The 72,089-nt window shown below is 37.5% G+C and overlaps 3 protein-coding genes, 2 long non-coding RNA genes and 1 other non-coding gene across 6 annotated transcripts; 1 reads left to right on the top strand and 5 right to left on the bottom strand.

Moving 5' to 3' along the window:
• The first annotated feature begins 19,731 nt into the window (after positions 1–19,731).
• LOC135150411 (uncharacterized) lies at positions 19,732–22,431 on the top strand. The gene has a single exon (XM_064086699.1). The coding sequence runs from the start codon at positions 19,732–19,734 to the stop codon at positions 22,429–22,431; it is 2,700 nt and encodes an 899-aa protein (XP_063942769.1).
• A 9,493-nt stretch (positions 22,432–31,924) lies between these two features.
• Positions 31,925–35,279, bottom strand: LOC108204170 (uncharacterized). The gene is made up of 2 exons (XM_017373486.2): positions 32,779–35,279; positions 31,925–32,675 (listed from the first exon to the last, which is right to left on the bottom strand). The coding sequence occupies exons 1-2, from the start codon at positions 35,277–35,279 to the stop codon at positions 31,925–31,927; spliced, it is 3,252 nt and encodes a 1,083-aa protein (XP_017228975.2).
• Positions 35,280–37,924: 2,645 nt separating this feature from the next.
• Positions 37,925–38,486, bottom strand: LOC135150232 (uncharacterized). Its single transcript, XR_010288514.1, has 3 exons — positions 38,464–38,486; positions 38,108–38,352; positions 37,925–38,006 (listed from the first exon to the last, which is right to left on the bottom strand). It is a non-coding gene; the product is annotated as an uncharacterized LOC135150232 (long non-coding RNA).
• A 44-nt stretch (positions 38,487–38,530) lies between these two features.
• LOC135150121 (uncharacterized) lies at positions 38,531–39,464 on the bottom strand. The gene is made up of 3 exons (XR_010288429.1): positions 38,995–39,464; positions 38,785–38,874; positions 38,531–38,686 (listed from the first exon to the last, which is right to left on the bottom strand). It is a non-coding gene; the product is annotated as an uncharacterized LOC135150121 (long non-coding RNA).
• Positions 39,465–44,216: 4,752 nt separating this feature from the next.
• Positions 44,217–44,323, bottom strand: LOC135150947 (small nucleolar RNA R71). The gene has a single exon (XR_010289407.1). It is a non-coding gene; the product is annotated as a small nucleolar RNA R71 (small nucleolar RNA).
• A 9,237-nt stretch (positions 44,324–53,560) lies between these two features.
• LOC135150412 (uncharacterized) lies at positions 53,561–58,693 on the bottom strand. The gene is made up of 2 exons (XM_064086700.1): positions 58,464–58,693; positions 53,561–55,244 (listed from the first exon to the last, which is right to left on the bottom strand). The coding sequence occupies exons 1-2, from the start codon at positions 58,691–58,693 to the stop codon at positions 53,561–53,563; spliced, it is 1,914 nt and encodes a 637-aa protein (XP_063942770.1).
• Between the last annotated feature and the right edge of the window lie 13,396 nt (positions 58,694–72,089).

Genomic DNA, 72,089 nt, shown 5'->3' on the forward strand with positions numbered 1-72,089 from the left:
CACGCTGTAAGCCTGCTGATAGCTTGTAAATATCCCTGTAAGCTTGCTGACAGCTATAATCATGCTAACATCCTGAAATACTGTTAGTCCGCATAAACAACCTTTGATAGCATGCTTACACATATCAGTTTCATGTTATTAGCTTGCTGTTAGTGTCATCATCAAAACCTTGAGAGTATCAATCTCCCCCTTTTTGATGATTACACTATATTAGGAAAAGTAATAAACTCCCCCTAAATATAGCAATCTAATATCACTAAACTTTAACAATTATCACAGAGAATATAATCTAACAAATATCTAATTCACAAATATGCATGCAATATTAACTAACACAGAAACAATTAATCAAAGCAAATTGCATAGATACTTAACCAGGATAAACCACCTGGTATCCAACAAAATTATCCAAACACAAACCAAGTTAACTCAGGATAAACCACCTGAGACCAGCAACCTGAGACCAGCAAATTCAAATCCAAACTTAGTCTGAGCAAATTAAACTTAGGGCCAATGTACTTAAGCAGATAACACAGACTTAAGTAAAAGTATTATTAATTTCCTAATTTCCTCCCCCTTAATCATTAAAAAGGTGAGAAAATCAAGTTCCAGGCTTGTCCTGTGCATCCTTCTCCAGTCCAAACTTCTTCGCAAGCTCTGCCGCAATCACATTCCGATCGAGCTAGCATTTCTTCCCCTGCAGCAGCATACTTTGAGTCTGTTCCAGCAGCATCCTTCAAAGCATCCATAGCTGTTCTTGGCCGTGGGCTATCAGTAGCATCATCCTCTGAAGTAAATGTGAACTTCACATCTGAAGAAGCACCAGACCCATACATCCGCTTGCAGAGTTCATAAGCAAAGCTTCCAGAACTGCATTTCTCTGAAGCAGTTGAAGTTCGAGCCCCAAACATCATGTCTTTCCAAAAACCAACCTGAGAAACCAACTCAGCCATCTGCTCAGATAGCTGCTTCTGCCCATCCATCACATCCTTGTGATTTGCTCGAAGTTCATCCATATAAGCATGAATCTCTTGTGCAGAGATTCCCAAGTCAACAACGTTCACAGATTCCTCACCAACAAAGGACACCCCAAACCACTCAAAAACTCTTGTCAACAAAAACCCATATGGCAGTCCACCAGATGACTTACCCTCAACTGACTCCAGCATATTCTTTAAAATCAATTCAGCCAAATCAAATTTTCTACCAGCCATTATCATTGAAACAACAACAATATCTTGTGAAGACAAGTTAGACCGAGTCCCAAGTCTCGGACTGACATTCTCAATAGATAGTTTAAAAAGTGCTTGAGCAAGTGGAAGTAGTTGTGTAGTGGAAGGAAACATAGTATCAGAAACATTCTCAGACCCAGTGATCAATTTCAACTGGTCGTTGTGAGAAAAACCCTCGACATCCTTAGGACCTCTCTTAGTATGGATAGACACAGTAGATGGTGGTATTTTCAAGATCGCACCCAAAAACATAGACGATAAACAAATCTTAACATCCGAAACAAAAGAAACAAACTGATCCGACCCAACCAGTTGAAGGTTTGCATAAAACTCACGCACTAAATCAGGATAGCAAGTTTTAGGCAAATCAACTAAGAAAGATTGAAACCCTAGATCCTCAAACAACTTGACAATACCACAGGTAAAGAGAGTTTTGCCGGAAATAGGCTTACCCAAGATGACTTTCCGACCAGCGAGTCCACGAACAGCAAGAACTTCCGATTTGACCTTCTTCTGACCCGATTCAACCCCAGTATCACCACGATTGACACCAGACAACTCATCACCGCTATCCACCGTGACCAACTCATCATCATCCTCATCAATTAGCTTTCTCTTTTGGGAAATCGAAGAGGGCTGTGGGGTGTGGCCTTTGAGATTAGCTCTTGTCTTCTTCCTCATTGCAACACGGAGTCCGATCGAGGCTATGGTGAGTACGAAGAGTTTTCGGAGAAGTAGGTGAGATAAAACCCTAGAGTCTCGAGATGGAGTATATATGTAGCCGAAGAGTCGTGGTGATAGGACTTGTTTTAAAATCCTTTTAATAATTATCAGGGGAGTAGTTCTAGGAATAAAATTAAACGAACTCAAATTTCTAACAAAATTCATGTTTATCGACTAGATACCGAATAACTCAAAATTTGTTAACAGCACTTATCACTTATCACATATATATATCGCTAGAAACCGAAATTTGAATTTTAAACTTATCATCAATTACACTGATAATCACATAATCACGTATCAAAAATTCAACACATAAATTCATCAGTCTAAACACATAACGGTAATATCATTTATGTACACATATATCAAGTAAACACTTAAACTGACCGGCATGCAAAATAAACAAAAATTATGTAAAATGCTAGGAGTAAGCTGATAGTACCCGGACCATGCTTAAGAGCCTGCTGACTGCACATCACACATACCTAATTCCCTTCTCAGCACGACATATCGTTCTTCAGGTAAAGGTTTTGTGAAGATGTCAGCTAGCTGATCTGCTGTAGCCACAAATATTAATTTGACAGCACCCTTTGCAACATTGTCTCTCAGAAAATGATGTCGAACATCAATGTGCTTTGTCCTTGAATGATTGACTGGATTTTCTGAAATGTTGATTGTACTTGTGTTGTCACAGAAGATAGGAGTTTGCTTGCATTTGATTCCAAAGTCCTTCAATTGTTGTCTCATCCATAGCATTTGAGAGCAACAGCTACCAGCTGCCAAATACTCCCCTTCAGCCGTAGATAGAGCAACTGAAGTTTGCTTCTTGCTTAACCAAGAAACTAAGCTTTGACCCAAAAATGCACAAACACCACTTGTACTTTTTCTATCAGTTTGACTACCTGCATAATCTGCATCACTATACCCAACAAGATCAAAAGCATTTGTGATAGGATAGAATAAGCCCAAAGTAATGGTTCCACTTAAATATTTAAATATTCTTTTAACAGCTTGTAAGTGAGAATCCTTTGGTTTTGCTTGAAATCTAGCACAAACACAAACACTATACATAATATCAGGTCTAGAGGCTGTAAGATAAAGTAAACTACCAATCATACCTCTATACATTCGAATATCAACATCTTTACCATTTTCATCTGATGTCAGCTTGCTGACAACGCTCATCGGTGTTGATTTCGCCTTGATATTCTCATATCCAAATCTTTTGAGTAGATTCTTGATATACTTGGATTGATGCACATAAATTCCTTCTGGAGTTTGCTTAATTTGGAGCCCCAAGAAATAATTGAGCTCTCCCATCATGCTCATGTCAAACTCACTATGCATGCACTTTGAAAACCACTTACACAAGGAATCATTAGTAGATCCAAATATAATATCATCCATATATATTTGAACAACTAATATATCTTGACCTTTAATAATGGTAAACAAAGTAGGATCAATTTTACCTCTAATGAAACCATTTTTGATCAAAAATTCACTTAACCTTTCATACCATGATCGAGGTGCTTGCCTTAATCCATATAGTGCCTTCTTGAGCTTGTAGACACGGTTGGGATATTTTTCATCCTCGAATCCTGGTGGTTGCTTGACATAGACTTCTTCCTTGAGATATCCATTTAAGAATGCACTTTTGACATCCATTTGATGTAGCTTGAACTTCTTGTAGCATGCAAATGATAACAGCATCCTAATAGATTCCAATCTTGCAACCGGAGCATATGTTTGATCAAAATCAATCCCTTCTTGCTGATTGTATCCTTGTGCAACAAGTCTAGCTTTATTCCGAGTGATAGTACCAAATTCATCAACTTTATTCTTGAATACCCATTTGGTTCCAACAATTGAAGCATCCTCTGGTGGATCTACAAGTTCCCAAACATCACATCTTTCAAATTGGTTGAGTTCTTCTTGCATTGCCATGATCCAATTTTCATCTTGTAAAGCTTCTTGAACATTCTTTGGTTCCTCTTGAGCTATGAAGGCAGCATAAGCACAAATGTTGGCTTGAGCTTTCCTTGTCTTGATTCCAGCTGATTTATCTCCAATGATCAACTGAGGAGGATGATTCTTCACTGTTCTAGTTGATTTTGGTAGATTATGTTGAGCTATGACCTCTTCATTCCTTGTAGTCTGCCTAGGAGGAGTCTGATCAACCACATTTTGGCTTGCTGATGAAGTTTGACCTCTGGATTCATCCAATGTGAGCTTAGACATCTTATCCAAAGTTTCTTCAAGAGATGGAGTGGTTTCAGTAGCTTTATTGCCTTCTGAAGTTGTGGCAGTTGACTTGTCAGCTTGCTGATTTCCAGTTTCCTTCACTGTCAGCTTGCTGCTAGTACCTGTACCTGCACATTCTTCCTCATCCCTTGCAAGATCATCAGTAGACTCTTGAAATGAAACATCAATAGACTCTTCAACAGTATGTTTAGCAAGATTATAAACTCTATAAGCACGACTTGTTAAAGAATATCCCAAAAATATAGCTTCATAAGATTTAGAGTCGAATTTACCATCCCTATCAATGGTTTTAAGTACGAAGCACTTAGATCCAAAAACTTTGAAGTAGCTGATGTTAGGCTTCTTTTTCCTTAGCAATTCATAAGGAGTTTTGTTGAGAATTGGCCTGATAAGCACTCTGTTAAGAACATAGCATGCTGTGTTGACAGCTTCTGCCCAAAAACTTCTTGGCAGCTTGCTCTCCTGCAGCAATGTCCTAGCTGTTTCTTGTAAGGACCTGTTCTTACGCTCCACAACTCCATTTTGCTGAGGTGTACGAGGTGCTGAGAACTCATGTGAAATTCCTTTTTCTTCACAATAAGTAATGAAGTCCTTTTGGAATTCCCCACCATGATCACTTCGAATGCCTACAAGTCTTGTATCTAGCTTGTTCTCAAGCAACTTGATTAGTTTCTCAAATTCACTAAAAGCACAATCTTTAGTACGCAAGAATAATACCCAAGTGAATCTAGAATAATCATCAACAATAACAAAGGCATATTGTTTACCTCCAATACTCTTATAAGCTTCGGGACCAAAAAGATCCAAATGAAGAAGCTCTAAAGGTTTAGAAGTAGATACCATTTTCTTTGCCTTATGTGGAGTCCTTGTTTGCTTTCCCAATTGACAAGCAGAACATGTCTCTATCTTGACATACTTAAGCTTTGGTAGTCCTCGAACAAGCTTCTTTGTTGACAGCTTGCTGAGATGATCCATATGAGCATGTCCAAGCCTTCTATGCCAAATTTCTGGATGATTATCCACAGCTGCTAAACAAACACCTGCCTCCTGTTCTTCAAAGTTCAAAACATATATATTTCCTTCTCGTTTTGCAACTAGAGGAGTTTTGTTAGCACCAACAAGTATAGTACATTCATCCTTACCAAAGTTAACAATATGACCATCATCAAATAACTGACTTATACTAAGCAAGTTATAAGTAAGACCTTTAACATATTGTACCTTGTTGATAGAAATGATACTATTACCTATAGTTCCTTTGCCAAGAATAGGAAGAGTTTTGCTATCACCAATTGTGACACGTCCACCCTTCTTCATCTTCAAGCTTAGAAACTGAGATTTGTCTCCACTCATGTGCCTAGTGCATCCACTATCCAATATCCATTGATTTGGCTTTACCTTAGACACGAGACAAACCTACAAAACAAACACAAACAACTCAACGTTTTGGTACCCAAATTTTGTTGGGTCCAGCAGTGTTAGTTGATAAAACATATAGAACATTTAGATCAGATTTCTTGATCCACATTTGGACCACTTTAGAACTCTTCTTCCATGTTCTGCTGGTCTTATCAGCATACTGTCTCGGAGCTGTCTTCTGTCTGTTTCTGTTGTCAGCATACTGCCTGTGAGCTGACTTCCTTTTCCAGCTTGCTGATTGAGTATTCTTCATTGGACAATTATTAGCAAGATGACCCTTCTTTCCACACTTGTGACAAGTCACCCAAGGCATGACATAATTGTATGGAATGCCATTTTTCCCTTCATATTTCATTGAAGAAGTGGATGTAGAAGCTGCACCAATGCCTCCTTTATCATGAGAACCTTTAGCTTGTTTCATCATAGATTTGAGACTTTCTTCTCCTTGAACAAACTTTCCCATGGCTTTCTGAAGATCTTTGACTTCTTGCTCCAATGATTTGATCTTTTCAGCTTGAATAGAGATTTCGGCTAAGCTTTGAGCTTTGCTTAACTCGAATGCCTCCAAGCTAGCATCCTTAGTTTTAAGATCTGCTCTCAGCGAGCTGAGTTCCTTCATGAGTGTATCATTCCTTCTTTGGATTTGCATATTGTTCCCTTCAAGTTGTGAGATTTGTTCCTTGAGAGTAGCAATGATTCCACTGCTTGCCTTGGCACTCTTTTCATTCAAGAAATCACCTATGACTTTCTTCAAATGAACATTTTCTTTCTCGAGCTCATAGTTCTCATTCTTTAGATCAATGAGTTCCATAATTGATAGACAACTCTTATCCTGCATGGTTAGTTCACAAGATGTTGTATCAATAGAATGTAATTCAGAATTAATAGAATGTACCTCACTATTAGTCTCTGAATCTGAATCAGTTGTCTCTATTGAACCATCGAGACCAACAAGAGCCAAGTTAACCATCTCATCACTTGAAACATCAGAAGCTGATTCATCTTCATCATCACTCCATGTGAGAAGTGCCTTTGATTTCTTTTTGTTCTTGTAATCAGCTTGCTGTTTAGGCGGCTTAGACTTGTTTTTCAGCTTGTAGCAATCCCTTTTGAAATGTCCTTTCTTGCCACATTCGAAGCATGCATCATCTTTTGGATCTTTCTTTGCACCAAAAGCTTTGCCCTTTTCTCTTTTCATCTTATTCTTCTTTTCGATCATTCTCTTGATTTTTCTGGACATAAGAGCTAGATCCTCATCTGATTCTGTTTCCTCATCTGATTCCAGCTTGCTGACAGAGGAGTGCAGTGCAAGATTCTTCATTTTCTCTGTTGGCAGCTTGCTGCTTTCTGAGCTGTTAGCTTCAATCTTAGCTTCAAATTGTTCCAACTCAGCAAATATAGCCAGGTGATCCATAGTATCAATGTTGAGAGCTGATTCTAATGCAGTGACCTTGGCACCATATTCGAACGGAACTGCATTTAGAATATTCATGTTGATTTCCGATTGAGGAATCTTTTTGCCAAGTCTTTCAAGGCTGTTAAGAGTGACTTGGAATCTAGCTTGGCTTTCACGAATGGATTCTCCCTTCTTGATAGCGAAGCTTCCAAATTCTTTCATAAGCTTTCCGAGCTTGACTTTCTTTAATGCCTTTGAGCCTTCGTGATATGTCTCCAATGCATCCCAAATTTCTTTTGCAGATTTGAGAGAAGAGACCTTGTCATATTCAGCTTGATTCAGCCCATTGATTAATGTACTCCTTGCTTTTCCATTGGCAGCAACCTTTGATAGCTCGTCCGCTGTGAGAACATCAACGTCCTTGACTTTGCCATCGCTATCACGATATTCATAAGGACCTCTTTGCACAACTCTTTGCATTAGGGGATCTCTGGATAGATGAGCCTCCATTTGGCCTTTCCACCAATTGTAGTTGTCAGAACCCGTGAGGAGAGGAGCTCTAAAATCGGACTTTCCCTGAAAGTTATCAGCCATATCGATCGATACTATTCCTGTTACAGAAGTATTAGTACAAACCTCGCTCTGATACCAATTGAAATTAGACACCTAGAGGGGGGGTGAATAGGTGTTATGGCTAATATACCCGATTTTTATAAGTTACCGAATAATTAATCTGTCAATGACAGCCTGCTGTTAATTTTCAGAGTAAACTGTTAGCCTGCTAATAAGATAAATGCAATGCAGATAATGTAAAGCAGTATGCTAGCAACACCAAGAATTTTAGCCAGGTTCGACCCCTAACCCTAATGGTCTACGTCCTGGTCCCCTACCAACTGGTAAGAGATTATATTATTAATCAATAATATCAACGATTACAAGATTCAATAATATAACTCCCTTTCTCCCTTGTTCCTGTTATCAGCCTGCTAAAACCCCTGAACCACGAACCAAAAGCTCTCCAAGACCTATACTTCCCAAGTATACTCTTCTAGCTAACTAGTTCCCTTGTTCCCTTGTTTCACAAGCTCGATACACAGCAACAAAACATTACACCTTGAACAATACAATGAATAAGTGTAATACAACCGAAACTATGAACTCTCAATATAGATATATATGCAAATATAAGTACTAGAGCTCAACAAAAGATTTAGCAATGTAAAGAGTTGTATTTCAGAAAGCTTGGTGTGTTCTCCTTGTTCTCTACCGAAAATGAAAGCACACACAAATTTATATACATCATACCAACGGTCATTATCCAACAAATTTCCCAACGATCTTGGTAACAACCTCACGTTTAAATTTGAATTGAATGATGAACGTTTGGATGATATATGTTTACTGAGTAAAAGATAAAATACGTTTGAAATCATCTCAGTAAGACATTTAAACTAAAACCCGTTTGAAACAAAATAGGAGTTTGTTAAAGATAAGATCGATTTGAAATAAATTCTCCTATTTGTTAGGAAAACGTTTTTGAATGAAACTCTTTATAAAACTGAGCTCTAATATTTATATCAGATATATATAAATATTAGAATCCTTACAAAGTCGTTTCCTATTAACTCTCCTTGAAACTAGACTTTGATCTTTATCCGATTGTTTCTCTGTTCACGCTGTAAGCCTGCTGATAGCTTGTAAATATCCCTGTAAGCTTGCTGACAGCTATAATCATGCTAACATCCTGAAATACTGTTAGTCCGCATAAACAACCTTTGATAGCATGCTTACACATATCAGTTTCATGTTATTAGCTTGCTGTTAGTGTCATCATCAAAACCTTGAGAGTATCACAATGGAGTTGAAAAAGCAAATATATATAGGGCACTTACCTTTTGACGGATAACTGGAGACGGCTCAAGGATTTCCATCCAAAGATATATGTTATATTCATTTTTTTGGCGCTTAACATATCCTAATTTGAAAATTTCCGCGTAAAGTCATACTTTGGACAACCAATAGACATTCCGTCTAAAGTTAGGAGCAAACACAGTTTCTATAACATCGTCAAAAGCTCCAGAAGCTTAAAAATTTAAAATATTGAATGTCATCAAGTACTTTTGACGGCATGTTGACTTTGAGTTAAATTTAAAAGGGTCCATTGTTCTCACGAATTTCGCATTGGCGTCAAAAGCTCCCTTACAGATATTGATACACTCACCAACCAAAAGAACATATGTAATGCATCTGTTACTTGTTTATAACTTACGTAAAATATATTTCACTTCACAAAATTTATTCACTCCAAGATTTAATATTGAATCTTGAGACATGATCAAGAAATGATCTTCTTCAAAAAATTCTTTAATGCAGCTTTATTTTTCTGTGATGAAAAATACACTAGTAGTTTATTCTACATCATTTTAGGGACTTCACTGTATAGTATATTTTGCACTTAAACTAAACACAAATAATTGATCTTAAGGAGTCAAAGTGACAAATGAATTATTATCATGTTATATATTACTTGCCCAAAAAATCATATATCGAGTGTTATTATAGTAACAAAAATTTGTCATAATATTATACATTATCTTTGTTACAAGGGTTTTTCCAATATAGCAATAAACATTTGATAAAATCGTTATGTATATTCTTCAGAGATATACCACAAAATAATTATAGGGTAATAATTTTGAAATAAGGTAGTAATTTGTCCTGCATAAAAGAAAATCTTAATTTAAAGTTGATATGCTTTCCTTTTGACAATTACAAATAACTAGCACAAGCTTTATATACCAATTGTATCCTAAATTTTAAAATCAGATTACAAACTAGTTTAACTATGTATCATAACATAATTTATCAATAAATTTCTCAAGATAAGAATTTGCACAATATAAATATTTGATCTTTGGATTATTATCCATGGACCATATTTTACTTGGATAGTTTAATTTTGGTCAGAGAAACAATATATATCTAATGAAGTATTTATATTATTTTGTGCTAGGTGGGCTTTTAGTTAACTATTTTGTCTCCATGAAGTATAGTAGGCCCATTAGGGTGCTAATAATAATCAATACATATATTAAGAAAGAAAACCCTAATTAGTGTCTCGCGGCCACAATCTTTCAACTATATAAAAAAATCGCAAGCTTCTTCCTCTTCATTTGGCTGCTCATTTGGCTGCTCTCCTGCTATACATTGACAGGTATTGATCATCTAATAATAGTATACCATTCAATTTATATATTTGATAATTTTGTGTGAGGTTCATGTTTTCTTAATTTCATAATGAGACCCTGTGAGCATAGGAGACCTAACATATGGTTCAATTTATATCATCTTGAATACTCTATTAAATTAATTTACTCATCTATGTGAATTTAATGTGTTTTAGATCTGATTAATAATAGTATTGTAAATGAATTTAGAACGAAATTATATCTTAGCTTAATCTACCAATATCTACATTTAAATATTATGTAGTGCCTCTTTAGTAGATATTACCTCATTGGAAAATATGCATTTTTTTTCTCCCATCATCTAATTGGTCTCTTTTTTTATCAAATAAATAGATATTAACAATAATTTAAAAGCTTACAACTATGATTTACTTGTCTTATTTCCACTCCAACCATCTTATATATTGTTTGGTTAGACGATGGAATGAGTTCAAAATTAGGAATGAAATTGTTTGGTATGAGGCTATAATTAACTCTATATTAAATCCACCTTTATGTATTATGTGTTTAGTATTATTTAGGTATTATGTGTTCACTAGGCTCTTAATGAAGTTATGAAAAAAAATTATATTCTTATCAATATTCATTTTAGGCTAATATTTATTTCCCTTGTAAACATGTGATTTGACAAGCACTAAGGAAAACTTTTGTATTCAAAAAAGTAATAGTAAAATTTTCTTTTTAACATACCTATATACAAGGGTGTCCTTTAAATATCATTTACACTATTTTAATTTTATATAATTACCCAAATTATATCATAGTATACATTACACAATGTTTTTTTAATCTTTTTCAAGTGCTATAAAATTTGCACCTCTATCTCTTCTACATTCTTCAGCCAATCTTCTCTATTATTGAAATTTTCTAAAGGAGTGTAGTGATAATCCTTTTTGAATATTTGGTTGTACCTTTTTTTCGACCAAAACCTAATTATGCTAATATTTTCATCTAATTATTGCTACCAAAAATATGATAGTTTTTTTTAAAGAAAATTCAAAACCATGATCATTAATTATGAAATTTTCACTCGATTTCATGGTATTTTATTGCATAGGATTTGAACTCAACTTTGGGGTTCTATTATTATAATAGTATTGCACACAAGTGTCTAAGTATCATATTACTTATATATTTCTTAGAGCATTTTATCATTCAGTGATAATACACAAGTATGTCTTTCTCCTTGTCAAAGGCTTAATGTGCTTGACACCATCATCATGTGATATGTTATACCGACAACATGAAGGAGTCATAAATTCATTTATTGTTATTAACCGAATATTTTTTAATCAATACCAAATATATCTTTATAGTACTAATGCTTTCTTATACTCGTGTATATGCTCAACATTTCCGCGAGACCATCTCTATTATCGTAAAATACAAAATAAATGATAAACAAAACTATATGTCAAATTATGAATTGAACTTAATTGAAAAGATTAAGAGTTGATTTTAGGCTAAAAGGTCATGTGTCTTACTAATTTGATGTACTAGTTATCTTTTCAATCTAAAATTGCTACATATATATTTAAAATCTCAAAAAAAATAGTCGGGTAAGGTCTGAACCAAGATTAATATATTCGCTCAAGCAGAATTAAAGTTACTTTTGTAGGAGTTGAGTTGATGCATTTTGTTGATATAAAATATGTTGGTAGTAGACTTTTATTTTTAACATCTTAGATTTGGAAAAAGTGTGTATGTGAGCACTCTTTGGTTATGATGTCAAAATTTTGTTCGGTCTTATTTCTTGTATTCTTGCAATTTATTTATTTCTTATAATTTCATATTTTAGTATATAACACAAATTGATTAGGCAGATAGGCACACATGATCCATTGTAGAAGCATGAATTTTCAGGATATGACCTTCTTCTAAAACAACTCTCTTCTATAATCTAATATCATAAAAAATTATGAACATACTCATAGATTCTTACTTCAACAAATTACGAGCTATGCTTTGAGCCGAAGCGCAAGTCCAACAATTTATCTAAATGAGCTTCTAAGCTCAGGTAGAGGGAATGTGACATAAAATGCTGCTCCAACAGTATTACAGGGATTCTCTAAATCCCAAAGACATCCTCAATATCACTAGTTAGGTCATATTATTTTGCCGAATCCCTAAGACATACTCAATATCACTAGTTAGGTCATATCATATTTTTTGTTAACTAGTAATCATTCCCTATTTCATTTTTTGGAAAAAAATTCAATTTTACCCCGTCCATGTCGGAGACAGCGGGGCAGCGTTACACAATTGGTGCAGAGAGCCTCTAGAATAAGGAGGCCGCCATCAACCATTGACCCCACTATTTTGTAGATCTTAGGTCATTTATCCCCACTATATATTACCCCTTTCATATTTGAAATACATAATTATGATAAGAATCATGATGAATATAGGGACAACTCTTTACTGGTTTAAATATATTATTATAATAAAATGAGGAATATATATAAAAATCGTTGTTGGAAGTCGACATACAAATTAGTAATGCTAAATCACTAAGATATTTATTTCATAATATATATAAAATAAAATGCTTTAGAACACTTTTAAACTTACTCTAAATAATATTTACATCCTCATCTCATTTTTATCATACTTTAGAAAGTTTGGAACTTGATGCCCATATACTAACCCAAAAAAACAACGTTCACCTTTGAATATATTTTCAGTCATGACTACAACTTGTTCTTGTTAAAATAAAAATAACATTTCTCTTTCTTTTCAGCAATCAACGTTTTTTCTAAGTCATAAAGAACAATCTTTCAAGTTTAAATTGCAATAACACCTCTATTAATTAATTGACAAATATTTAAAATGATTCCTTCCTAAAACAGAAGTTTCTCTTCTCTTCTTATTCTAAATTTATCGTCATTTTAACATTATGTTCACACTTGTTTGATCAACAAAAATATGTTGGTTATCATAATATATGGTGTTAAACTCTAACTAGCTTCTTTTCACATGTGTGAAGTTATTAATTATATTCAATCCACTATCTAGGTGTTGGTGTGAGCATAGAAGATATATATGATTCCCAATAACTACATATGGTGGATGCAAAATGAGTATAGTGAAGAGACCATTTGATATTTAATGCATGAACTAAATATGATGGATGTAAGTGTACAGTTGATTTTTATATGGAAATTACTAGGTACCCAAAAATTGTTTCCAAATACTTTGCCCAAATGCTAGTTGGCTGTGTTTGATTAGTTCCACTTACCTTAAAAATAATGGACCCCTATATGCACATGAACCACCTAATTAAAATCAGTTCCATGTCATTTAATAAAATAATAGGGGACAAGATTTGAGATATATAATATTATTGTTTTTATATTATAAAGATTACTGTTTTTGATAAGTTTTGTAATATAACAAATTGAAATTGATATTTTTTAAGAAATAGTTGGGACGAGTACTATTTGTTTACCCGGTAACTCTTAGACATATGCGTGATGTGCAGGGTTGTGTGACATGGAGAAGAATAACTCCGAAAATACTGTTTCCAGACGTAGAGAGGTGCCCAGAAAGATCAACTCCATCTTCATCGATTTTAGCAGTTACCAAATGAAGCAAGTTGGTGGACACAGTCATAATAATCTACCAAGCAGGTGACCAATTAAACTTAAGCACTTTGCGTCTTCTTTCAAACTTCAGTGCAATGTGCATCAGTAGTGACTTGGCACAAGCTCAGCTTGGTTCATGATCTTTTAATTAAGTTAATGTAGCAATTAGAATGCACATATATGACTAGAAAAAATTGAAAACAAAACATGTGTGCAGGAATGACTCCGGGCAATTCGCAAAATCTGGAGAGGACGGTGCTGGTATAAAGGCAAATGAAAATTCTGTGGAGCATAGTTTTGGTAAAAAGGCAAAAGGAAGAGATGATCTGGCTGGTTTTAGTTTGAGGTGAACTTTCTATTACCTATAGGTCATATTACTAATATTGTGTTTCATTAGGAACAATGAAACAGAATGTAATCAAATGATTAAAAATAAATGAAAATAATAGATGAAGAAGGGAATTTGAAAAATATTTAGAGAGTGCAAAATTGATATAGTGAGATTTGAGAAAAAAAATCAGTATAGGAGGAAATTGAGCATAAATTGTTACAGTGTCTTCTTTAAGTATATGGTTTAAGAAATAAAATGGAGGGCTATTCAATAAATTGATAAACTTACTTTAACATAGTTCAAATTTAATTGTATTTATTTCAAATTCATTCACCTCAACCAAACACAACATAAGATCTCAAATAAGCTCAAATGAGGGAAACAATAACGATATATTATTATGCAGATGTTCGGTTACGCAGTTATATCTTTTAAATAGTGTCAAAAGTTTTAGTTTGAGAGGAACTTTCTATTGTTTGCACATCATCTTATTCATATTCTGCTTGTTGTATTAAGAGCTCGAATTTGCACAAACTGATGGATATATGGAAATTATTGCTGTATTTAATTGGGGTATATGAATTTGAAAGGATTCGAATGAAATTCAAACTATATGTAATGGACAATTATTTATATATTGCATTTCCTTCCTCCAATCTTGACATCCGATACTAGAGATCACACCTTCTCAATTTATGAAGGAATGCTTCATTATCTGCTAAACACTTTTTTTTTCAAATCTTAGGATATCAGTTTTGTACTCACTCAATTTTTTCAAAACTTCCCTATTAACTCTATTATTTGCATTTACATTTAAGCATTTCATTCCTTTCTCCCATATTAAGATATATTATACAAATGTCTCGTTCCGTATCTGTGGTACTCTACCAAAATTAATATAAGATGTGATTTTCAAAAAATTGGTGTCAGATGGCTATACACTGGCTATGTCGTGGCCATATTACACATTTATCAAAACAAACATTTTTTTAGGGTGATCTGAAAACTCAGAGAAATTTGAACGAACTGAGTGTTAAAGTTATTTGTCATGAAATTGTACCAATGACTTGAATATTTTCTCTTCTTCATTGGCAAATGTTCTAGTCTATCTTGCCTTCTATAGCTAGCCATAAACTTGATCATATATATACATTGGATAGAGTCCCTATTTAATTAAATTGGCTGATGTTAAACCACCACCAGTACTTTATTTAACATTCTCAAGTGACGCAGAGAATATGTTGCTGAGAAGACTCGAAAGAAATATGAAAAACGCGGTGAGGTCGACCTGCATATTTTTTGTTTACTTTACTATTTATTTTATTTCTTATAGAAAGCTGATAATATTTTTCTTTGTTATAGAAAAATGTTAAAGAGGATCGTGCAATTGATACAAAAAAGGCAGTTTACTCCGAAACCCGCGAGGATCACAAAAAGAAGGTAACAAATGGCCCTTTTATATTTCTCGACAAATATTATAAATATTTTTGTTTTCCAGATTTAGCATTTTTATATTTCATGACCAATTACTTTTTTCAACAAATTACATGTAGGCAAAGAAAAATGGTCAAAATCCTGAAGAAGGTGTTAATGAGGTTCAGGAGATTGAGGATGAGAAGATATCATACCTTCATCTTGAAGCTGGTGGTGCTAACTCGATTGTTGGAAGAAGTGGCATAACAAGGAAGTCAAAGAAAAAATTGACAAAAAATGACAATGCAACATCTGTAGAATTGCAAAAAGTGAGCGAAAAGTTAGCTGCAGCAATGGAGGAGAAGATGCAGAAGAAATTGAGGAAGATTTTTGAAAAACTTGGTGAATTGAATCCAGGTCTAAACATTAATATAGAAGAATTGTTTGCTGAAAGTTCTGCTAATGCAACTGAAGATCGAGATTCGGAGGATGGAGAAGAAGTGAATGGAGATGAAGGCGATGCAGATGGATAAGATGCTGCATTGACATAAGTCAGATGTTGAATTTACATTTGTTTAAATTCTCTCGCGAATTTGGTCTAGCTTATGTATGAGACTAAATTCTCTCGTGAATTTGTTTTATTTTGTCTTAAACTTACTTTATGAACGGTTTGTCTGATGATGTTGTGACAACCTGAGTGCTGATTTTGAATTGGTATTATGGTTATGAATTATATTGATGCTTGGATTTGTGTCATAAAAACATGCCTCGATAGTCTATTTTTAGCAATATCCTTTTGTTTTTTTTAAAAAATTTGTTGCAATTGTGTTCCAATTTGTTGACATTTAGTATTACAACAGCTAAACAATTCATTGCAATTGGACTGATTAAAGTTGCCTTAAGGTGGTTAGTTAGCCAACAAAAACTACTACTGCAATGATTTACCTGTGTTGCTGTAAAAATTATTTTGTTGCGACACAGGCTTTATTGTAATAATTGTATGTTGTTGCATTACATTGCACAGATTGTTGCTATAAGGCCTCTATTGCATCACGGACGGATGCAACGCCAAAAATTTGCATATTTGTTGCAATACAATGTACTGCCACATACATAACCCATAAGACAATATATTTTTGTTGTTGCTATATGCATTCTATGGTGTAGTGGTCCTTCCATTACAATTAAATTCATGTGTAGTTCCCGACACTAACTTTAGCTTCACATATTATTTATATATGTAGAAATAAAACATAGATTTGTAAGATGCTTTATTGTATAATTAAGTCAAGTATATGACAATTTTGTAATTTGTTTATTTCTACTAATATTTTACATTGTAATTAGGAGTTGCTGATGACGGATCAAACCATGGAAGATAACACATTGGAGGTTTTCATAAGGGCTCTTTCCTCGAGTAAACTAGGTGAAGTCATCAAAGGTAGTTGATAGTTGATACTATCATGTAGATTTTTTGCCAGCTCTCACATTTCTTTGTAGCCATTTATCTTTTTTGCCAGCTCACATTTCTTTGTAGCCATTTCTCCTCTTTGTTTGAGCCATTCTTGAATATGTAATTTCAGAAGAAAACAATGGGTTGACTGATATCCCGGCTGATGATTCCACTGGCAAGAAAGGTTTGGTTGTACAAAAACGACAGATTCATCGACGAAAAGTGCAAATGTATGAACTTGATCAGATAACAAAGCCTATTGGGGAAACTAATGTGTAGCAGGTCTTGTGGCCCGAGACTTACTACTAGTAGCATCTTCAGGACATCATCCGTCATCACAGGGTCCACTCATAAAGGAGGATATACTGTGTCAAGATCAAGATCCATCAAATGATATGCCAACTCTTCGACGCACCACCACATTTCAGGTTGTCAATGTGGTTGAGAACTTGCACGTTGAAGAAGAATATTGCAATAATATACGCGTCAGGAGGAGGCAGAGGCAGACTTAAGAAAGTGGTAAACACTTTTACACATATAAGCCTATATAATTGAATTGATCACTTGTTATATACTAAACAATAATCTCTTCCTTCAATTAAAATAAACAGAAAATGCTATAATTTCTTTATACATACCTAGTATTAATGTGTTCAATACTAGAATTCGACCATGCATTAATCATATTCCATGGAAAACAAACATGAGTTGAAAAATTGCACAAAAGTTCACTTTATCATTTCTTGCAAAGCGTGAACATATCTTTGAGGTGCAACTGGTTTTCATCTTTCCATGTGCATATTTAGTTGGTGCAGGTTAATTCTCATCATATTTGGGGAAGTCAATGTGAAATATTGCATAAAACATGCACATCAACCTTTTAATCTGTACATTATCACGGTATAAATATACTATGTCTGTCTTGAGAAGTATCCTCCAATTATTTGTTAGAAGTGGTGCTAATGTATAGAATTGTGTTCTTGTGTATAGGTTTGGATCAGTCAGGGAGTTGTGGGAACATAAGTCATGACCAGGTTTCTAGAAACTTGTGATAAAGATGTGGCAATGTTGTTCTATAAGACTATATACATTACTAATGTCGTGGATTGTCTTGTTTGGTGTTAAAACTGAGAATATATGTCTTTGCATGTTGGAAGACGGTGATTTTTTTTTTGAAATTTGAGCAATTACAGTCAAAAAATTCAAAATTTTATACAAGCATGAGAATATTCATGAACCAATATCTATACCCCTGTTGTGGTTAGTTTGTTTATTAGATTTTATAATTTAGTTATTATTATTCATACAATATAAAATAATATTATTATTTAAAGGTGTTTAATATACAATTTTTAAAACATATTACTATTTATAAGTTATTTATTATTTCAGATTTTCATATTACAAAAAATTATAAATCATAATGATATAATATACATGTAGGGGATGGTTGAACGAGCAACCAAATTGAGATTGATTAAAAAACAAACATGCGGTCTAGATTGCATGTGCACAGACTAAGCAAAGGCTAATGCAGAGCATCTGTATCACCCCACACCCCACGTCTTTCACGTCAAAACCACTGGCCATCAACTGTGTGCACATTTTTACATAAAGAATTTCTATTTTAGAATAATTTTTTCATTTTTTTCTGATAACATATAATGTTGTGTGCAAATCACAAAAAATAGTAATATTCAATCCCAAAATCCTATATAAAACATAAGAATTAAAAATAACATTACAGTCTAGTTCAGGTTTTTTTTTCAAAATAATTCATGTGTTATAATTTTCTTCTATATTATGTATTTTATATTTAAGTTTTGTACCTTTCTTTTGTAATTTTCTATTGTGTGCTGTATATTATGTTATATTTTTTTTCTCTTTATTCTAGTTTTTTAATATTTTTTTCATTTTTAATATGTTTTGTAGTTAATTTTTATTTTATAATTTTTTATATTATATGAATTTTACATTCGATATATTATGTACTCATTAACGTAAAAATTATAATAATTTATATTATTTTCTTAAAGAACTAAAATTTATACAAAAATTATTATATGAAAGAAAAGTATTAATTGTCAACACTGTGTTTTGTATAAGAAATAGTTAATAGAATATTAGAAAAATAATGTTTTGTATTTTCTGTTAGGTCCGTGAGTCAGCAGACATGACGTGATAAGAAGCAGCTGACAACAAGTGGACGTGACGAGAGCAAGGCGACATGTGGGAAGCGTGATGACTAGCACGTGACAAGGAAGAATGGAAAGAGTCAAGGGACGTTGAGAGAGAATCGGGAGGATTTAACAAAATCAGTTATCTAGGATAAGCATGAAGAGAGTGGGCAACGGGCATGGATCAGAAAATTCAAATTGTACTAAATTGTAGTATAAATAGAGGTTAAGAGAAGAGTTGAGGACTCACTCATACACTTGTACTCAAACACAAATTCTACATACTGAAGCATTCTTTCGGCTAGGAACATCCCACCCGCGGTTTTTACCTCTTAAGGGGTTTTCCGCGTAACCAACTCTTTTGTCTTTTATTTGTTTTTTACTTTCATATTTCGATTAAGACTCTTTGGCAATTAACCTAAAAAAGCACGTAAAAACAATTGGCGCCGTCTGTGGGAAATTTGCCAAGGTTTCAACGTGAGTTTACATGACGACGGGGGATCAACGTCAGACCGCCTCAACTGGTCACGACAATGCAACGATACAACAGATGGCTGAGACTATGCAAAAAATGCAAGAAGACATGGATGCCTTGAGGGCTGAAAAGGAAACATGGAGGACAGAAAGAGAGACGATGCAATCGCAAATACAGGCTTTGCACCAAGAAGTCACTACGGAGAGATCCAAGGCTAGACAAACTGAAAAGGGTACATTGGCAAGTGTGGCAAGATGCCTAAACATGGATGATGCGGATGAGGAAGAATATGACGAAGAGATAGAGGTGGAGAACCCTAATCCAGAAAATCCAAAAAACAACGAGGAGCCTGTGGATGAGAACGATGCAGGAGGACACATAAAGGACACAGGGCACAAACAGAACAAGAAGAAGAAAAAGACTCACAAGCCTTCCAAATCACGCAACAACGCGACTGAGACAATGCGAAAGGAACTACTTGACTTGAAGGAGATGGTACAACACATACCAGGAGTGCCCAAACCCCTAGAGAAAGCCATACCACTGAGCTATGCCGACTCAACCTTTCGCGACAACATCGCCTTGGTTGAAACTCCTAAGCGTTTCGCAGTACCCGCTATGAAAGCCTACGACGGCACGACCGATCCACAAGAACATGTGGCGCAATACAAACAAAGAATGTTCACGGTGCCAATCACAAGAGAACTAAGGGAGCCATGCATGTGTAAAGGCTTTGGTTCGACACTCACAGGTCCAGCACTACAATGGTACGTAGGTCTACCCAACGGAAGTATCGAGACATTTGCTGACTTGGTCGACGCCTTCAATCTGCAATTTGCTAGCAGCCGGGTATTTGAGAAAACCACGAGTGACTTGTATAAAATTGTTCAAGGATTCAGAGAGCCACTAAGGGATTACTTGACAAGATTCAACCGTGAAAAGGTCACCATCACCAATTATGACATCCCGACAGCAATCGAGGCTTTCAGAAGAGGCTTAGAGAAGGATTCACCTTTGTACGACGAGCTCACCAAATACCCATGTAAGACACTGGATGACGTCCAAGCTAAAGCAATGGCACAAGTCCGATTGGAAGAAGACAAGAGAGAAAGGGACGACAAGTACTATCGACCCAATAGAAAGATCTTGACAACAAGGACCTGGGACTACAGGCCCTACACCCGGGATTCAAGAGACGTGAGAGAAGATACACGTATCAACTCCACACAGGAGTATGCTGACTGGCGAAAGGATCCAAACTTACCCCCAACTTATGACAGTTACGGTTTCACAATCACGCCCTCAGCAATGATGAGAGAATTTACACGGATGGGAGACATAGTGAAGTGGCCGGTGAAGAGCAACAAGCCAAAGGCAAACCCCGAATCTAAGCTATGGTGTGACTTCCATGGTGACTACGGACACAAGGCCTCTGACTGTGTGGCGTTGAGAAAGGAGATCCAATACCTTGTCAAGAAGGGACACCTGACAGAGTTCATGACAAATAAGGGACACCTGACGGAGTTCATGCCAAATAAGAAGGCGACACATGACAAGACATCACCAAAGCTGCCACCACCACCCCCCTACCAGAAAGTCATCAACTTCATAGCAGGAGGCTCGGAGGTATGTGGAGCGACTTACTCACAAGCCAAGCGAATATCCCGACGAACTGAGAAACAAGTCGCAACAAGAAGTGAACGAGCTGACGACACGGACCCATTCGCCTTCGACGGGAGAGATCGGGAACACATAAATGAGCCACAGCAAGACGCCCTGGTAATATCGCTTCCTGTGGGGAATTGCCTCATTAAGAGAATCATGGTAGACAATGGCAGTGCAGCAAACATCATGACGAAACACACACTACAGGAGATGGGGCTTGCCGAAAGTGACATGATTAAGAAGTCGACCATCTTGGTAGGGTTTAGTGGTGAGACGAAGAAAACAGTAGGAGAAATCACGTCACCGACCTATGCTCAGGGAGTGAACATCCTGACCAAGTTTCTTATCATAGAATGCGACTCTACGTATAACATCATAATGGGGCGCCCCTGGATCCATGACTTACAAGCTGTGCCATCAACATTCCACCAAGTGTTAAAGTTTCCTACACCATGGGGAGTGCAACAAATCCGAGGGGACCAGGCAACGGCAAGGGAGTGTTACAAAACTTGCATGAAACCTACTGTCCAACATGAGGCGCAAACCACTCCTCCGCCAGTCATGACGGGACCAGAGAAGTTAACTGAAGTCAGCCTCGATACAGGGGACAAGAAAGTTCTGATCGGAGACGACCTGTCCCCCACCATAGAAAGTCACCTAGTTGATTTCTTGACAACAAGACTGGATGCATTTGCTTGGGAACATGAGGACATCACGGGTATTAGCGCAGATGTAATTATACACAAACTAAACGTCGATCCTGACCACAAGCCAGTCCAACAGAGAAGGAGAAAATTTGCAGCTGAAAGAAACAAAATCATTAACGACGAAGTATCACGACTGCTAAAAACAGGGATGATAAGGGAGGTCGACTACCCAGAATGGCTCGCCAATGTCGTAATAGTTCAAAAGAAGAATGGCAAGTGGAGAGTCTGCGTAGATTATACCGACTTGAACAAGGCATGCCCTAAGGATCCTGAAAGGCATATGTTCAGCCTATTTGTATTTAAAGAGGTACAACTCAACTCAGATAAGAAAGCTCAGTAAATAGCAAGTCATCGGAATCCGTACGAAGAACGTCAAATTATTTATGGGAATTATATGTCAGATAAATTCCAGGATGCTGCTGCACACCACTGAAAGAAGTTCATTAATATGTTCAAGCCTCAGTGCACAAATAATCTTTTGTGGCACGTCCAGGAGTTCAGAAGATATAAAGTTTCTATACTTTATTTCATCAGAAGATTCCATTTAATGAAGAAGTACGTACAAGACAAAGACTCGACGAACTATCCAAATTCTTATTGTTTATATGACGAAGAATATTTGATTTAACTAGATACAGATGAACCAGACAGTACATCTGTGTATCAGTTATTCAAATTAAATATTTGAAGTCAAGCAGAAGTGGTAGTTCGTTCGTTCGACAAATAGAGAAGAAGTTATTAAAGTTTATAGAAGACAGGAAGCAGTTCTACTGAAGATTGGGTGATTAAATATTTAATAGACGATTATTTCACTTCTCATATAATTATATTAATTATGTAATTTATTTATTAAATTAATTCACTCTCGAATTAATTTAATTTATGAATTTATATGATTAACTTAATTAAGTGAATAATTTTCTATTTTATATATACTACAATATTACATTCTTTATCTTCAAAACAGCCCAGCAAGACAATCAGTGATTGTCTTACCGATCTGCCCACTTGGGATGAAATCAGTGCGCAAGACAATTCAATTGTCTTGTCTTGCCGTGTGTTTCAATGGTGTGCAAGACAATTCAACTGAATTGTCTTGCCGAAGGTCTTAGTGTGGCAGCAAGACAATCCATTTGTCTTGTCTTGCCGAGAGTCACACATCCTGCAAGACAATCCTGTTGTCTTGTCTTGCCGAGGGTCACACTTCCAGCAAGACAATCCGTTTGTCTTGTCTTGCCGAATGCTTGAAGGTGTGCAAGACAATTCTCAATTGTCTTGCCGATTGTAGTGTTTGTCTTTCTGTCAATGAAATTGTCATACCTTCCCTTCTAATTGTCTTTCTGACTTGGTTAATGCTTGGTAGACAATCTGTGATTGTCTTTCCTTGCCTTGATTTGTCTTGCCCAAGCCTAGATTGTCATACCCTCTTTGTAATTCTCTTGTCTAGTGATTGTCTTGCATGTACAATGCTTTGCCTATAAATATGGCATTCATTCTTCATTTCTAAGTGTTCATCACTTTGATATTCAAAGCATTTGTAAAGCTTTCAAGTTGTTCGTAACTTGCTTGATCGTTATATCCACAGTTTTCTGTGCTTTGATAACCCGGTTGTTTTAATCACTAAATCTAGAATATACCCTGTCGAATTTATTCTACGAACTTTAGTGGACATTAAAACTGAACCATATTAATTATATAACGACTTCAAACATTGCTATATTAATTAATCATAATCTGATTAACTAGTTATATTCAATCAGATTCACTTCCGCGATTATTTTGTAACGATTGTATTCAACCCCCCCCCCTTCTACAATCGTATCTGGACCTAACAATTGGCATCAGAGCGGTTGATACCATTTTCCGTATCAGATCCTATACACACTCTGTAACGTCCAAATATTTTTTATTCGAATTAATTTTATTCCAAAAATTAATTTTGATTTAAAATATTTTTCTTTCAAAAATCCAAATCTCTCCAAACACTATTCACTTTAAATTCTTAAAAAATGAGTACGCAAAAGATCAGTAGCATTAAAATCCCACCGTTCAGCCAGGAACACTTTGGCCTATGGAAAAGGCACATGTTCCTATTCCTCCGAACAGCAAACAGAAAATACATCGGGATTTTGGACAAAGGTGTTACTACTCCGATGAATGTCATATTAGCACACGAAGAGGATGGTGTGTTAATACCTCATCAGGTCATTCCGAAAGAACTTTCTGAGTACATAGATGAAGAGAGTGAACAAATGAACTTAGATGACGCTCTTCAACTAATTTTGGTTGAATCTCTAAATCCAGTGATGTACAATGCTGTTGTAAATTGTACGAACGCCAAGCAAATCTGGGATACATTAGAGATTATCAATGAAGGCTCAGAGGAAGTTAGGGAAAACAAGAAAGAGATACTGATGGCTCAGTATGAACAGTTTGGTTCCAATCCCGGAGAAGGGATTTCAGAAGTGTTTATCAGACTTAATAATTTGATAAATAATTTAAATCTGAATGGGAAATTCTATGACAAGAAAGAGGTCAACATGAAGTTTCTCTTAACACTTCCTGAACATCTGGAACACAGAATCACTGACATCAGGGAAAGCAGAGATCTGAATGAGATTTCTCTGGAAAGACTCTACGGAGTTTTGAAAACTTATGAACTGGAGCAAGTTCAGAGTAAACAGAGATATGGCTGGGGTAAAACACAGAACCATTCGAGAGCTCTAGTTGTTGAGTCACCTACACCGGAAGAAAAGAAGGATGTTGTTGTTCCTTCTAAGACTACTCAGGAATTTGTTGTACCTGAGATGGGTCAGACTGCTTCTTCCAGTGGTGACGAAGAGTTCTATACAATGGAAGAACTTGAACAGTTAGAAAATCAATCTCTATCACTGTTTGCCAAGAAGTTTGGAAACATGAGATTCCGGAAGAACCCTTCCTATAAATACAAACCTACTGTTAGTAAGTTTCAGAAGGGAGGCTATTCATCTTCAACAAGCAAAGGAGGATACAAGACTGGGATGGTGGACAGAAGTAAATTTAAATGTTTCAACTGTGGTGAACCTGGACACTTTGCAACGGAGTGCAAGCAGCCCAAGGTTCAAGGAAAGAGAAAGGATTCGTATGATGAGCTGAAGCAGAAGTATGATGCCTTAGTAAGAAAGCATCATGGTACTTCTGGAAGTCAAAACTTCAAGAGCAAGTCTTATCTGGAAGAAGGCAAAAGCTGGGATGATACAGATAGTGATGAAGAGGAGCAGCTAGGGAATGTTGCTTTCATGGCTAATACTGGATCATCTTCACCTCCTCCTGCTGGAAGCTTTCAGGTAGTTCCTACATGCCCTAAACTGTTTATGCAATTAGGACTTGAAAGAGATGATGCTATTAAAAAGATGAAAGCTGCTAATCTTAAAATTGATACATTAGTCTTAGAAATTCATGCTTATAAGATGAATGAGATGAAAGTATTAAAACCTAAAATAGAACAATTGACTATGGATTTAGGATTACAATGTGCTAAAGTCAAAGTTCTAGAGAAAGGTGAGATTGCTTTAAGACTTCAGCTAGACGAACAGAAAGTGAAATGTAAAGCCTTTAAGGATGCCTCCATGATAGTCAAAGAACTTAATGATAAACAAGAGATCAAGAGAACTGTTGGAATAGGTTTTGACTATAACAAATCTGTAGGTAAGGCTAGTAACATTACTCCTTTTAAGAAGAGTGCTGAGGAGAGAGGGATTCCTTTTGTTTTAAAAGATTCCCCTAAACCTTTGTTTAAAACCTCAGAAGCTGAACCTCTTTTAGAGACTCCTATTGTCATTAGATATGAACTCAAACAGGAAGACCTTAAATTGAAAGAGAGTAATGAGAAGAGAGATGAGATCCTGACATCACTGAAACCAATCAAAGTGAAAGGCAATGTTAGGTTGCCTAAAGCTGGTTTAGGTGTCAACTCTGAGAGAACTAAATTCAACAAGCCTAATAATTTTGTGAATAGTAAGAACAAGAACAATAGATGTCATTCTACTGAAAACTTTAAATCTGATAACAAGGTTAGAGTAGAATCTATTGATGTTCCTACTACTATGACTGATACTCCTGTTGTTCCTGCTTTTGATGCATGTCATAAATCTTGTAGTGTTGATAATTGTATGACTTGTGCTTTCAATTTGATGTCTACTTATTTTAAGAATTTGCATGCTAAAAATGAAAACACATCACCTAGACAACACACAAACAACAAGCATGCTAGATCAAAGACTGCTAGTCCTACTCGTGTTAGGAAGGAGACTTATGTTCCAAAGCCTAAAACTAAGGTTTATAAGGCTGTTGTTAAGGAAGTAAGTTCAGTCAAGTCTGAACCAAGTATCAGTCCAAGAGGCTCTGTTGTTACACCTGATAGAAATCAGTTCTTTAAGTTTGCTGGACCCAATCAAGTGTGGGTCCCAAAGAATGTTTAATCAAGTTGTCTTTTGAAGGGTGCCAGTGGAATTGTTCGTGTTACCTGGGTGCTTGACAGTGGAGCGTCAATGCACATGACTGGCAATAGATCCCTGCTGGAAGACATAAGAGAAGGAGCTGGCCCAACAGTGAGCTTTGCTGATAATAGCAAAGGTCGTACTGTGGGATATGGCAAGTACAAAATTGGAAAGATCATCATAGAAGAAATTGCTATAGTGGAAGGACTTCAACATAATCTCCTGAGTGTTAGTCAGTTTTGTGACAAGGGATATTATGTTCATTTTGAAAAGGAGATATGTATCATTAAACATATCAAGGATAAACGTCCTTCACTATGTGGCATAAGGAAAGGCAATATATTCGTAGCTGATTTGTCTTCAGGACCTGGAAACGAAGTTCACTGTTTCTACGCCAAAGCGTCTGCTGAAGATAGTTGGTTATGGCATAAGAAACTCTCACACCTCAACTTCAAAACCATGAACTCTCTAGTCAAGAGAGATCTAGTGAGAGGTTTGCCTTCCCTGGAATTCTCATCTGATGATCTTTGTGAAGCTTGTCAGAAAGGAAAAGCGAAGAGAGCATCTCACAAAGGCAAGACCATCAATACCATTACAAATCCACTTCACTTACTGCATATGGATTTGTTTGGTCCTGTGAATGTTGCATCAATTGATGGAGGAAGATATGCCTTAGTCATTGTGGATGACTTCTCGAAATTTACCTGGGTTTACTTCCTAGCTTCTAAGGATGAAACCCCTATGACAGTGATTGATCATATAAAGTCAGTTGAATTAGAAAAGAGTGTGTCAGTGAAAGCTGTAAGGTCAGATAATGGCACGGAATTCAAGAATCAAACTCTAATCAACTTTTACTCTGAGAAGGGAATTAGAAGGCAGTATTCAGCACCAAGGACTCCTCAGCAGAATGGAGTCGTCGAAAGAAAGAATCGTACAGTGATCGAAGCTGCAAGGACTATGATTGCTGAAGCAAAGCTTCCTCTGTACTTTTGGGCTGAAGCTGTGTCTGCTGCCTGCTATACCCAGAATAGAACTTTGATCAACAAGGATCATATGAAAACTCCATTTCATTTGTATAAAGACAAGAAACCATATGTCAAACATCTTCATGTTTTTGGAGCCAAGTGTTTTGTTCTCAAGGATGGTGAAGAGAACTTAAACAAGTTTGAGCCAAAGGCATCTGAAGCAATTTTTGTTGGTTATACAAACAATGCTTATAGAGTTTTTGTAATTGATACTCTGTTAGTGAAAGTTAGTGTCAATGTAACATTTGATGACACTAAACTACCAAGTTTACAATCTGCTGATCCATCTGAATCTCTGAAGTTTGACAACTATCCAGATTCTGATTCAGATGATGATATACCACCTGAGGTTGCAACAGGAGATGACAACAATGATGGTAATGATCCAGGCCATAAAAGGCTTATAGCAACGCGGAGAAACCATTGCGCAAAGTGCTATATATGTTGCAATAGGTTCAATAGCAACAAAAGTGCCAAATTTTGGCGTTGCATCTGACCGCGTTGCAATTGGTGGATTTAGCAACAAATATATCCCCATACAGCAATGAAATTAGTTTATTGCAATAAATCGATATAGTAACAAATGTTTGTCTACAGCAACGCATTCCTTGTATTGCATTAGCTTAATTTTGTTTCATTTGGATGACTTTAAGGCAACAAATATTAGACCAATTGCAATGAATTTTAACCAAGATTTTCGCCCGTATTGCAATATTTTAATATATTTTTGTGCAACAGATTTCGATGCAATAGCAACAAATTTTTTTTAAAAAAAATGAAAAGGTCATTGCTGCAAATACAAATAGCCAGGCATATAGCCACAAATTTCAATTGTCACAAATTTCCACAGTCAATTCAGAATTCTAATTAGCATCAAGTAGCTGCCAACAATCCAAAAGCGGTACCATGACCGTGACAATATAGTCTAGACATAATTCTAAGTCGCATACTTAAATAAGCCATATAAGACATAATTTAAACAAAAGACTTAGTCTAAGCTAGACGGAGCTAGATAATTGCTAAGTTAATGATATACGACATAACAGAGGATCAGCTAGGCAGAGCCATCTCCATCATCTGAACCGATCTCATCATCTCCGTAATTGGCAGATCCATCCCCATCGCCTACATCGTCATCATCTTTGTCACTGGCAGATCCTTCCCCTTCTTTTCCATCGTCCTCATCATCTGATCCATCAGTTTGGTCACATAATTCTTCTACATTGACATTTAAAGTGGGATTCATTTCTGCAAGTCTCCCCAAAATTTTCCCGAGTTTCTTATTCATCTTGTCATCCATTTCAGCAGCTATTTCTTTCCTCATCTTTTCCAGGTCTGCAGAATCTGTGTGACCAATATTTTCCGGTTGTTTCTTTGCAGATTTCCTTGTTCTGCCGGTTCTTCCTACCAACCAGTTTGGTCCATGAGCTTCAAAATCAATCTCAGCTTCATCCTCATCATGATCAGATAGACGTTCTTCCAAATTTTCATCATTTTCCTTTTCTTTTTCCTTTTTCGCCTTTTCCTAAAAGTATGCCAATGCATTAGTAGAGTTGTAGACACATAATCGGACAAAAAAACTGAATATATATATATATATATATATATATATATATATATATATATATAGACACACTGTTTAATTAATACCTTCTTTTTATGACCCTCGCGTGTTTTTGTATACAACTCACGCTTGGCAGAATCTTCACCATCCAACTGAGCAATTTTCTATGATAAAAGAACATGCATGAGTATTTGTACAAAAATGAAATAGAATGCAGAAGAAATATTCTAGTGACTTAACATACCAATCCACTACGAAGCTGGGCAAAACTCTTACGACCAGTAGTATGAGTATCAATCACCTTCTTCCGATTTGCTATATTTTTTCCAGCTTTTTCCTCGACAAAATCATCATTCCAGTACCTCAGCAGAGCCATGAACTGTTCCAATGGAATATTTGCAGGCTTGCTTTTGATACGGTCCCTGTCATTGTTGAACTTCTTAAAGCATCGAGACTTAATTCGGCTTTTGTATACCCTCCAGTTGTCATCAAGCGTCCTCAATACCCAATCTTTCCCTTCGTCAGGAATAATGTACTTTGTCTAGTGAAGTCATTGATTAAAAATTTTAATTAATCATGTATTAAATAACTAGCAATTAGTTTATTTAACAAATATAGTGAAAAAGAACAAGACAATTATAAAAAAATATAGCTTTTTACCCTGACATATTCCCACCAGCCAGTTTTTTCTTCCTCTGGAACTTTAGACCAATTAACAAAATCCAGTGGAATATATAATCTTGCTATTGTCCCCAAGAAACTGCTAAATTCAGTAACTACTTTATCTTTCCTTGAGTATGGCTGAAAGTCAGAATTTAAGGAAACTACTGGCCTATCTTCGAGCTTCCTTGTGAACACATGATTCATCTTTGTAGGTCCTCTGCGCCTTTGATTTTTATTACTACTTTCACCTATATAAAAGAAGACACAAATAATTAGTTCAAGAGATCATTATTTATACTTGAGTGAAACCATTATTTAAATATGACAATAAACCTGTCTCAAATACACTTTCGATGATGGGCGCATTAGCCCCCTGATGACCCTCCACAATAGTCGCAGCCTTGTCATTTGTTTTTTGCTTTTTCACACCCCTTTTATTTTCTGCTTGCATTGATAAGTATGTATCCATCGTACCAATTCCCTGATTGTTAGGAACCCTAATCAGCGTGGTAAGATCAACCGGTAGTGGAGGGGGTGGAAGGAGTATTGGATGGGGGAGTACTGGTGGTATATTCTCCCCATCAGCAGCCTAGAAAAAACACAAAAAAATAGGTAACCTCAAAATACAATCCAGAAATATATTAAAAAAACAAGAAAGTTAAATAAAACTAGCCATGTACCTTTTCAACATTGTTAACTGATGAACGGGTCACTCGTTTGACCGTGACCTCCTTCTCCTTTAGAACTTTCTTTTTTTCCTACAAAATGAAAAATGGTCAAACATTAAAACTACGATTCCATATATGATATTATTTATGGAAAAAAAACAATGTCATACACTGAAAAGAATAACATGCACATCTTCCTCTTCACTTAAACTGTCATGTCCAGAAACATACGGCCTATCAAAGTTCAGTTCCAGATCTGACCATACCTCTACAACCTTTTTTCTTTTATTCTTTTTTAAATTTGCAGCTTCAGCCAGATCAGCAGCCTTCTCCTTCAATTTAAGTCTTTCTGCTTCTTTCCGGACTTCTTCCACCCTCATCCTTCTCTTCAATTCATAATCTGCAACTTTTTCCTACAAATGAAGCAACAAATTATAAACTGAAAAATATGTGTGATATCTTATGATATTATGAGATGAAAAGAACCAATTACCGTGCCACTTTCTTTTTCCTTCTCATTCTGAGTTAAATGATCTGCCTTCTCCTTTTCAGTTGATTTCATTTTCTCCTGAGGCTCACTTGCATTTTTCTTCTCATTTTCACTATCTTTTTTCCTTTTTCTGTTACTCTGTTGATCTGCGGGTTTCTTTTCAGTATTTCTTTTCTTCTCCAGCTCATATGCATCCCTGGCCAACTTGTTTTTTTCTACTTGTTGTTGTTTAAGATCCTGAACTGTCACAAACTTTCGTTTCACCTGGGAATCAACACCTGGAACAAGAGTACAAGAAAAAAAAGATATAAATGCAGAAGCAATTTAAAAATTATTCACAAAACAAGAAATGTAGCAAAGTACAGTTTAATTACCTTCAAAAAATGAAGTCCTTGGCCTTACAATTACATGGGGTTGGGTCTGCCTTAAAGGCTCAATCGACTTGTCAATAACCGTGTCGACATACATATCTAAGTAAGAACCATTGCTCATACCTTGTCCAAGACGAATTGCATCTGCATCCGTATCAATTAATTTCCAGCCACCGCCTTGTTTCTTTACATATACTCCTCCAATTTCATTATATCCAAGGTCATCTTTTACATATTCCATGATTACCGTGTAGGAAAATTTATCAGGGTCAACAGCTTCAGCAATGGTGAAACAGCTTCCACGAGAGTACTTGTTTTTCTGAAACTCTCCCTTGTGGTAGAACCTGAGAAAAAAATAGTTGTCTGCCATTTCCTGAAAATAAGATAAACAACACAAGGTCATTAGTCCACATATTTTTCTTATATAAACAGAGCATGAGTTAACAAGTAAATCAGTAATCACTACAAGAAGAAATCATTACAAACAAAGCATTCATTACAAACAAAAGTATTCATTGAATTACAAGAAAAGGAAAATGACATAGCAAAAACTAGGAACATTAATCAGTCTAATTCATTCAATATCTTCATCATCAGCTTCATCTCCACTAAACGATTCACGGCACATTTCACCCGGCATGTCATCCCTGCACCAACTAACATCATCACGCTGGTTCTGCATTTTAAAGTTCAATCCTGTATCATGCACAGTGGGTCCATAAACATCCTCCAAGACATCAGTTTCGATGCCTATATTATCGTACTCCTTAGGTAATTTCTTTACAACAAAATGCAGATTATTTTCAATACAATCTTGAATATAGAAAATTTGTTGTACTTGAGTAGCTAGAACAAAAGGATCATCCTTTTGAATATTTTTAGAGAAATTGACGCGTGTAAGGCCATAACAGTCCTTATCCTTTTCATACCAACAACATCTGAATAGAACTACTGTGATTGCTCCCCAATAATCTACTTCAATAATTTCTTCGATTGCTCCAAAGTAAGTAACATCCCTAATTGTTGGATTTTTATCTTTAGAACTCGCAAAACAGGTGGTTAGTGCTGTCAAAATGACACCGCTATTTTGTGTAGTACACTTGGCATCTCTTTTCTTGGTATGGAATCTGAACCCATTTACGACATGGGCAGAATACTTTTTAGCTGCGCGTTGAGGGCCCCTTGACAAATTTAACAATTCTGATGAAGGTTCTTTCAATTTCTGCACCTCATCTTTCAACCAGTGGTGAAATTCTACTGTATGTGATTTTTCTCTTGCATATTTCTTTGACTTCCCATGACTTTCAATTAAGGTATGATGTTCCCTATTATTTAGACAACAAATTTTAATACAACATTGTACTAGTTTAAGGAATAACTACTTTATTTACTTAAATAAATACTAGGAACATATATATAAGAACGTACCCAAGTAGCTTTTCAATTTCTATGTTTCCACAGTTGAAAAGCACATATCGATGAACCTTAATCCAATCCTTGTCTTCCAACTCTACTGATTTACCATCTTTGTTTCTTCTTGACCCAATTGAGTATCCAACATGTATGTTTTGTTCATTCTTAGTTTTGATAGTATCATTTAGAAATCTAGAACAAAACGTGATACACTCATCTGCCAAATACCCTTCAGCCATGGACCCCTCCGGTTTACTCCTATTGCGGACATAAGATTTCAATTTGCACAGGTATCGCTCAATTCCGAACATCCATCTAAGGTGCACTGGTCCTCCAAATTCCAGTTCCTTACACAAATGAACTGGAAGGTGAACCATGATGTCGAAAAAGGCAGGTGGAAAGATTGTTTCTAACTGACAGAGGATTTCAATTATTTCCTCTTGCAACTTAGGAATATCCTCCAGGTCAATCACTTTGCCGCATAAACCCCTAAAAAAAGCACTCAATCTCAGCAAAGCCACTGCAACCTCTGGTTTTGAGGTCTTTACGACAGCAAATTGTAGTAAATACTGAAGCATAAAGTGTGCATCGTGACTTTTATACCCAAATATCTTTCTTTCAGCAATATGTACGCAGCGACTAATATTAGATGCAGTTCCATGTGGAAGCTTTGCATTCTTGAAAACTGAGCAGAAAAGCTCCTTTTCTTTTTTAGTCATGTCAAAAATTGCGGCCCTGATTTCATATTGATTGGTATCACCAATTCTGATAGGGTGAAGAGCCTTACGAATACCCATTTCCTGTAGATCTTTTCGAGCACTGAGATGATCTTTCGTCCTACCGCCAAGATTCAACAGAGTCCCTAATATTTTATCACAAATATTTTTTTCTATGTGCATTAGATCTAGATTATGCCTAACCAGGTTTTCCCTCCAATATGGTAATTCAAAAAATATGGACTTCTTTTTAAAGGGACACCCTGTCTCTCGTTTCCTTTTCTTTAAATCTCGCTTTCCGAAACAATTCTCATATCCAAATAATAGTTCTTCAATGTCCATTCCAGACAATGGAGGTGGAGATACATCTGTTTCGACCATACCATTGAATCTTTTACAGTCGTACCTAAGCTTGTGGCCAGGAGGAAGGAACTTTCTATGATTCATGTAGACAACTTTTCGACTATGTTTCAAATAGGTTGAAGAAGTACAATAGTGGCAATTGGGACAACCTAACTTACCTTTCGTGCTCCACCCCGATAAAACTGCATACCCCGGAAAATCACTGATGGTCCATAATAGACTCGCGTGCAACGTAAAGGTCTGGTCAGCGTGGGAATCATAAGTTTCTAAACCTATGTCCCATAATTCTTTTAACTCTGCAACCAGTGGCTGCAAATACACATCTATGTCGTTACCAGGGTACTCAGGACCCGGTATTAGTGTTGATAAAATCAAATTTTCTGGTTTCATAATCAACCAAGGAGGAAGATTATAATTGACCAGAACAACTGGCCAGGTGGAGTGACTTATATTCATTGATCGGTAAGGATTGACACCATCTGCAGCTAATCCTAACCTCACATTTCGAATTTCTGCTACAAATTTTGGATGACTAGCATCCATTGACCTCCACCCCTCTGCATCCGCTGGATGCCTTAACTTTCCGTCTTTTGTTCGCCCCACTGCATGCCACTTCATGAGTTCAGAATACTCTTTACACATGAAAAGCCGTTGCAACCTTGGTTTTAGTGGAAAGTATCTCAAGACTTTTGCGGGAATCTTAGAGCTGTTTTCTTGTACTTTAGTAGAAAAAGGTGCACGGTTATCTTTCTTAGGGACTACCCACCTTGACGCCCCACAAAATTTACACTTAATTTCATCTTTGTTTTCAGACCAATATAACATGCAACCGTTCGGACAAGCATGTATCTTTTCATAATCAAGGCCTAAATCTCTAATCATTTTTTTGGCAACACTAAAATAAGAAGGCAGGTTTACATTCGGGAAAGCTTCCTTCAACAATTGTAAAATACCGCTGAATGCAGACTCGGTAAAACCATGACTGCACTTTAATTGGTAAAGTCTGACTATGAAGCCTAATTGCGTGAAATTTTCAGACCCGGGAAACAGAGGTTGTTTCCCTTCCTGAACAAGCTTATAGAAGTCTTTTGCAGCTTTATTCATTCCATTTCTAGCTCTACCTTCATTGCGAATCATTTCATCAAAATCATCACCTAGGCCTATACACATATCAGAATCATCCATCCCTACATCATTAGGCTTTCTAAACTTGTCGGTTGACACTTCAAATATCCAATTACTAAATGATGGACAAGGACCATTAAACACGAGATGTTCATATACATTGTCCGGAGAAATCCAGAAACGGTTACTACAATCTTTGCAAGGGCAGCGTAATTCATTTCCTATGGAGAAATTATCAAACGCATTCCTAACAAAATGTGTGGCACCATTACTATAACCCTCACTGTGCTTTGGCAGTGAAATCCAAGTCATGATTATTTTGCAATTTCACAAACCTATTTTCTACACAAGAAATCAAGCAAAATATATACATAAAAACAGAGTTCTCAAAACATAAATATTTATATACACAACACAAAATAACATATCATATATATCTCAACACAAACAACATATATATGCACAACACAAACGCCATTAACATATGAACACAAGTAATTTTTAAATAATAACAGTCACAAATGAAGCCCTAATCAACAAATTAACAAGCCCTGATTGAAGCCCTAATCAACAAACAAGCCCTAATCAACAAACATGCACTAATTGAAACACCCATTTCGATTTACTAACAAATAAACATCGATTGAAGGTGTATGATTGATTTGGGGAAGAAAATCGACTTATACAGTTCAGTTATTTACCTGGTAGCTACGAGCTTCTGTTGTCCGAGCTTGAATATTCGAGCTTGATACTTTCTCTAGCTTGAATCTTCGAGCTTGAATCTCCCAGATAACCTAGCTTGAATCCCCTCTTTCTCTCTTGCCTTCTCGATCGTCTCTCTCTCCCTGAGCTGCTTGTATAATGTATCTATGTAATATTATTACAAGTGTTAGTACAATAATGTATCTGTGTTGACTGGGGTGGAAAATAGCCCGGCAAAAAAAAATAAAGAAACCCCGCTTATTTTTTGAACCCGGGAAAGTTTGGGCCCAAAATTTTGAACTCTATTGCAACAACTTTAGAAATCCGTTGCAATTGTTATAGATTTTTCGAAAAGTTACACTCAGTTGTAACATTTTTAAAAAATATTGCAACAGCTATTGGTTTGTCAAAATTTGTTAAGAAATAGCAACAATTTATGATCAAATTTCAGACTTGGTGTTGCTATAGCCCTTTTATGGTGTAGTGAATGGTGGAAACACTGGAGATTCCACTAGTGCCAGTGGTGGATCATCAAGTCAACCTGGCAACAACTCAGGGGGAGCTGATGGATCAACTAGTCACACATTTCAGCTCAATGATAATACTGCTGAATCATCAAGGACACATCTTCCAAGGGAAAGGATTTGGAGCAGAGATCATCCCTCACTATACCATAGATTGCATTTAGCAACCCCTAAAAATAGTTGCTATATTATAAAAAAGCATTGCAATAGCCTCTATTGCAACAATTTTCGAAAATTCGACCGTTAAGTTTGCCCCCGTTGCCATAGGGCCCTTTTTGCAATGAATTAACCCTTGTATTGCAACATGTTCAATTCATTGCCAGAGCCACATATTGCAACAAGTTTTTCTCTATAGCAATGCAATTTAAATCATTGCTGTAGTTTGTTCTATTATTGCAACAAAATTTGCAACACTTTATTTTGATTTAAACATTGCCATAGAGCACCTGTGGCAACAAATTTTAGTCCTAATGTATTGTTATTTTAGTGAATTATAATATAAAAAGCAACCTCTAAGGCAACATTATAATGACATATTGCAACATTATGAATAAAAAAAAATGGACATGACCATTTCATAAATATATCAATCCACCAATTTAATGGTTCAACACCAACAAATTCAAAACAGTACTTAGACTGTTACCAACCACAAGCTCATGCCAGAAGCAAGTCCTAGACTACCACAAACAATATCAGTACCATTGTGACTGATCAAAAAACAGATTTTAAGTCTAGCTAGAACATTTGCATCAAACTTCTTACATCATCAAAATAGGCTAATTAATTAAGTCTTGAACATAGATATATATACTACTACTGATGATCAAGAATCATCAGCAGCTTCGCTATCAGTCTCCGGCTCATGTTCACTCTCACAGCATGAACATATTTCATCCACATCTATATGGAGCGATGGATTTTTCTCAGCCAAATGTCCAAGGATTCTCTTTAGCTTTTTGTTCAACTTATCCTCCATCTCAGCAGCTATCTCCTTCCTTAGGCTTGCCAATTCTTCAGCCTTTTTGCTTTGACGCTGTTGATTGTTGACTGTTTTCCTTGTTCTACCAGTCCTCCCAATAAGCCAATTTGGTCCATGAGCCTGAAAATCTATTTCTTTTGTATTTGCTGCTTCTTCAGCCTCATTGTCTTTCTGAGTGTCTTTGTCATTGTCCTTTTCATTGTCCTTTTCATTGTCCTTCTCAGTGTCCTTTTCAGTCTACAAAAATCAAAATATGTAAAGATATTAGTGTATACAATGGCCCCAATATTGCAGCATGTACATATTCAACATTCATAATAATCTTATGACAGAAGTAATTTCAATAATTTATGAAAATATTATTCCTAACCTTCTTATCATGACCTTGGCGCGTTTTAGGATATATATCTGCCTTTGTAGGTGTATCAGGGGTCGACTGGTTCTTTTTCTATCATAAAATGAACAAAATATTAACAAGTAGGATTGATAGACAAAATAATTGCAAAACATGATAATTAGTATCCACGACCATACCATTTCATTTCCAATCTGTGCAAAGGATTTACGGCCAGCAGTGTGTGTGTCAATGACCTTTCTTCGGTTGTTTGAATTCTTTGCAGCAGTAGATTTGATTTTTTCATGGCCCCAATATTGTAGCAAAATCTTGAATTTTTCCAAAGGAATGGACTGCGACCGATTTCTTAGCCTTTCCTCATCATTGTCATATTTTGAATAGTATTCTGCCTGAGAACGGCTTTTGTGCATCCTCCATGCATCACAGATGGTCTTTAGAACCCAATCTTTTCCCTCCTCTGGAATGATATACTTTGTCTACAGATTATACACAATAAAATAGATTATATATATACGGGCTGTTATAAATAATAAAATAGATTATAAATAGGAATGTAGTGTGTATGTGTTGTTTTTACCTTGACAAACTCCCACCAGCCAATCTTCTCTCCTTCGGGAACTCGGCTCCAGTTCACATAATCTAGGGGCACACATTGTCTTCCAATTGTCCCCAAGAAACTACCAAATTCCGATCTTATTTTACTATTTTCATGCACTGGCTGCAACTCATGATTCAGGGTCAACTCTGGTCTGTCTTCTAATCTTCTTGTGAAAACAGAATTCATCTTAGTAGGGCCTCTGCGCCTTGCAATTTTAGTTTCGCCTTCATATTTAAATTTTTTTAGACAACATTATTATACAAAATTACCCAATGTGTATATATACATATATGGATGATGTATCTAGCATAAACTAATTAAGGTTCGATACATACCCTCATCAGTTGGAACTGTGGTAGTATTATTACCATCAGTTGGTTTCTTATCACCATCATTCCCCTGTCCATTTCCAGCTTTTAATTGTTTCTCACTCTCTTTCAGCTTCAGATATGCCTCCATTGTTCCAACTCCATCATTACTGTATGCCCTCTTTATCTGATTCAACTCTTGAAGACCAGCAGGTAGTGGCGGGGGAGGTGGTATTACTTCAGCATCAACCTTGCAATAATTTTGCCAAAATTTGAGCATACATAAAATGCAATAAAACATAAATAAAAATGGAGGAGAATTGAACTTAAAATGAAGGAAAAATGCACCTTTTGAGTCTCAGCAATTTTTTTGACAGTTTGGGAACGTGTTGTGGGTGTTCTGCTAGCAACCTTCACTTTTGGAGCTTTTTTTGTCCGCTAAAAAATTACAGTTCATATATATATATATATATATATATATATATATATATATATATATTAAAATGATAGCATCTTAACTGCACTACCTCAATTAATCTTTAAATAAATTATACGCACCTTCGCCGGTTGCTCGTCTTCGCTACTAGGCAGGCTATCATGTCCGGAGACATAGTCCCGATCAAATTCCAAGTCTGATACGTTACCATCAAGTATCTTCTTCTTTTTTTCTTTTTTAGCTTCAAGTTCAGCTTTCAGTTTATTTATTCTCAGATTTTCCAACATTTGATTATTTTCTGCAACCCTCTTTTTCCTTTTTTCTTCAAAATCAGCAAGAATGTCCTAAATAAAGCACACATAATTAATAAATTAATTACCATATATGCAGATATGTGAAAATTAATTTGTTAGAAATTAACTAGCCTTTTTAGTAAATTTCTTCTTTTTGCCCTGTCCCGGAGACTGTGCTGCATATTCCTCCTTCTGATCAGTAGCTACCAAGTTCAATTCCTCATCGGCTCCTTTAGTTGGAATTGCAGACTGAGCCTTTTCAGTACCAACCAAATGCAAGTCTCCATCATCAGCCTCTTTTTTCTTCTCGTTGATCTCATTCCCTTCAATTGGAATTGCAGATTCAACCTCTTTAGTACAAAGCAAATCCAAGTCTCCATCAGCTCCTTTTTTCTTGTTCTTTTGATCCTTTTGTAGCATTTCTATTGTCACATACTTTCGCTTAAATTGTTCCTTACCTAAAGTAGCATTATCAATCATCAGAAATACACTTGTAAATCAATAAATGACAACAAATAATGATATCGAGACTCGCACCAAATATTTCAGGAGAAAGGAATATAACTACCATCATTAAAATTTGGCCTCGGCCTGATGATCACATGAGGCTGCATTTGCTTCGCAGGCTCAATTGCCTTGTCAACAACATTGTCAATATAAAAATCTAAGAGACATCCCTCTAGGATACCCTGAAGAATCTCACCAATGTCGGCATCAGAGGAGACACTTTTCCCACCACCCCCTTGTTTTTTGACATAAATCCCTCCTATTTCAGTGTATCCGAGATCATCCTTCACGTATTCCATAAGCACAGAAAAGGAAAATGTGTCAACTTCTACACCAACTGGAATTTTGGTGCATTTTCCACACAAGTATTTGTTCTTTACAAATTGTCCTTTGTGGTAGAACCTGAGATAAAAGTAATCCGCCATCCTGAAAATATACATAACAAAAATACGGTTAGGAGTATGGTTTATTAGATGGATAAATACACTACATAAAAAACAACTAGAAAGCTCGTAAGAAACAAGTAGAAACAAATAAAATGTACATGAAAGCATATAACTAACACACTTATTGAAGCAAATAACAAGGTAATTAAAATTTGACAATAATATTCTGCCAGAGTACAAGGAACAGAGTCGACATAATTGAAATACAATAGATGAACAAGTCTTATTCGCAGATTTCATCATTTTCTTCTACTTCATTTGGTGTATTCAGAATTTGTCGTTTCGGCACATCATCTCTATACCAACTGTTATCATCAGGAAGTGTATTTATAGGAAATTCCAGTTCTTGATACATATCTGCATTAACAGCTTCTTCAAGTAATGGATCAGTTTCTTCTTCAATATCATTGTAGTCCCTCGGTAGTCTTCTCACAACAAAATATAAATTCTTTTCAGAACAATCTTGAATGTAGAAAACTTGCTGAACCTGCGTAGCTAAAACAAATGGGTCTTCTTTCTGATAAATTTTGTTAAAATTCACCCTTGTCAACCCATGACAGTCTTTATCTTTTTGGTACCAAATACACCTAAACAAGACAACACTCAAAGCTCCCCAATAATCAACCTCGATAATTTCTTCTATGGCTCCATAATAACTAACCTCTCCGACTATGGGGTTTTTGTCTTTTGTACTAGAAAAACTAGTAGTCAGGGCCATCAAATGTACACCACTATTCTGTGTCGTACACTTTCCATCCCTTTTTTTTGTATGGAATCTTAATCCATTCACTACATAACCAGTGAATCGTCTAGCTGCTCGTTGAGGCCCCTTCGCTAAAGCTAATAATTCAGATGAATATCCCTCATTTTTTTCAACTTGATCCTTCAGCCAGATGTAAAATTCCTTTTTGTGGTCTCTTTCCCATTTATACAACTTTGATTTCATTTGATTATCGTATAAAGAACGATGTTCCCTGCAATGAGAAGAAATTTTAAATAGTTAAAGATGCTAGTATTATAAACTACTTAGAAAAATTAATAAAAACTAGGGAGAAGAGACATTACTCGATAAGCTTCTCTATTTCCATGTTGCCACAGTTGAATAATACATAGCGATGAGCATTAATCCATACTTTTTCTGCCAAATGTATAGGCTTTCCATCTTTGTTTCTCCTTGAACCAATGTGACCTCCAACATCTGACTTTGTTTTTTTACTATCATCGGTTAGAAATCTAGAACAAAAAGTCAGGCATTCTTCAACCATATACCCTTCAGCTATGCATCCTTCTGGTTTGCTCCTATTACGAACGTAAGACTTCAATTTACTCAAATACCTTTCAATCCCAAACATCCATCGAAGGTGCACAGGTCCTCCAAATTCAATTTCTTTACATAAATGAATTGGCAGATGAACCATAATGTCAAAGAACGCAGGGGGAAAGATTGTTTCAAGCTGGCACAATATTTCAATTATTTCTTTCTGCAGCTTCTCCACATCATCCAACTGTATAACTTTACCACATATTCCCCTAAAGAAGGAACCTAGTCGTATCAACGGTATCGCGACCTCTGGTTTTAAAGTTTTTATTGCAGCAAATTGAAGTAAGTATTGGAGAATGAAATGTGCATCATGACTTTTATAACCACTTATTTTTCTTTCATTCATTTGCACACAGCGGCTTATATTAGATGCACATCCATAAGGCAATCTAGCATTCATCAACACTGAACAAAAGTCTTCTTTTTCTTTTTTGGTCATGTCAAAACATGCAGCACTGATTTCAAAGTGACTATTATCTGCTGATTTAACAGGATGAAGAACCTTACGAATGCCCATCTCTTGCAAATCGAGACGAGCATTTAGATTGTCCTTTGTCTTGCCCCCAATATTTAACAAAGTTCCTAATATTTTATCAACAATGTTTTTCTCTATGTGCATGATAAGTGGTATTTATACACACTTATAGGCCTTCATTTCCACTTAAATTGGTTGGTTGTACTTAAGTGTTTAGTGTCTTTTGATGTGTTTTTATTGTTTTTCTGTGCAGGTCACGAGTTGAGGTGATGAAGTGATTTTCTATCATTTTAGGTTGTTTTTGGTGCATTATTTGCAAGAATAGAGAATTGTGGATTCATCGCGACTTGGGATTTTGTGGGTACATCTTCTACAAACCCTCACGAGAACACACTCGTCCACTAGAGCTATCTAGGGGTTTAAAGGGCTTGTTGCATATGCTAAATGCAACCGTGATCACCTAAGGAAGTGGTACTAGAGCGAGGAAGGACATGCACGCGAGAACGAGCGAGAAACGAAGAAACAGGGCCACCAGGACAGACAGTAGCGCGCCCGCGCTAACTTCTAGCGCGCCCGCGCTACAGACTGCTGCAACTAGCGCGCCTGCGCTAGTTTAGCGCGGCCGCACCCAGCAGAACTTCCCCGGGCCGATTTTTACAGCTTTTCTGAAGGATTTTCGCAGCGGTCGAGGCCCGTTTGACTTGGTCAATGTATTTTAATTTCTCGTGTGTAAAACCCTAGCCTCATAGAAGTAGTTTTTAGTAGAGAACAATATCGTAGTTTTAGTTTAATTATCGAAGCACATTATCAGTTGTATCGGATCGTTCTTTGCGAGGAAGTGACAGTTTCGAGCGAGATCGTGAACATCAAATCTGTAACGTGTGATCCTTATTATTATTAATTCAAGCATTTTTATTCCATTCAATTCTTGTCTTTTATTTATCATGTTTTCACTAGAACCCATGATGTCGATTAGTTCGATTATGAACTAACCGCCTTCATGGGATTCTAATGGAGTTATCGATGTAGTTTAGTAACGAGATTGTTTGATTGATTTTGTGACGTACGTTGATTTCTTTGCATGAGCCGTGCTTATTCTTCTTAGAAGCGTAGCTAACTTCTAAGTTGTTTGTTAATTCTTTCTGAAGCGAGAGTGGATGATTGAATTTAGAACTATGCCATGTAAACATAGGATTATGTGAATGAAACATAATTTGTGGTAGACTTGAACTATTTTTATCACCCTGTGTAATCACGATAGACGACTTGCTATTAAACCTCTCTGCTTACACTACCGCTATAGAGATATAGGGTCTGAGCTTTGTTGGTGTCCATGAGATTTCTGTCTTAATTGCGGATTTTGATTGGTATGATATGTGTGCAACGAGAGTTGGCATGTATTACTTTCGTGTTGTCTGATTAGGATCAACAGTCGCATGTTAATCAGTAATTTCAATTCTAGATGAATTCGATAATGAAGTTAGAATCCCATGTGTTTTCCTATTCTGAATTTGATTAGTAAATTTAGTTATTAGTATAAAAGAAACCATCCTTGTTAATTGTCTTGGTAGTGAAATTTGATCATACATTGTTGCATAGGTGCGTATTCTTAATTCACCAGTCTCTGTGGGATCGAACTTAATATATTACTTGTGATCACGTGCGCTTGCGTGTAGATTTCACCGAACAAGTTTTTGGCGCCGCTGCCGGGGACTCGGTGTTAATTAATTAGTTTATGTACTTGTCATCAGTGTGCATTAAAATTCACTGACTAGGATTCTATTCTCTTCTCACTTTTCTTCTTTTCTTTATTTCAGGTACTTGGGTCGCGTTTATGCAAACACGTTCTCAGACCCGTAAGAAAGCAATTGATTCATCTTCTACTTCTTCTTCTGATTCTGAAACAATGACAGAACCTGAAGCACAACCAGACAGTAAGGCATTGAAGGATTTCTCTATGCCAAAGATCGATGATATCCAATCAAGCATTGTCAGGCCTGCAATCGCAGCCAAAGCCTTTGAAATCAAACCAGGAACTATTCAAATGGTCCAGAACTCGGTACAGTATGGGGGTTCTCCTACGGAAGACCCTAATATGCATATACGGAATTTTATAGAGATCTGTGACACTTTCAAATTTAATGACGTCTCTGATGATGCTGTGAAGCTAAGACTTTTCCCATTTTCACTGAAAGATAAGGCCAAGGGATGGTTACATTCTTTACCATCTGGTTCGATTACTACATGGGAAGATCTAGCTCAGAAATTTCTCACTAAATTCTTCCCCATGGCAAAGACTGCTGCGCTACGAAATGCTCTATCTCAATTCTCTCAACAATCAGGAGAAACATTCTGTGAAGCCTGGGAGAGGTATAAGGAGATGCTAAGAAAGTGTCCCCACCATGGCATGCCGGATTGGATGCAAATAAACAGTTTCTATAATGGTCTTGGACCTCAATCCAGACCTATGCTTGATGCTGCTTCTGGAGGTGCGCTATGGGCTAAGAGTTATGAAGAAGCTTATGATCTTATTGAAATGATGGCTGCTAATGAATATCAGAACCCTACTCAAAGACTTACTCAAGGGAAGGTAGCCGGAATTCTTGATCTTGACACGTCTACAGCTATAGCAGCTCAACTTAAAGCTCTCACGATGAAAGTCGATTCTCTGGCTCAACAAGGAATTCAACAGCCAATCACTATTTGCGAATTATGTGCTGGTACTCATGCTACTGATCAGTGTGCCATTTCTAGTGAATCAGCACAATTTGTGAGCAACTTTCAAAGAGGTCAACAGCCTGCTCCAGCTACTTATCATCCTAACAACCGAAATCATCCTAATTTCAGCTGGAGTAATAATCAGGGGTATAATCAACCTCAACAAGGATTTCAACAAGGACCTAAACAGTACAGTCAGGCTGGGATTTCACAACAGTATGCACCTAAACAGCCATATCACCCTCCGGGATTTCAGAATCATGGGCAATCAGCTAACGAAAGGTCTGACATGGAAGAACTAAGGCTCATGTACAAGAGTCAGGCAGTAACTTTAAAAGCTTTGGAGACACAAGTCGGTCAGTTAGCTAATGCTTTACTGAGCAGACCACAGGGGAATCTCCCTAGTGATACAGAGGTACCAGGTAAGAGGGACCCTAAAGAGCAAGTCCAATCCATTACGCTGAGATCTGGAAAAACTACAACAGGGCCTACCTCAACATTAGTACAAGATCAGGGTAATGAACCGCAAGAAATTCCAGCAGAACTTCCGCCAAACACAATTGGAATCAACCCTACTGTTGAAAAAGATAAGGCTATCCCTGCAGCTGCTCCGGTGTCAAAACCATTATATCCACCACCTCCATTTCCTAGGAGGTTAAAAAAACAGCAGCTGGATAAGCAATTTGGTAAATTCCTTGAAGTGTTTAAAAAGCTTCACATCAACATCCCGTTTGCTGAAGCACTCGAGCAAATGCCTAGCTATGCCAAGTTTATGAAGGGTATTCTTTCAAAAAAGCTAAAGCTCGAGGAGTTAGAGACAGTGGCTTTAACGGAGGAATGTAGTGCTGTGCTTCAACAGAAATTACCACCTAAGCTTAAGGATCCGGGAAGCTTCACTATCCCTTGCACTATTGGGAAGTTCTCTTTTGATAAGTGTCTGTGCGACTTGGGAGCTAGCATCAATCTGATGCCTTTATCTATCTTCACACAACTTGGCCTGCCAGAGCTCAAGCCGACAAACATGTCTTTACAGCTGGCTGATCGTTCGATCACATATCCGAGGGGTATAATTGAAGATGTGCTAGTCAAGGTTGATCAATTAATATTTCCAGCCGACTTCGTGATTCTTGACTTTGAAGAAGACAAACGGATTCCTATCATCTTGGGTAGACCCTTTTTAGCCACCGGGCAAACATTGATCGATGTCAAAAAAGGGGAACTTACAATGAGAATACAAGATCAGACGGTCACGTTCAACGTATTCAATGCAATGAAATTACCAACCGATGAGGAATCTTGTTTCAATATGGATGTACTTGATACTACGGCAGAAGCTAATAGCCAGCGGGTTTTACAGGATGATGTATTGGAAGCAATCCTTACCAATGATGAGGAATTGGACAGTGAAGAAGAATTGGAAGAAATCCATCATCTTAACTCATCACCTTGGAGAAGGAATTTTGAACCACCTGTCGAATCTCTTGGCTTAGAAGAATTAAAGGAAGACCACAAACCACTACAACCATCAGTGATCGAAGCACCTAAACTTGAACTTAAACCGCTACCGGATCACTTGAGGTATGCTTTTCTTGGTGAACGTTCTACTCTTCCTGTTATTATTGCAGCTAACTTATCAGGTGAGGAAGAGGAAAAACTTTTGAGGGTGCTAAGGGAATTCAAAACAGCAATTGGGTGGACTATAGCTGATATCAAGGGAATCAGTCCATCATTTTGTCAGCACAAAATTCTCATTGAAGAAGGAAGCAAACCTTCAGTGGAACAACAAAGAAGGTTAAATCCTATCATGAAGGAGGTTGTAAAGAAAGAGATTCTTAAATGGCTCGATGCAGGTATCATATATCCAATTTCAGATAGCTCATGGGTGAGCCCAGTACAATGTGTGCCTAAGAAAGGAGGAATGACAGTAGTAGCCAACGAAAAAGGGGAACTCATCTCAACCAGAACTGTCACGGGTTGGAGGATTTGCATGGATTACAGAAAGCTGAATAAAGCTACAAGAAAAGATCACTTCCCTCTGCCTTTTATTGATCAGATGCTTGATAGGTTGGCTGGCCATGAGTTCTATTGTCTGTTAGATGGGTATTCTGGCTATAATCAGATTGCTATTTCTCCGGAGGATCAAGAAAAGACAACCTTTACATGCCCTTATGGTACTTTCGCATTCCGAAGAGTACCTTTTGGCTTATGTGGTGCACCAGCCACTTTTCAAAGGTGCATGATGGCAATATTCTCAGAGATGATCGGCATCAATGTGGAGGTATTCATGGACGACTTTTCTGTATTTGGAACATCTTATGACGAATGCCTCACGAATCTTAGAATGGTTCTTAAGCGCTGTGTGGAAACTAATCTGATTCTCAATTGGGAAAAATGTCATTTCATGGTGCAAGAAGGAATCATATTGGGGCATAAGGTATCTGCCAAAGGACTAGAAGTCGATAAAGCGAAGGTGGAAACAATTAAAAATCTTCCTCCACCACTTTCAGTCAAAGGCATCCGAAGCTTCCTTGGTCATGCAGGTTTCTATCGGAGGTTCATCAAGGATTTCTCAAAAATTTCTAAACCTCTTTGCAATCTGTTAGAGAAAGACATTCCATTCAAATTTGATGAGGAGTGCTTGGAAGCATTTGAAATCTTGAAAAAGAAGTTGACATCAGCACCTATCATCACTGCACCTGATTGGAGTAAACCATTCGAATTAATGTGTGATGCCAGTGATTATGCTGTAGGAGCTGTACTGGGCCAGCGAACAAGTAATGTGTTTCATGTCATCTACTATGCCAGCAAAACATTAAATGATGCACAATTGAACTACACTACTACTGAAAAAGAACTTCTAGCTATTGTCTTTAGCTTTGAGAAGTTCAGGTCTTATCTTCTTGGAACAAAGGTAGTGGTATATACTGATCATGCAGCCATTCGGTATCTCATCTCAAAGAAGGATTCTAAACCAAGACTAATTTGCTGGGTTTTATTACTCCAAGAATTTGATGTGGAAATTAAAGATCGGAAGGGCACAGAAAATCAGGTAGCGGATCATTTATCCAGACTAGAAGATCACAGCAAACAAACTACCAACAACACTCTAATCAATGAATTCTTCCCAGACGAACAGTTGTTTGGAGTTGAGGCAGAAGAGCCATGGTTTGCTGACATTGTAAATTATCTGGTGAGTAAGGTCATTCCTCAAGAATTCTCTTATGCTCAACGCAAGAAATTCCTTCACGATGTAAAATGGTATATTTGGGATGAACCCTTTTTGTTTAAACAAGGAGTCGATCAAATTCTCAGACGGTGTATCCCTAATAATGAAGTTGAGGGAGTTTTGCGCGAGTGTCATTCCACTGGTTATGGAGGCCATTATAGCGGAGAAAAGACAGCAAAGAGGGTACTTCAAGCAGGTTTTTACTGGCCAACTCTGTTTAAAGATGCTCGTCAGTTTGTATTAGGTTGCGATCGTTGTCAGCGTACAGGTAATATTTCTAGGAGGAATGAAATGCCTCTTAAAATGCTTTTGGAGGTCGAAATATTTGATGTTTGGGGTATTGACTTTATGGGACCGTTCGTTTCATCTTGCAACAACCAGTATATTCTATTAGCAGTCGATTATGTGTCTAAATGGGTGGAGGTAAAAGCTTTACCTACAAATGATGCTAAGGTGGTCTTGCAATTTCTTCAAAAACAAATCTTTACCCGTTTCGGAGTCCCTAGGGTCATTATCAGTGATGAAGGCTCTCATTTCTGCAATCGGAAATTCACAACCTTGATGACGAGGTATAATATCAATCACCGGGTTGCTACTGCTTATCATCCTCAAACGAATGGTCAAGCTGAAGTGTCTAACAGAGAGATCAAACGCATATTAGAGAAGGTGGTTAACCCTTCTAGGAAAGATTGGTCCTTACGATTAGATGAGGCTGCTTGGGCTTATCGAACAGCTTACAAAACACCGTTGGGTACTTCTCCATTTCAGCTAGTGTTTGGGAAAGCTTGTCACTTACCAGTAGAGTTGGAACATAAAGCTTATTGGGCACTGAAGAAGTTGAATTTCGACTTACAGTTAGCTGGAGAAAAACGCATGATTCAACTCAATGAGTTAGAGGAGTTCCGCCTCCATGCTTATGAAAATAACAAACTCTACAAAGAAAAGGTGAAAAGATTGCATGATCAGCGGTTGATACAAAAATCTTTTGTAGTAGGTCAATTGGTTCTATTGTATAACTCTCGGTTGAAGCTGTTTCCAGGGAAACTCAAGTCACGCTGGTCAGGGCCATTTACGGTCAAGACGGTATTTCCTCACGGTGCGGTAGAAATCTATGCAAAATCACCGGATGAATCATTTAAGGTTAATGGTCAAAGGTTGAAGCCTTACTTTGGCGGAAATGTGAATCGTGAGGTACAAACCACGATTCTTCAGTCGGAATCAGACTAATTCTGGACTTCACGTCGAGCTAACGACGTTAAACAAGCGCTTCGTGGGAGGCAACTCACGCATTGGAACCACATTGTACCATTGTAAACCTCAAAAACACAAAAAACGAGAAAAATCAGCCTTGGATGTCAGACACTAGCGCGCCCGCGCTAGTGTACAGCGCGCCCGCGCTAAAGTGTACAGCGCGCCCGCGCTACACTTAGCGCGGCCGCGCTACTGACTGTCCTGGAGCTCGAAAATTCTCACAAAAATATTTTCTTTTCGTTTTTAAAAGCCCACAATCCTAATTTTGCATGCCTAGCCCGAAATACATCCCATAAAACCCTAACTCAGCTCTCCAATCCTTATATAAACACAACACCCATCTCCAAATCCCATTATAATTCTCTAAACCCTAATTATATATACACATCCATACACACAACCTTCATCCAATCTCTCAAACCCACTACACACAAATCTCTTGCAACTCTAAATCTCTATCAATGGCACCCAAAAGAGCCCGAAGATCACAAGGACCAAGCACCCAAGCCCCTACATCTAGCGATTCTTCCTCGATGGGTGAGGTTGAGTTCACTTCCGATGGTGCACGAACCGAATTTCAACGGCTTATGAATAAGTCGATAGTTAAGGAGAGAGGATTCTTACCCACGGCGGAAGATGGTGAGCTCTTGAACATGATTCAAGAACGGGGTTGGGAGTCTTTTTGCGAGGCTCCGGAGGCGGTTCCCTTGGCTATTATTCGAGAGTTTTATGCTAATGCCAAGGAGAATCGTGATGGATTCACGGTGGTGCGGGGAATCCGTGTTGAGTATAGTGCGGAGGCGATCCGTAGAGTTATTGGGGGGCGTGCCAAGCGCCGTAATGAAGAAGATTGGGTTGTGGAGAGGATCGGGCGTGCTAAACGCCGGTTTGATGATGATCCGATTGATTTTGAGAAGTTGGTGTATGATATGTGTGTGCCGGACACGACTTGGAAGATGACTGCACCTCCTTTGCCGGCACATGTTTCTTTTCCAGCAGCCGCGTTGAACCGGTATGCGAAGGCGTGGAACGCCTTCATCTGTGCTAACATCATGCCATCTTCACATGGGCATGAGGTGACAGTGGATAGAGCTATTCTGCTCTTTGGGATTGTCTCGGGCAAGTATATTGATCTGGGACATGTTATTCATCAGGGGATTCTGAGGTTCTTACAGGGAGGAACCACTGGTGCCATTCCATATGGCACAATTGTTACGAAGCTCTGTCGATCGAGTGGTGTGCGTTGGCCAGCCAACGAGCAATTACAGTTGCCGGCAACACCTATTGATCATTCGGCGATCAGTCGGATGACAGAGTGGGATGGAGGAGTTCCCCACCCTCGAGGCCTCGGGTACTTATATGATGAGATGCCAGGGGGACGTCCAGCATTTGTGAGGAGGGAGCAGACTAGAGCTTCTGGAGCTGGTACTTCTCAGACGGAGAGGAGCTCCGAACCGATGGGAGATGTTCATTATCGCCGACTAGCGAGACGGATGGACACCATGCACGACATCCACCAGAGGTTTGCGTTTGATTTGACACAGGCTCTAGGTAGTGCTTTCCAGGCACAGGGGGTCACAGTTCAGTGGCCAGTATTCGGAGCGGGGATGCAATATCCTCCACCTGATTCACCTCCTGCAGATGAGGGGGAGGACTCGGACTCCGAGTAGGTATGTGGGTGCTCTAGCCTTTTTATCACTTTCAATGGGGACATTGAAAAATTTAAGTTTGGGGGTGGTAATATAAGGAAGAGCATATTATTATGTAGTTTATCATTGCATGTGTTAGTTAGTTCATGTAGTTCACGTTTATTTTATTTTGCTTTGTTTTGCTTTGATTATTTCTCACGTTTTTTTTATTTTCTCACGTTTTCTTTCTAGTTTTCTCATTTTTTGCTTTGATTATTTTACATGTTTAGTGGTAATTGTCGTAGTTAGTATCACGAGCATTTGCATGAATTATGAAGTTAAGCCAAGCTAATTGCCTATGATGAGTTATGTGCGTAGTTCTTGATTAGTAGTTTCAATTGCAATGCTAGGTTAGTACTTGGAAATTGCTTGTGTTGGAAATTGTAATTCACATATGTTCTTGAGATAGGATTTAGACGAAATTCCATGAATTCTAGGATTGAATTGAACACCCTTCAGCTTAGGTCTGTAAATCTTAAGTTTGGGGGAACTGAGGAGTAGATATACCTTTCTAAGAAAAAAAAAAGAGAAAAAAAAAAGAAAAAGAAAAAAAAATAGTAGTAAATAAATTCACTAAAAAAAATAAGTGGTAGAATTAACTAGGTTGAGCTCATTAGTACTCGAGTAATTAAGTCTGAGGGGACTTTGTGCCTAACAACCTAAAGCCCGTCGTGGTTTGGGATTGTTGACCCAACACTCGCTACATGGGTACTAGTGCATAAATCTTTAGGGATCTCAACCATTGCACAGTTAAATAAACCACTAGAATAAAGTGAATAATTGGTGTGTGAAGTCTTGTGGTGTTCGTAACGCATTTACACTGCGAAGCGCTCTGACCTTAGACCAAGCAATTAATCACCAATAGAAAAAAAAAATATAGGTAATAAAATAGAAGGGTGTGGATATTCTTTGGGACCTTGGCTTTAGTTGGACTTGAGTGACGGGGTGTTAGTTTTAAACTTTTACGATTCTTGATGGGGATGCTGTGGGAGTAGTAGTTTTTGTCTTGTCTCAATAAAAGAGCATGCTTGCACACACTGGCACTCCACACTTGTAAATAGAAGAGTAATTGACTTGGTAGCGAGAGAGATGAAATTCGAGAACATTAGCACAATCTGAGGTATTATAATTGGCAAGGCAATTACTTCATAGTTCACTCATTCATCACGTAGTTGCATTCATGCATTGCATTGTATTATTGTTAGTGTCGTTGACGCTTGAGGACAAGCATCAGTTTAAGTTTGGGGGTGTGATAAGTGGTATTTATACACACTTATAGGCCTTCATTTCCACTTAAATTGGTTGGTTGTACTTAAGTGTTTAGTGTCTTTTGATGTGTTTTTATTGTTTTTCTGTGCAGGTCACGAGTTGAGGTGATGAAGTGATTTTCTATCATTTTAGGTTGTTTTTGGTGCATTATTTGCAAGAATAGAGAATTGTGGATTCATCGCGACTTGGGATTTTGTGGGTACATCTTCTACAAACCCTCACGAGAACACACTCATCCACTAGAGCTATCTAGGGGTTTAACGGGCTTGTTGCATATGCTAAATGCAACCGTGATCACCTACGGAAGTGGTACTAGAGCGAGGAAGGACATGCACGCGAGAACGAGCGAGAAACGAAGAAACAGGGCCACCAGGACAGACAGTAGCGCGCCCGCGCTAACTTCTAGCGCGCCCGCGCTACAGACTGCTGCAACTAGCGCGCCTGCGCTAGTTTAGCGCGGCCGCGCCCAGCAGAACTTCCCCGGGCCGATTTTTACAGCTTTTCTGAAGGATTTTCGCAGCGGTCGAGGCCCGTTTGACTTGGTCAATGTATTTTAATTTCTCGTGTGTAAAACCCTAGCCTCATAGAAGTAGTTTTTAGTAGAGAACAATATCGTAGTTTTAGTTTATTTATCGAAGCACATTATCAGTTGTATCGGATCGTTCTTTGCGAGGAAGTGACAGTTTCGAGCGAGATCGTGAACATCAAATCTGTAACGTGTGATCCTTATTATTATTAATTCAAGCATTTTTATTCCATTCAATTCTTGTCTTTTATTTATCATGTTTTCACTAGAACCCATGATGTCGATTAGTTCGATTATGAACTAACCGCCTTCATGGGATTCTAATGGAGTTATCGATGTAGTTTAGTAACGAGATTGTTTGATTGATTTTGTGACGTACGTTGATTTCTTTGCATGAGCCGTGCTTATTCTTCTTAGAAGCGTAGCTAACTTCTAAGTTGTTTGTTAATTCTTTCTGAAGCGAGAGTGGATGATTGAATTTAGAACTATGCCATGTAAACATAGGATTATGTGAATGAAACATAATTTGTGGTAGACTTGAACTATTATTATCACCCTGTGTAATCACGATAGACGACTTGCTATTAAACCTCTCTGCTTACACTACCGCTATAGAGATATAGGGTCTGAGCTTTGTTGGTGTCCATGAGATTTCTGTCTTAATTGCGGATTTTGATTGGTATGATATGTGTGCAACGAGAGTTGGCATGTATTACTTTCGTGTTGTCTGATTAGGATCAACAGTCGCATGTTAATCAGTAATTTCAATTCTAGATGAATTCGATAATGAAGTTAGAATCCCATGTGTTTTCCTATTCTGAATTTGATTAGTAAATTTAGTTATTAGTATAAAAGAAACCATCCTTGTTAATTGTCTTGGTAGTGAAATTTGATCATACATTGTTGCATAGGTGCGTATTCTTAATTCACCAGTCTCTGTGGGATCGAACTTAATATATTACTTGTGATCACGTGCGCTTGCGTGTAGATTTCACCGAACAGTGCATCACATCTAGATTATGCCTAACTAAATTATCACTCCAATAGGGTAACTCAAAAAATATCGACTTTTTTTTCCAAGGACAGTCTCCATCTTTCTTCTTGCCTTTTTGCTTTCCAAAATTATTCCTAAATTCAGCCAAAAAATTTTCAATGAGCTTTCCAGTTAAAGGTTTGGGACAGAGGCCTGTTTCTACTTCCCCATTAAATCTCTTCGTGTCAAACCTAAGCTTGTGATCAGGAGGTAGGAATTTTCTGTGGTTCATGTAGCAAACTTTACGGCTGTGCTTCAAATATATAGATGAGGTCTCATAATGACATTCGGGACAGCAAAGGTATCCCTTTGTGGTCCAACCTGATAAAACCCCATACCCCGGGAAATCACTTATAGTCCATAATAGGCTCGCGCGCAAGGTAAATGTGTTATTACAGTGGGCATCATAAGTTTGTATACCAACATCCCACAATTCTTTTAACTCAGCTATAAGCGGCTGCAAATACACATCTATTTCATTACCAGGCTGTATCGGACCAGGGATCAGAGTGGAAAGAATTATGTTTTCAGGTTTCATAATCAACCACGGTGGTAAATTATAGTTAACTAGCATCACTGGCCAAGTACTATGAGATATACTCATCGTTCGGTACGGATTAAACCCATCTGCCGCTAATCCCAGCCTCACATTTCGAGCCTCTTGAGAAAAATTTGGATGACTTGCATCCATAGACTTCCAGGCCTTGGCATCGGCTGGATGTCTTAACTTTCCATCGATTGTTCGGCATGTTGAATGCCATGTCATGAGCTGTGAATATTCTTTACACAAGAACATTCTCTGCAATCTTGGTTTTAATGGAAAGTATCTCAAGACCTTGGCAGGGACTTTATAGGTTTTCCTATCATTATTTTCTAAAACAGCAGCCTTATCACTTTCTACAGATTTCCATCTTGAAACTACACACACTTTGCAATTATTTTCCTTTTTATCTTTGTCCCAATATAACATACAGTCATTGGGACATGCGTGAATCTTCTCATAATCAAGGCCTAATTCTTTAATTATTCCCTTTGCAGCACTAAATGAAGGGGGCAAATTTGACTCGGGGAAGGCCTCCTTTATCAACTCAAGTATTGCACTAAAGGCTGACTCCGTAAATCCACAAGTGCACTTCAACATGTAAAGCTTAACTATAAAACCTAAACGAGTAAAGGTTTTGGAGCCCGGATACAAAGGTTGTTTACCCTCCTCGACAAGCCTATAGAAATTCATTGCTTCTTTGTTCATCTGATTTTTAACACCGGTATCAATACTATTTTTATGTCGATTAAGGACCATATCATCAAAATCTTCTCCCAAACCAAACCCCCCCGTATCACAGTCCATATCATCACTAATTCCAGTGCTGTTTTTAAATTTTGCCTTTGAAATCTCATATATCCAGTTCACAAACTCTGGATATGGCCCCTGGCATATAAGATGCTCATAGACGACATCTCGCGAGTGCCAGAAGCGATTAGTACATTTCTTACACGGGCACCTAAGTTCAGTTCCTACGCCAAAATTTGCCATACCATTCGACACAAAATCTTTGACCCCTTTTATATATTCTTCACTATACTTTGGAAGTAATGTCCAGTTCATCATCACTGAATTTCTACACAAGTTTGAATAGAAACAAGCATCAAGTTAAGAAACTCCTATAAACATTACTAAATCCCTCTAGAATAACCCCACTGTTTAGAGCCCACTAAACCCATTTAAACCCCAATAATCGATTTTATTACATATAAAATATCTAAATTAAAAAAATATACAAAACCATCTAACAAAGCACAAAATCAGAGAATAAGAAACCCATGTATCAACATAATCTGAACCCTAAATTGAGAAAATCAGAACATGCAAGCAAATAAACCTAAACCCATTTAAACCCCTAATTAACAACAAACATATACACCATTAAACACATATACACAATCAATTAAACATATATACACACCTAATTAAACACATATATACCTAATTTATCATAGAGAGAAACAGAGACACGGGGTGTGTACCTGAATAGACAGAGCTTTGCCTTCGACTTCTCTCTCACACGCGCGCCTTTCTTCCTCTCTCTGCTTCTCTCTTTCGCACCTTCTTGTATTTTCTTCCTCTCTCTGCTTTGTCTCTCTGTTAATAGTATAAACGAGTCTGCAGTGGTAGTGTGTGTGTATGCTTTCTCTTTTTCTATTTTTGTGTTTGTTTTTTTAATTAACCCGGGCAATTCTAATATTTCATTATCCCGCCACTACTACTTTCCTTGGCCCGCCAATATTTTTGGCCCCAAAAATCTCATCTATTGCAACGCCTGGTTGTGACGTTGCAAAAGACCTTTGTTTCTACAGCCCTTTCAAATTTTTTAACGAAAATTTGATTCTATTGTAACGTTTTTTTCCCCATTGCAATAGACTGTTTTTAATTTTTCAATAGCAACGATTTTAAGGAAAATTTTATTTGAGTGGTTGCTAAAGGCAATCTATGGTATAGTGCCTTTGATTTAATTATTGGTGATCCTGATGTTGGTGTAAGGACTAGAAGTGCTACGACAAATGAATGTATATTCTCTGGTTTTCTATCACAATTAGAACCAAAGAAAATAGATGAAGCACTTGCTGATCCTGATTGGGTTCTTGCCATGCAAGAAGAACTCAATCAATTTGAGAGACAAGAAGTCTGGGCCCTGGTTCCAAGACCAAAAGGAAAATCTACCATTGGAGCTAGATGGGTCTTCCGTAACAAGTTAGATGGTGATGGCATTGTTGTGAGAAACAAAGCCAGACTGGTTGCAAAAGGTTATTCACAAGAAGAAGGAATTGATTATGATGAAACCTATGCTCCAGTTGCTCGTCTTGAAGCCATCAGAATATTTCTTGCATTTTCTGCACACTCCAACTTCAAGGTTTATCAAATGGATGTGAAAAGTGCATTTCTGAATGGAAAGCTAGAAGAAGAAGTATATCTGGAACAGCCCCCTGGCTTTGAAAATCCAGAGTTTGCTGATTTTGTATACTTCCTATTCAAAGCTGTCTATGGACTCAAGCAGTCACCAAGGACATGGTATGACACTCTCTCTGAGTTTTTAATTGAAAACAATTTTACTAGAGGTGTCATAGACAAAACTCTCTTTTACAAATTGCATGATAAGGATATGATATTTGTACAAATATATGTTGATGATATTATATTTGGTTCTACTAACGATAACTTGTGCAAGAGATTTGCTAAGTTGATGCAGAGTAACTATGAGATGAGTATGATGGGTGAGCTGTCCTACTTCCTTGGTCTTCAAGTAAGCCAAAAGGAAGATGGAATATTCATTTGCCAATCCAAGTATGTCAGAGATCTTCTTCGAAAGTTCAATCTGGAAGACTCTTCACCGGCAAAGACACCCATGGCCACTGCCACAAAGCTTGACCAGGATAAATCTGGTAAGAAAATTGATATCACAAGCTATCGAGGTATGATTGGCTCTTTACTTTATCTTACTGCAAGTAGACCAGATATCATGTTTGCAACATGTTTGTGTGCTAGGTTCCAAGCTGATCCTAAAGAATCACATCTTATAGCCGTCAAAAGAATCTTTAGATATCTTAAGGGTACACCTGGATTAGATATTTGGTACCCTAAGAATACTGGTTTTGACTTAACTGGCTATACAGACTCTGATTATGCAGGATGCAGGATTGATAGGAAGAGTACGTCTGGAAGCTGTCAATTTCTAGGACGTCGGTTGGTTTCCTGGTATAGCAAGAAGCAGCACTTCGCGTCCACTTCTACTGCTGAAGCTGAGTATATAGCTGCTGGAAGATGCTGTGCTCAGATCTTGTGGATCAAGAACCAACTGAATGATTATGGTATTGTAGTAAACAAAATTCCCATATTTTGTGATAATACAAGTGCCATAGCCATTTCCAACAATCCTGTTCAACATTCAAGAACCAAGCACATTGATATCAGGTATCATTTCATTCGAGAACATGTCATGAATGGTACAGTGGTGTTACATTTTGTACCCACGACTGAGCAAATTGCTGACATCTTCACTAAACCACTGGATGAATCCACTTTCTCTAAGCTGGTTTGTGAGTTAGGGATGTTAAATATGACATAGTTCTCTTGTATATATTTTTCATAAGTATTATATATTTTTTTGTGAATTCTCTGTGTAATTATATCTTTATTATTAGATTTTATATAAATTTTTGTATATTATCTGATAATATTCTGAGTAATTATGCATGCTTGTATATTAGTCTGTAATTTTCTAAGTGCTCATACACTCCCCTGTAATATTCTCTAAGCATTTAGATAATTATTTGTAATTATTTTGTATATTTCAAAATTAATTAAGCATAAATATTTGATTTTAAGTTAATTCATCTTATTGAATTAAAGTTAAAGTCATAAGTATTTATATTTAATTAAAGTTGAAATTTACAAAATATTTGTGTAATATATAATATTGTTTTTATTATAGATTTTTGATTTTAATTGCAAAAAGTTTTATCTTTTAAATTAATCAAAAATCATATTATTATTACTTTTTCTCAGCAAGACAATGTATTTGTCTTCTGTTTGGCTCGGTAAGACAATTATTTTGTCTTACTGAACCGGTTTTTTCTCTTTCCTTCTATCAAACTCGGCAAGACAATTACATTGTCTTACCGAGTCTGCTAAGCCTCCGCGTGTATCAGTAAGACAATCCTATTGTCTTACTGACACATCCCTTGTCTGCTAAATGTGTAATCTCGGCAAGACAATTCAAAATTGTCTTACCGAGACTACAATAGGCTGTCAAGACAATTGTTTTTTTCTTCCTTACTTATACCCTTCAACCTGTCCAAGTTCCTCAGCCTCTACAACAACAACAATATCAACCTGATCAACAACCACCGGCTCAACCTGAACTTCAAGAAGAACAACATCAAGAACAATCTCCTCCTCAAAACTTCCAACCACTTCAACTTCTACAAGATTACCAATCCTCCAGCCAATCCTCACAATACTCTCCATACAACCCTCCTTACAACTCACCACAACAATCACCTCACCAATCATCATACAACTCTCCTCAACTATCTCCAAACCAATCCACTCCACATTACAACTTCTTCACAGACCAACAAGCCTCCATCTTCCCCTCTCAGTCTGAACCAACACCATCACCTACACATACAAATACCATTCCTCTACCACAATCTGCCTCTCAGCCTCTGCCTGCTGATTCTGCTATCAATCCAGAGCTACAGGAATTCAGGACAGAAATACAGGTAGCTCAGGTACTTTCTAATCTCAATGATAACTTTAATATTGATATTACAGATTTTGATTGTGACATTGGATTTGATTTCCAGAATCCCAGCAATGAACCTGTAAACACCCAGGTTCATAACCAAGCTGACGTTTTCATTTCAACAACTGATTCTTCGTCAAACACATCAACCGACACTACTTATACACCAGTTGTTCGAAAGGTAGCCCGGAAACAGAGTGGGAGTGCAATACTGAGAGAACCCGCAGCTCTGTCTCATAAGAAGCAAAGGGTGGCAGAACCGGAGACAACTGCAGCGGCATCCATTTCCTCCCAAAAGGATTTGGACGCTGAAATGGTAAATATACAGTCTCTAGATTCATTCTCTCCACAGAATGCATTTATTGAAATTGGCCGTCCGACCGCGGTATCCTGTAATGAGTCAAGCACACAACTAGCACTCACGCTAGTAGAACCTTTGTCTTTTAATTCTTCACTTAGAGAGAGCACAGATGTTCAAAAATTGTCATATGAAAAACTTTCTGATCACTCTTTCTTTTTGGATCAGGCTCTACTTGGCAACCTGCAAGTACATCAGCCTTCACAGGCATCTGAAGGACAATTTGTTCCTTCACAACCTACAGTTCCACTTCAGGGAACTATGGTTGTATATACAGGTACTGGTGACGGTGTGATAAACACGAGTGAAATCAGGCAAACACCGAGCGAAACACATGCACGAGAGGATAGTGATAAATCTTTGAGTGTTCGTGAGGTGAGTGCACACACCAACACTGATCTGTTACAGGAACAATTGGCTGCTCTGAAAGCTGAGATTTCAAGGTTGAATGCTGAGAATGCCAGATTCAAAAGTGGAGAGTTGGTGACTCTACAGGAAAAGGTTGTTGATCCTTCATTTTCTTCTCTCAAACAGGAATTAGATGCTCATGTCAAGGGTATTCACTCTAGGATGGACAAGTTTGATAAATCTCAGGAGCTCTGTCTGACAAAGCTTGGCAACCTGGAGCAAACTCTGGCTCAAGTTGTTCATCACTTAAAGCTTAATCCGTCAACAGCTCAGTCTACTCCAGAGGATCCCTCAACTAAGGGGGAGAAGGATAAGGAAGATAAGGATGACAAAGATGATCACAGCAATGCTGATGCTGATGATAGGAGTGATAAGGATGATAATACTGATAGGAGTGACAAGGGTGGAGAAAGAGCAAGTGGCAAAGAATCTTCTGAAGCTGATAAAAGCTATGAAAGGTCTAAAGGCAAAGAACAGTTACATCAATCTGAAAATGTCTTCAACACTGACAATTATGATGATTATCCCAAAGACATGGATGATGATGACGTATTCGATGCTACCTATCGTCAGGCTGAAGAAGAAGGTAAATTTGACGAAAGTTATTTATTTCAGGAAGAACCTGTTGATCTTGAACACGAGGAGAATGTCCGGAAGTTCAAGGCAGAAAATGAAGCCAGGAAGCGTAAGCTTCGTGATTATCAGAAACTTCTGGAAGACAAGTTGATCACAGAGGAACAAATCAAGATTGAAAAGCAGAAAATCTATGATGCTGCGATCAAGCAGAAGAATCTTGAGATTAAAAGAAAAGAAGGAAAAGGCTGGGACATTGCAAGAAGAATATTCAATGGACCTCAAAGGGAAACTTTCGATGATAGGAAGTTCTTATCTCTGATCTATGATCTTCGAGAGGTGAACCCTGATGAGGATGTTTTTATGCATGCCTTTGCCTTAGAACTGGAATATGTAACTGTTGCTGTTAGGGGATTGCTAGAAGAGTGGGAGCTGATTGTCTACACACAGAGGAATGGTTCATTCAGACTATCTGTCGAATTTATCAAATCATTCTCTGTATCTGAGCTCTGGGTACTTCGCAACAAAGTCAAGCGTTGCTCCAACTTGAATGAACTTCTTCGTGACAAACTGTTGGATTGTGCTGTTTTCAACAGTCCTCAGGTTGTTAAGAACCCATACTGTGTCAAGTTCGTTCACCAGGAAATCCTCTGCACTGTCTATCTAAACGAAGAGGCTTTGCCAAAGTACCCTGCCAAACGTCTGGCTCTAGCATCCACCTTACTAAGAACCAAGGGCTTCGCTTCTAAAGCCAAGTCTGATGCTGATGATGTAATCTCATCCTACTGCACTCGAAGAAATATTTCTTAATACTTTCGGAGGATGAAGGGTGTAACAAAATCTCAGCCATCTGACTTCCGTGAAGACCCTGTGGAACTGGAAGTACTTCACCAGCTAGCTCTGGCTCGTGAAAGAAAGAAGCGTGGAGAATCCACTCTAGCTGAAGAGCCTACTCAGAATGAGCCTTCTACTCCAATCATTCATGTGTCAGATTTAGAAGAAGGAGAAGTCACTCGTTCTGAGTGAAATAGATTGATTAGGATATTTGTTAGATATGTTCAAGGAACATCCTTTTGTAATCTATTTAATGATCATGGTTTAATGTTTGATGCAAAACCATAAACTTTTGCTATTTACTTTCCAATGTTTAAATCTTTGTCTTATCTGTTAGTTGAGTTATCCTCTAGGAAATTTGCATGTTATGTTAACAAACAAATAGGGGGAGATTGAAAGGCATATGTTCAGCCTATTTGTATTTAAAGAGGTACAACTCAACTCAGATAAGAAAGCTCAGTAAATAGCAAGTCATCGGAATCCGTACGAAGAACGTCAAATGATTTATGGGAATTATATGTCAGATAAATTCCAGGATGCTGCTGCACACCACTGAAAGAAGTTCATTAATATGTTCAAGCCTCAGTGCACAAATAATCTTTTGTGGCACGTCCAGGAGTTCAGAAGATATAAAGTTTCTATACTTTATTTCATCAGAAGATTCCATTTAATGAAGAAGTACGTACAAGACAAAGACTCGACGAACTATCCAAATTCTTATTGTTTATATGACGAAGAATATTTGATTTAACTAGATACAGATGAACCAGACAGTACATCTGTGTATCAGTTATTCAAATTAAATATTTGAAGTCAAGCAGAAGTGGTAGTTCGTTCGTTCGACAAATAGAGAAGAAGTTATTAAAGTTTATAGAAGACAGGAAGCAGTTCTACTGAAGATTGGGTGATTAAATATTTAATAGACTATTATTTCACTTCTCATATAATTATATTAATTATGTAATTTATTTATTAAATTAATTCACTCTCGAATTAATTTAATTTATGAATTTATATGATTAACTTAATTAAGTGAATAATTTTCTATTTTATATATACTACAATATTACATTCTTTATCTTCAAAACAGCCCAGCAAGACAATCAGTGATTGTCTTACCGATCTGCCCACTTGGGATGAAATCAGTGCGTAAGACAATTCAATTGTCTTGTCTTGCCGTGTGTTTCAATGGTGTGCAAGACAATTCAACTGAATTGTCTTGCCGAAGGTCTTAGTGTGGCAGCAAGACAATCCATTTGTCTTGTCTTGCCGAGAGTCACACATCCTGCAAGACAATCCTGTTGTCTTGTCTTGCCGAGGGTCACACTTCTAGCAAGACAATCCGTTTGTCTTGTCTTGCCGAATGCTTGAAGGTGTGCAAGACAATTCTCAATTGTCTTGCCGATTGTAGTGTTTGTCTTTCTGTCAATGAAATTGTCATACCTTCCCTTCTAATTGTCTTTCTGACTTGGTTAATGCTTGGTAGACAATCTGTGATTGTCTTTCCTTGCCTTGATTTGTCTTGCCCAAGCCTAGATTGTCATACCCTCTTTGTAATTCTCTTGTCTAGTGATTGTCTTGCATGTACAATGCTTTGCCTATAAATATGGCATTCATTCTTCATTTCTAAGTGTTCATCACTTTGATATTCAAAGCATTTGTAAAGCTTTCAAGTTGTTCGTAACTTGCTTGATCGTTATATCCACAGTTTTCTGTGCTTTGATAACCCGGTTGTTTTAATCACTAAATCTAGAATATACCCTGTCGAATTTATTCTACGAACTTTAGTGGACATTAAAACTGAACCATATTAATTATATAACGACTTCAAACATTGTTATATTAATTAATCATAATCTGATTAACTAGTTATATTCAATCAGATTCACTTCCGCGATTATTTTGTAACGATTGTATTCAACCCCCCTTCTACAATCGTATCTGGACCTAACAGATCCCTTTCCTCTCCCTCACATCGACACCATGGTCGACTCAACTGCGGGACATGAATTACTGACGTTTCTCGACGCCTCAAGCGGTTTTAACCAAATTCAAATGGATCCCTCGGATGCAGATTAAACAGCTTTTGTTACTGAAAGGGGAATTTACTGCTATCTAGCCATGCCGTTCGGATTAAGCAATGCAAGTGCAACATTCCAGAGACTCGTTAACAAAATGTTCAAAGAGCAAATCGGGAAAACTATGGAAGTGTACATTGACGATATGGTGGTGAAATCCCTGAATGCAGAACATCATGTCAAACATCTTGAGGAAGTGTTCGACATATAAAGAAGCTACAACATGAAGCTCAATCCCACCAAGTGCAATTTTGCCGTCTCATCGGGTAAATTTCTAGGCCATATGGTGACACGCAGGGGCATAGAAGCAAGTCCGGAACAAATCAAAGCCATCATCGAGTTCACAAGCCCAACCAACATGAAGGACGTTCAAAAACTGACGGGAAGAGTAGCGGCACTGAACGGATTCATATCAAGATCATCGGATAGGTGCAGGTTGTTTTACAATGTTCTGAGAAAGAATAAGGGATTTGAATGGACCAATGAACATGAAGCGGCTCTCTCTGAATTGAAGCACTACCTGACATCACCACCACTCCGGGCAAAACCAGAACAAGGAGAGGACTTGAACGTATATCTGTCGGTCACAAACCACGCAATCAACAGTGTTCTAGTCAAAGAGGCAAATGGGGTGCAATCTCCAATTTATTACGCCATCAAGAGTCTAATTGAAGCTGAAAGCAGGTATACGCCTCTTGAAAAATTAGTTCTTGCACTCACTATGATGTCAACAAAACTGCGACACTATTTTAAAACACATAAGAAACATGTCATGACAAATTTCCCTTTAAGGATGGTGTTGAGCAAGCCAGAACTCACCGGACGGATGTCAAAATGGGCAATCCGACTGAGTACATATGACATAGTCTACGAGCCCAGAACAGCCATCAAGTCGCAAGCACTGGCTGATTTTGTGGTAGATTTCAGCCCTAATCAAATGATGCAAGCAGAACAAGAACTCCAGCACTGACATCGACTGCAAACTCTCAACCATGGAAGCTCTACACTGACGGAGCATCCAACGTGAACGGCACGGGGCTGGGATTAGTGCTGCAATCACCACAAGGGGACAGGATAGCTTACTCAGTGTGTTGCGACTTCAAGGCTACGAATAATGAAGCCGAATACGAGGCCTTGATAGTAGGTTTGACCACTGCAAAAGACATCAAGGTTAAAAACATTAACGTACATTGTGATTCTCTCCTGATTGTTAATCATGTTAACGGCTCCTATGAAGCAAAAGATCATAAAATGCTTACGTACCTTGACATAATGAAAAAATTACAGCTATCATTTGACACGTTTACTATCCAACAGGTTCCAAGGGAGCTCAACACACAAGCCGATGCACTGGCAGGCTTGGGGGCTGTTTTCAGAAGCACTGGTATGTCAAACATCCCCATCATACACATAACGCAACCTGCAATCTTACGACTGCAAAATGAGTCACCAACATCTATTTTTAACACTTATGTCGCAGAAAATGTTGATGACTGGATGCAAGTCTATACGGACTACCTGAAGCATGGTGTTCTGCCTACAGACCGCAATGAGGCAAGAGCCATACGCATGAAGGTTTCACGATTCTCTCTGATAGATGACGTGTTGTTCAAAAAATCCGCCACAGGATTACTACAAAGGTGCCTAAACTCGAAAGAAGCTGCTCTAACCCTACTTGATTTGCATCAAGGTGAATGCGGGAACCACTCTTGTGCAAGAAGCCTATCTAACAAAGTCTTACGTATGGGATATTACTGGCCGACATTAAAACAGGATGCGATGGAATTTGTTCAGAAATGTGACGCGTGTCAACGCCAAGCTCCAACCATGCATCAACCACCAAAATACCTCCACGCGACAGTCCCCTCTTGGCCCTTCATGAAGTGGGGCATGGACATAGTTGGCAAGATGCCACCGGCACCAGGACAGAAAGTATATGTTAGATATAATTGATGATTACTAATATTCTTAAAGTCTGTTTTAGAACAGGAATCATCAGAGTTTAATCGGGAAGCTGATCAGAGTTTAGTAAAGTCTGACAGAGTTTGTTAAAGTCTGATCAGAGTTTACATAGTCAAGACTCGACAGAGTTTACACGTGGAAAGAACTCAGAAGCGGATATACTTCAAGGAAGGATAGAAGCGGAGGAGTGATTTGCTGACTATGGAAACTAAACAGAAAACTGGAGCAATCTTTGATTGATAGAATTCATAGCAGATTTATAGGATATCAAATCAGAGATTGATTGTGTAACTGTGTCTATATAAACACAGATTAGGGTTACTCTATAGGAGTTGAGTTATCGAGTATATTGTTTAGAACCCTAGCAGCTCTTAGTGATACAATATAAATCACTGAGAGAGTTTTTGTAACCATAAAAGCTTTGTGAATATAAGAGTTTACTGCTTTCAATCTCTTATATTGTCATACTGTGTTACAGATTGTGATCACTATATCAACTTATATAGTGAGTTTATAGGACCTAACAAGTGGTATCAGAGCCAGCTCTGTTAAGATTACTACAGTGAGATCTTAAACACAATCATGTCTGAAAAATCACAAGCTTCATCCTTTAGAGTTCCAATCCTTAAGGCATCTGAATATCCAGTCTGGAAAGAAAGAATGATCATATTCTTAGACTCTGTTGATCCAGAATACCTTGACAGGATTTATGATGGACCACATATGCCCACCAAGCTCTCTGTTGGGATTGCAGATGAACCTCAAAAGATGGTTCCAAAAGAAAAGAAAGATTATACTCCAGAGGACATCTCATCTATCAGTAAAGATGCAAAGGTGAAGCATCTGTTGCATAGTGCCCTTGATAATGCAATGTCAAATAGGGTGATTGGGTGCAAAACTGCTAAACAAATCTGGGATGCTCTGGAAACCAGATGTCAAGGAACTCAGGCCATTAAGAAAAACAGAAAAACAATCCTTACACAGGAGTATGAGCACTTTGACTCAAAATCTGGTGAGTCCCTGACAGATCTGTATGACAGATTTGTCAAACTGTTGAATGACTTATCTCTGGTGGACAAGGAATATGATCTTGAAGACTCAAACCTCAAATTCCTTCTAGCTCTTCCTGAAAAATGGGATTTGAAAGTCACTACAATAAGAGACAATCTTGATCTTGGAGAAATGTCTCTTGATGATGTTTATGGAAGACTGAAGACTCATGAACTTGAAATGGAGCAAAGGAGCAAACGACATGGAGGAAAATCAAAGTCTGTTGCTCTGAAAATTCAAGAGGAAGATGCTAAGAGCAAGGGAAAAACTCATGTCACAAAGTCTGACATTGAGTCATCAAACTCTGATGACTCAAACTCTGATGTTCCCTCAGACTCTGAAGAAAGTGATGATGAGATGATGCAGTTAGCAGCATTGATGGTGAAAAGCTTCAAGAAGTTGGCCTACAAAAAGTTCAACAAAGGCAAAAGTTTCTCAAGGAAAGACAGAAACTCTGACAGAGTTTATGACAAGAAGAACTTTAAGAAGAATGAGGGCAAAGAAGGGAAAGCTGGAAAAGCTGACAAGTATACCTGTTTCAACTGTGGTGAAAAGGGACACTTTGCATCTGAATGCAAGAAAGCCAAGAAGGAAAAGGAAAAAGCCTTTATCACCAAGAAAGGAAACTGGACAGATACATCTGATTCAGAAGAAGAAGTCAATTATGCTCTGATGGCAAACACTGACAACAACTCTGAATCTCCTGCTAAGGTACCTCATTCTACTCTTGCCTTTGATACTGAAGATATAACTGAGTTAAGATTGTTTCTTAAAACTTTACATATCAGCTTTAGAGATCAGACTTTAGAAAATGAAAGATTAAAATCTGAAACTCTGAGTGTAAAGAAAAGGAATGATTTTCTAGAAAAAGAATTAGTTCAGATGTTGGAAGTTCAGAAAGAAAGAGATGATGCTGTCATTGTCAAAGATGAATTATTAAAGAGGTATGCATCTCTTCAATCAGAACTTGCTAAGGAAAGGGAGATCATAAAGACATGGACTAATTCAGGCAAAACTACTCAAGATATCTTAGGTAGTGGAAACTGGAAGAAAGGACTAGGTTACACTGATAACTCTGAAGCTGAGTCATCAAAAACAGAGTTTGTTAAAACTCAAAAACCTAAGGTTAAACCTGTAAAATTTGTTGTTGAATCCTCTAAGTCTAAACAGAGTAGACCAAAATCAGAGATTAACAAAAATTTAAAATCTGATAAGCCCAAACAGGTTAACATAGGACTGATGACTCAGAAACAGCTTAAACATAAGCTTAAAGAGGTAAAGTCTGATGACAAAAACAAAGAGCCTAGGAAAAATAGAAATGGCAAGATTGGTATAGACAAGAGTAATAACTACATGCCTGTTCCAAATGCACCTAGGAAGACATGCCATAACTGTGGTAATACTAATCATCTTGCTAATTTTTGCAGGAAGAACAAGAACATTAACTCTTTACCTACAAAGTCTGGAGTTAGAAAAAGTAGTATTAGATATAAACCACAAGATCCATGTTTTCATTGTGGTAGTTTATGGCATTCTATTTATACTTGCAAAGAATATCATAGTTTATATTATGATTATTATCAATTGAAACCTTCCTTAAAGGTTAATAAAAACTCTGCAAGTACAAACTCTGTTTCTAGTACAAACTCTGTTGCAAAGTCTGTTAGCTCAAACTCTGATAATAATAATTCCGCTGCAAAAGCTAACAAACTTAATAAGGCCAAGGGATCCAAGCAAGTCTGGGTCCTTAAAACTAACAATTAGTGGTCTTTGTGATTGCAGGGCAACAGGAAGAATATTCTAGTCTTAGACAGTGGATGTTCAGGACACATGACTGGAAATAAGGCCCTGCTGTCAGAGTTTGTGGAGAAGGCTGGCCCAAGTGTTTCTTATGGAGATGGCAACATAGGAAGGACTCTGGGATATGGCAATATCAATCTTGGAAATGTCATCATATCAAATGTAGCTCTTGTTCAAGGGCTGAAACACAATTTACTCTCTGTCAGTCAGATCTGTGACAGAGGATATCATGTTGATTTCTATGAAGAACACAGTGAGATAGTAAGCAAGTCAACAGGCAAAGTGGCAGTAACTGCTCACAGACATGGGAATATTTATGAAATCCACTTGCCTACAAACTCTGAAGGAAAAGCAATTTGCTTGTCTACAAGGATCTCTGCAGAAGAAAGTTGGAAATGGCATAAGAAGCTCTCACACCTGAATTTCAACTCCATAAATGAGCTTATAAAGAAAAAGCTTGTGAGAGGACTCCCTGAATCACTACTCACATCTGATGGATTATGTGATTCATGTCAAAAAGCCAAGCAGAGAAAGACATCTTTCAAGAGTAAAACTGAATTCTCAATAAACAAACCATATCATCTTCTACATGTTGATCTATTTGGACCAGTCAATGTACCATCCATTGCAAGGAAGAAATATGCTCTTGTCATTGTTGATGAGTATACCAGATACACTTGGGTATATTTTCTTCACTCTAAAGATGAAACAGCCTTGCATCTGATGGATCATGTGAAACAACTGGATCATGGATCTGAAGACAAAGTGAAGATCATTAGAAGTGATAATGGAACTGAGTTCAGAAATTCAACAATGGAAGAGTTCTGCAAAGAAAGAGGTGTAGTGCAACAATTCTCTGCACCTGGTACACCACAGCAAAATGGTGTAGTTGAAAGGAAAAACTGGACTCTTATAGAAGCTGCCAGAACTATGCTTGATGAGGCTAAATTGCCTACTTATTTCTGGGCAGAAGCTGTTCAAACAGCTTGTTTCACTCAAAATGCAACCTTGATTAATAAGCATGGCAAGACCCCATATGAGATGGTGAAGAAAAAGAAGCCAAATCTGAAGTATTTTCATATATTTGGGTGCAAATGCTTTGTATTGAAGACTCATCCAGAACAGCTTACAAAGTTTGATCTAAAAGCTGATGAAGGTATTTTTGTAGGTTATCCTCTGATAACAAAGGCCTTCAGAGTCTATAATCTGAGAACCAAGGTGATCATGGAATCCATACATGTGTCATTTGATGACAAAAGAATTATGGGCTTAGCAGATATGGATGATCATGAAGAACTGCATTTTGAGAATGAAGAAATATTCTCTGATTCAACAAACTCTGATGAACAGTCAAACTCTGACTGTGACCAAAATACAGCAAACTCTGGTGAAACTTTACAAGTTAATAATGATGAAGCAACTGCTGAGGGGGAGCATCAGAATGTTTCAGGCTCTACCCAAGATTCATCAGAGAATGCTGACTCAAACTCATCAGAGAATACTGATTCAAACTCTGATAGCACAAATTTAGGGGGAGCTACAGAGAATAATCAACAGAATCAAGAGAGCATGGATCAAAGGGGAGGATCCAATGATGAAAATGGTCAACTTCCACATGCTAGGAAGTGGACAAAATCTCACACACCTGATTTAATAATTGGCAATCCAGAAGCAGGTGTGCAAACAAGGACAGCTACAGCAAATGAGTGTTTACATCATTGCTTTCTGTCACAAACTGAACCAAAGAAAGTGGAGGAAGCTCTTCAAGATGCTGACTGGATACAAGCAATGCAAGAAGAGCTGAATGAGTTTGAGAGAAACAAAGTATGGACCTTAGTACCAAGACCTAAAGATAGATCCATAGTTGGTGCAAAATGGGTGTTCAGAAACAAAACTGACAGTGAGGGTGTCATCACAAGGAATAAAGCAAGGCTTGTAGCAAAAGGGTATTCACAACAGGAAGGTATTGATTATGATGAGACATTTGCTCCAGTTGCAAGATTGAAGGCAATCAGAATCTTTCTGGCCTATGCTGCTCACAAGAAATTCAAGGTATTTCAGATGGATGTCAAAAGTGCTTTTCTAAATGGGAAACTGGATGAGGAAGTATATGTTGAACAACCTCCAGGATTTGTGGATCCAAAACATCCAGACTATGTCTACAGGTTGGACAAAGCACTTTATGGACTAAAGCAGGCTCCAAGGGCATGGTATGAAACTCTGGCTCAATTTCTTCTTGAAAGTGGATTTACTAGAGGTACCATAGATAAAACCCTGTTTTATTTGAATCATGGTAATGATCTGCTTTTAGTTCAAATCTATGTTGATGATATTATTTTTGGCTCCACTAATGCTAAACTCTGTCAAAGATTTGCCAAGCTCATGCAGTCTAGGTACCAAATGAGCATGATGGGGGAACTCAGCTATTTTCTGGGTTTACAAGTTAAACAGACTGAAGATGGGATTTTTATAAATCAAGCCAAGTATACTAGAAATCTTTTGAAGAAATTTGGTATGCAAGACAGTTCAGCTGCAACTACCCCTATGGCAACAGCAACCAAACTAGACAAAGACACTGGTGCATCAGTGGATATCACAAACTATAGAGGAATGATTGGATCCTTGCTTTATCTAACTGCAAGTAGGCCAGACATCATGTATGCCACATGTCTATGTGCAAGATTTCAGGCAGATCCAAGAGAACCTCATCTGATTGCAGTAAAGAGGATATTCAGATATCTCAAGGGTACCACATCATTAGGATTATGGTATCCTAGAGAATCAGATTTTAGTCTAATTGGATACTCTGATGCAGATTTTGCAGGTTGCAAAATTGACAGGAAAAGCACAAGTGGGAGTTGTCAATTTCTGGGTGGAAGACTTGTCTCTTGGTATAGCAAGAAACAAAAGTCAATCTCAACATCAACAGCAGAGTCAGAGTATATAGCTGCAGGCAGTTGCTGTGCTCAAATTCTTTGGATGAAGAACCAACTGTTGGACTATGGGTTATTCTTTTCTAAAATTCCTATTTATTGTGATAACCAAAGTGCTATTGCTATGACAGGAAATCCAGTTCAACATTCTCTGACAAATTGGGCCAACTGAAGCGTCCTGGACTCAGGAAGGAGTGGAGTTTCTTCTTTGATTGCATAACAAGGGCCTTCCAGAAGAAATCTACCAACCAGAAGAAATCTACCAACTGGGATGCAATACCCATGGACATGCTACAAATTGGGTATTCTCTGATCTACTCTACTAATTTCGATTATGGTAGATTAGTTATTAGAAATATTGGTGAAAGAATGAATGAAAATCGTCAAGTTGTCTATTTTTCTCGCTTTTGCCAACTATTATTCAATGCATCTGTTGGTGAGGTAGCTTTTGATGATGAGATCAAATCTTTTAAGCTACATAAAAGGGCTTTCAAAGATCTCATCTCTAAAGATGAAAAGAGGCCAGTTCTCAGGCCGTTACAAGTTCCAGCTCAAATTCGAGATAGACTGAACATGCCTGCAGCAAATCCTTCTCAAGCACCCAGAACTTCTGCATTCAAGTCTAAAAGGGCTGCAAAGTCTGATGCAGCCCCCTCAAATGCCAAAAGAACAAGAACCTCTGTTTCAACACAAGTTCTGAAAGCAAACTCTGAAGTACCAACAAACACTGATGAGCCAGTCAACTCTGAGGTTCACTTAAACTCTGATGCTCCAAACTCTGAGATCCCAGTAAACACTGAAGCTGCTACTCCTCAAAAGCAGAAGAAAAGAAGAAGACTTGTTGCAGCATATGAATATGATGATCTTGAATCTGCACAAGATGTAAACTCTGAACTTACTCCTACACCAGCCTCTGAACCTGTTCAAGCCAGTCCTCAGAAGCCAGCCAGATTCAAGAAAAGGGCTCAAAAGCCTGCAAGAGCAAAAGTCCCAGTTACTGAAATTACAGACTTCACAGTTGAGGAAGACCAAACACCATCAACTCCAGTTGCTGAACATTCTCAAGCTCTGATGGTGCTTCCTATCCAAGCTGTTCCTCTCACATCTCCTACAGCATCTACTTCATCCTCTGAAGTAGATGAAGAAATAAAGTGTGATGAACCAG

This window comes from Daucus carota, chromosome 2 (genome assembly GCF_001625215.2).
Source record: "Daucus carota subsp. sativus chromosome 2, DH1 v3.0, whole genome shotgun sequence".
Lineage (NCBI taxonomy): Eukaryota > Viridiplantae > Streptophyta > Magnoliopsida > Apiales > Apiaceae > Daucus > Daucus carota.

What these genes read in the sequence shown, in the direction of transcription:
- LOC135150411 (XM_064086699.1), top strand. Translation starts at nt 19,732, where the DNA reads ATGACGACGGGGGATCAACGTCAGACCGCCTCAACTGGTCACGACAAT.
- LOC108204170 (XM_017373486.2), bottom strand. Translation starts at nt 35,279, where the DNA reads ATGACTTGGATTTCACTGCCAAAGCACAGTGAGGGTTATAGTAATGGT. An exon ending in GAAATTGAAAAGCTACTTGG is followed by an intron (nt 32,676 to 32,778) that starts GTACGTTCTTAT and finishes TCTAAATAATAG; the next exon opens with GGAACATCATACCTTAATTG.
- LOC135150412 (XM_064086700.1), bottom strand. Translation starts at nt 58,693, where the DNA reads ATGATTGGTGAGGTGATTGTTGTGGTGAGTTGTAAGGAGGGTTGTATG. An exon ending in GAACTTGGACAGGTTGAAGG is followed by an intron (nt 55,245 to 58,463) that starts GTATAAGTAAGG and finishes AAACTTGTGTAG; the next exon opens with AAATTCAGTGATGATGAACT.